Below are 72089 nucleotides of genomic sequence, written 5' to 3' on the forward strand. Positions count from 1 at the left end.
TGACATGACTAATAAACAAATAAATATGCACATACTATTAAAGACTGCAAAAGTGTTTCCAAACATGTTCACCATTTTGTCCAGAATCGTCCCTGGGACCAATGATGAATCTACAGTTTTGTAGCAATCTGTAAGTAACAGTTGGTGGTTGAAGCCATTTTAAGCTAAACTTTGGGTTATATTTCCCTCATTCCAATGAGACTGCCCTGGTGGCTCAGATGGTAAAGCATCTGCTTGCAATGCAGGAGACCCAGGTTCAACCCCTGGGTTGGGAAGATCCCCTGGAGAAGGAAATGGCAACCCACTCGAGTACTCTCGCCTGGAAAATCCCATGGACAGAGGAGCCTGATAGTTACAGTCCATGGGGTCACAAAGAGTCGGACATGACTGAGTGACTTCACTTTCACTTTCCCTCATTTCAAAATAAGGTGGAGACACAAGAGCCATTCTACTTGGGAATCATCTGCACATTGTATACCTAGCTATTAGGGATTATGACCTTATTAAAAGTCTTACCTCCTTCAGTCTTAGACTATGTCTGGTAATAGCTATGTGTGAGGGTAACAGGGTCAAAGAAAAGAGAGAAAGGGAATACAAGAAAGAGAGAGAAGAAATGTATGATGGACTTCTCATTCACTTCTTTTTTTTTTTTAAAGTTCACGTACTTTATTTGCAGGAAAACAATTCAGGCCCTTGCTTTCAACCAATTTACTCTTTTTTTTAAATTTCTACTTTAATGGGCTACTTTATTTATCTAAGTGAATAATTTTAATTTACCTAAGTGAACTCGCAAAGAGTCAGACACAACTGAGCAACTGAACTGATTGACTGACTGAAGTGAACAATGCTGGCACCTAAGAAAATGGGCAGAGGAAATTCCACCTTGGTGACTGAATTTGTTCTGTTGGGATTAACAGATCGCCCAGATCTTCAGCCCATCCTCTTTGTGCTGTTCCTGGGGATCTCTCTGATCACTGTGGGAGGGAACCTTGGGATGTTGTTATTGATCAGGATAGATTCATGCCTCCACACCCCTATGTACTTTTTTCTTGCCAGTTTGTCCTGCTTGGATTTGTGGTATTCCACTAATGTGACTCCCAAGATGTTGGTGAACTTCTTATCAGAGAAAAAAACCATTTCCTACACTGCTTGTTTAATCCAGTGCTATTTTTTCATTGCCATGGTGATTACTGAATATTACATGCTAGCTGTAATGGCTTATGATAGGTATATGGCCATCTGTAATCCTTTGATTTATAGCAGCAAGATGTCCAAGTGGGTCTGCATTCGCCTGATTGCTGGTCCATATATCTACGGGCTCCTTAGTGGCCTGATGGAAACCATGTGGACATACCGCTTGACCTTCTGTGGCTCCAATGTCATTAATCACTTCTATTGCGCTGACCCACCCCTCATTCGACTCTCCTGCTCTGACACTTACATTAAGGAGACATCCATGTTTGTGGTGGCAGGATTTAACCTTTCCAGTTCTCTTCTCATAATCCTCATCTCCTACATCTTCATTCTCACTGCCGTCCTGAGGATGCGCTCTGCTGAAGGCAGGCACAAAGCTTTTTCCACCTGTGTGTCCCATCTGGTGGCAGTGACTGTGTTTTATGAGACCCTGTTCTGTATGTACCTTAGACCTCCCACAGACCAGTCAGTGGAGCAGTCCAAAATCATTGCTGTTTTCTACACTTTTGTAAGCCCTATGTTGAACCCCTTCATTTATAGTTTGAGGAACAAGGATGTGAAACAAGCTTTTTGGAAATTGATTAGAAGAAAGGTACTTTTGAAATAAAATTGCAGTGTCTTTTTCTTTATATATTAAATAAGTTATATTTATGAGAACCAGGCCAAGTTTAACTGCATTACAGAAATGTCAATTTTAAATCCATGACTAAAAGCTATAAGCTAATGACAGAAAAGCTAAAGACTCAGTTTATAGTTTTACAAGTGATATGGGAGTGTATTGTGTGTAAAAGGTTGGGCATTATATATGTAGGTATTTTATTTTTATGTTTATATCTGTATATATACATTAATTTTACATTAAAAAGTTATACATTCTCATAGTAAAACATTTAATCTCTAAAAGAATATAAAGTAAAATATTTCCTTTTCTTTGTCCCACTCTGATCTTCCAATCTCACTTCTCAAATTTACCATTACTAACATTTTTTTATATTTCTAGGATATTTCTCTATATCCACAAATCAATATAAGATATGGCCATATATGTACATATGTATACAAAATTGTTAATAACACATGTTCACTATGGTAAGCTAAGTTATAGTATTTTATAATTTTGTAGCATTTACCATGCAGGGGCTTTGATCTCATGGTTTAGAAGAATATGATCACAACTGCTGATAAGATTTGCTGTCACCTTGGGGAGACAATGTGTGATGGCACCCTCATGTCCATGAATGACACCCATTTATTTTTCTCCACCTGTGACAGTCATTTTCAATAAGACATTTTCTCCTTAGGCCATAACAGAAAACAAAAATTTCTAAACAATTTATTTTTATATATTAATTCCTAAAACAAAGAATGGTTCAAACAAACATTTAGGGTTTGCCTCCGGAGGAATTATATCATCTCTAGAGTTTATCAATGTCATTCCGACCTCTTAGGGTTTTCATGCTTTCTCTCCTCTCTAGTAATCTATTTTTTCAGAATGTGGCAGATATTTTTTGTCAATACCATAGTTCAAATTTTACCCACAATTGTCCTTTGTCACAATTAATTCTTATATATCCAAGTTGATGAATGTTTAGCAGGTATCTACAATGAGCCAAGAACTGCTTTATATACCGAGGAACCTGCAAGGAGCACTAGTGTTGCACAGTTTCATGAAACTGTAAATATACAAGTCAAAAAAATGTGTTAAGTGCTATAATAAAGAAAAGGAAAGGGCTAATGCTATAGAGGAGGGAATCAATTTATTCTGAGTAAATTGAAATGAGTCTTATAATTGCACAAAACAAAAACTTGTTCATCTTTTATGCACCTGCCAAAATATACCAGTAAGTCCCATTCAATATTATGTCAGACCAGGCAGTGTCTGAACAAAATCAGTGTTGGATGTTACTTTCAAAGGAAAAGGATGACACAGATATTATTATCCCCCCAACTGACACCTTTTTTTCTCATTTTATTTCAAAGCATCCTTTTCACCTTAGAACTTATTTTTGCTCAATATTTTTATAGTCATTAATTCTATGCTATCCCATACAATTATTTCTATCTTTCCATTATTAGATATTGTTATTGAAATAACTTTATTTTGAAAGTCAGATTGCTTATAAATTTTGTTAAAACATACATACAAATAGCTATTCTTTTAACTTGTAACATTCAATTTATAGTTTGTTGAATTCTACTTAAATATCTAGAGATCTGTTGTTTTTAAGAATACAAACATATTCAGTTATGTTAAACCAGCCCTTTAATTATTTTTCAAATGTTGTGATCCCAGGGTCCATGTCTCTATCTTTACAATCTAGATGGACTTGACACTAAATAAAGGTTCAGTACTGATTGCAGCATTAAAAAATGCCCATTTTGAAAGTGAACAAAGTGCCTCCCTTTTTACAAATATAAGAAAGTTTCTGGAAGGACCAAGTGACTCTGAGGAAGCATTATTTTTAAGCCAACAGTACTGTTCAGAAATTCAGGTGACCCACGCTGTCACTGATGTTTATAACTGACATTAGCAATATGGTGATAATAGTTATGCGCTAATGCACATACATTTGAGATATAAGAGGATTTCACCCACTGCTTTCATGAATTGACTAATTGGCCTCAAATAACCTTTTTTTTTTTTTTAGTTTCTATTGAACACCGTGTTGGCCATAGAATAAGTATGTGCTCATGAAATGCTTTTTGAAGTAGTGAAATACTTCAGTTCAGTTCATTTCAGTCCAGTCACTCAGTCGTGTCCGACTCTTTGCGACCCCATGAATTGCAGCACGCCAGGCATCCCTGTCCATCACCAACTCCCGGAGTTCACTCAGACTCATGTCCATCCTGGGTTTCCCTGGTAACTCAGATGGTAAAGAATCTGCCTGTAATGCAGGAGACCCGGGTTCAATCCCTGGGTTTGGAATATCCCCTGGAGATGGCAACCCACTCCAGTATTTTTGCCTGGAGAACCCCATGAACAGAGGACCTTGAATTTTTACCTAAAAATAAGGCAATCACTTTATTAATGATAAAGTCTCTCTTGAAAAATGTTTGAATTGTCCCTTAAATCACTGTCCTTCTCCTTTTAAAGTTAAATCTGACAGATCCTAGTTACTGAACAAATTGAGCAATGTGATGATTGATGCTTCCATGAGAAAATAGAGAATATTTAATGAACTTTCCCTGTTGTTGTTTGCTGTTCAGTCACTAAGTTGTATCCAACTCTTTGTGACCCCATGGACTACAGCATACCAGGCTTCCCTCTTCTCCACTGTCTCATGTCCATTGAGTCGGTTGTGCTATCTAATCATCTCATCCTCTGCCACTCTCTTCTCCTTCTGCCTTCAATCTTCCCCAGCATCAGGGTCTTTTCCTATGAGTCTGCTCTTTGCATCAGGTGGCCAAATTTTTGGAGCTTCAGCTTCAGCATCAGTCCTTCCAATGAATATTCAGGACTGATTTCCTTTAGGATTGACTGGTTGGATCTCCTTGCAGTCCAAGGAACTCTCAAGAATCTCCTCCAGTGTCACAGTTCAAAAGCATTAATTCTTCGACGTGCAGCCTTCTCTATGATCCAGCTCTCCCACCCATACATGACAACTGGAAAAGCCATAGCTTTGACTAGACGGACCTTCATCAGCAAAGTGATGTCTTTGCTTTTTAATATGCTATCTAGGTTGGTCACAGCTTTCCTTCCAAGGAGCAAATGTCATTTAATTTCAAGGATGCAGTCACCATCCACAGTGGTTTTGGATCCCAAAAATATGAAGTCTGTCACTTCAATTTCTATTTGCCACAAAGTGATGGGACTGGATACCATGATCTTAGTTCTTTGAATGTTGAGTTTCAAACCAGCTTTTTCATTCTCCTCTTTCACCCTCATCAAGAGGCTCTTTAGTTCCTCTTCACTTTCTGCCATTATAGTGGTATTATTTGCATATCTGATGCACTTTCCTAAGGAGCAATAACTGTTATAACATAGCTTCATTTTCCCTTCCACCTATCTGAAAGATCATCAGCTCTAACTCTAGTTTTGTTTGTGTTTTTTTTTTTTTTAAGTGAAAATCAGTCCTAGTGTATTTATACAAATAGTTGAGTATTTCAGGAAACAATAATGCTATAAGTCTAATATTTTTATTCATACATGTTTTCTTTGGAGTAGTGGATATTTGAAGAATGTTTAGACTTTCACACTCACACATATACATATGGAGGAGAGAAAAAGAAATAATAATTTTCAAAGATCAGGCACTGTTTTAATATTGGGTTGCCCGAAATGTTCATTTGACTTCTTCCATCAAATCTAGCAGAAAACCTGAACGAATCTTTCTGGCCAACTTAATACCTGTTGTTTCACTTAATGTTATCACCAATACTATTATTTCAGTATTATAGTTCCCATTTTAGAGATGAGCATACAGAGACTACAGATTACTAACATAAAATCACATAACTTAGAAAGTGAAAAGTGAAAGTGGCTCAGTTGTGTCAGACTTTGTGACCCCATGGACTGTATCCATGGAATTCTCCAGGCCAGAATACTGGAGTGGGTAGCCTTTCCTTTCTCCAGGGGATCTTCCCAATGCAGGGATAAAACCCAGGTCTCCCACATTGCAGGTGGATTCTTTACCAGCTGAGCCACAAGGGAAGCCCAAGAATACTGGAGTGGGTAGCCTAGCCCTTCTCCAGCGAATCTTCCTGACCCAGGAATTGAACCAGGATATCTTGCATTGCAGGCAGATTCTTTACCAACTGAACTATGAGGGAACCCCATGTTTGTATGAATATTGGAATGGGTATCTTTGAAGACTATTTCAAATATGTTTGACTTCCAAGTTTATTGTTTTTTTTTTTTTTTTTTTACTATACCTTCCTTTTTGTCACTATAGTTTGTTGATGACAAAAACCACACAATGAATAAAGCTATAATTTTCTGTCTTCCAATAATGCTATTGACCAGGTATTTAACTGTTCCTGGACACTGAATGATATAATCCACCATGAGAAGACGTCCTATGTTATTATCTATAATAAATTCAACATGTTTAATAAAGTAAGATTTATAATCAGATCCTGACTCCATCATTTGTCAACTAAATTAAGAGTTAAAAGCATGAATTCTGGAATCAGATTCACTGAGCAGATTACTCAACCTCTCCCTGCCCCAGTTTTCTCATCTGTGAGATTAATATATGGTGCTTTCTCATAGGGAAGCTGTGTAGAGGAAATGGATTATTACCTAAAATATTTAGCACAGTACTTGTTACATATTTTTCACTCAATAAAATTAACTCATTTTATTATTAAATAGAAAATTACTCAGTTGTTTGAGACTCTTACTCCTCATAGTGTTATTTTTCCATTATTACATTTAGTACTGTTTAGATATAATACCCTTATAGATTTGGTTATTTAATTTAAACCAATGTTTCCCATGATACTATAAACACCTTAAAAAAAATTGAAAAGTGAAATCGCTCAGTTGTGTCTGACTCTTTGCAACCCCATGGACTGTAGCCTGCCAGGTTCCTCTGTCCATGGAATTTTTCAGGCAAGAGTACTGGAGTGGGTGGCCATTTCCTTCTCCAGGGGATCTTCCTAACCCAGGGATCAAACCTGGGTCTCCCACATTGCAGGCAGACTCCTTACCATTTAAGCCACCAAGAAATCCTTTTAAATAAACATCTTAAGGCCAGATATAACATTTGAAAGCAGTTATTTCTCTACTACTTAGCCTGGTACATAGTCAGTATTCCCTAAAACATAGGTATGTGATAGATAGAAGATAGATAGATGGATAGATAGACATATAGACAACTTTTACAAAGTGGAAATTGCAAGTCTTATAATGTGAAGAGAATTAGACACGATGTCAACATACTGATGGTATCATAAATGTATATAATTTATTCATGTGTAATAAATCTGTTTTTGTTTCCTTAAACAGGAGAATTCAACTGGAAATGTTCAGAATAAATCAGACAAGAAGAAGGATTTTAGCCTCCTGAAACTGACCAGTTGTTCAGCTTTGCAACTTGTCTTCTTCATCTTATTACTATTTCCCTGTATTCTCTTTCTTGTTGAAAACTTAGACCTAACTTTAAGATTCACACCCTCGTACTGCCACTTTGCCAATCTGCCAATCTCACACATTCTGGTTAATATTTTGTTTAAAAAAGTCATTTTCTTGTCCAACTTATTTGAAGAGTATAATATGATTACATTCCTGATAACTCAAGATTTCATTCCTGCTGCTCTCTATGATCATTACATCCATATGATTACCTACTTTTCATGTAGTTTCATGTACTCTTCATGTCGTTAAGTCCAAAATGTACACTTGTGGCTACCATTGCCTATACATGAGGTTTTGCATAGATTTGTATACTACATCACAGTTGTTTTCTGCAGAGCTGGTGATATGGAGCAACATTATGGTGTCTTGCCACTTTGTAACTACTAAGATCAAATGAAATTGTTATTTATCATAGATCATATTGGAACTCCAAAATATGATTAAGAGTATATGGTAATCTCAAAACTTTACATTTTTACAAATGAATTTTTCATCTTTTTAATCTTTGCAAGCCAGAAAAATATCCCTGCTTTGTAATCCTCTTATGAATACGGTACTTCCTTGGAAGAATGCAAAGCAAAATTGAAGTAGTGTCTCTCCTACATGTTTGTGATTCTTCATTTGAGCTGCCAAATATATAGAAAGTAAGAATATAAGGAATACCACATTTGAATTACTACATATTACTCTTTATCCATAAGGATGAAGAATCACTACCTGAAAAATTTGAACGGGTCATATTTGATTATCTTTTACTATGGGATATTGTAAACATGATTTTTTGTTTTATTTGAATAATAGAATAAATATTATATGTTTTAAGAATATTCAATCTAGAGCCAAGTAATATTTATTTCAGTGACTTACTTAAAATCCTTGGCTCTGAATCCTTGATTCCTTACTTAAAAATCACCATCAAAAAATAAATAAATAAAATAAAACTCATCTCACATTCTACAAGTAGATGTTCAATGGAAAATTAATTGTTGAAAAAATTTTTCTGAGTTTTAAAGAAATAATATGACACTCATTATTGAACTTAGAAAATCAGAATGCATGTAAAATTAGTCATTGATTTGGAAATTACAGTACATTTTATTTATTTTTATTTTTTTGCTATTAATATGATTGTTTATTTTTTATTATTTTTAATTAATTAATTTTTTTTTACTTTACAATATTGTATTGGTTTTGCCATACATCAACATGCCACAGGTGTACACGTGTTCCCCATCCTGCACCCCCCTCCCACCTCCCTCCCCATACCATCCCTCTGGGTCATCCCAGTGCACCAGGCCCAAGCTTCCTGTATCCCTCATCCAACCTGGACTGGTGATTTGTTTCTTATATGATATTCTACATGTTTTAATGCCATTCCCCCAAATCATATGTCCCTCCCTCTCCCACAGAGTCCAAAAGACTGTTCTATACATCTGTGTCTTTTTTGCTGTCTCGCATACAGAGTTGTCATTACCATCTTTCTAAATTCCATATATATGTGTTAGTATATTGTATTGGTGTTTTTCTTTCTGACTTACTTCACTCTGTATAATAGGCTCCAGTTTCATCCACCTCATTGGAACTGATTCAAATGTATTCTTTTTAATGGCTAAGTAATACTCCATTGTGTATATGTACCACAGCTTTCTTATCCATTCATCTGCTGATGGACAGCTAGGTTGCTTACATGTTCTGGCTATTATAAACAGTGCTGCAATGAACATTGGGGTACACGTGTCTTTTTCAATTCTGGTTTCCTTGGTGTGTATGCCCAGCAGTGGGATTGCTGGGTCGTATGGCAGTTCTATTTCCAGTTTTCTAAGGAATCTCCACACTGTTCTCCATAGTGGCTGTACTAGTTTGCATTCCCACCAATAGTGTGAGAGGGTTCCCTTTTCTCCACACCCTCTCCAGCGTTTATTGCTTGTAGACTTTTGGATTGCAGCCATTCTGACTGGCGTGAAATGGTACCACATTGTGGTTTTGATTTGCATTTCTCTGATAATGATTGATGTCGAGCATCTTTTCATGTATTTGTTAGCCACCTGTATGTCTTCTTTGGAGAAATGTCTATTTAGTTCTTTGGCCCATTTTTTGATTGGGTTGTTTATTTTTCTGGAATTGAGCTGCAGGAGTTGCTTGTATATTTTTGAGATTAGTTGTTTTTCAGTTGCTTCATTTGCTATTATTCTCTCCCATTCTGAAGGCTGTCTTTTTACCTTGCTTATAGTTTCTTTTGTTGGCAGAAGCTTTTGATTTTAATTAGATCCCATTTGTTTATTTTTGCTTTTATTTCCAGTATTCTGGGAGGTGGGTCATAGAGGATCCTGCTGTGATGTAGGTCGGAGAGTGTTTTGCCTATGTTCTCCTCTAAGAGTTTTATATTTTCTGGTCTTATGTTTAGATCTTTAATCCATTTTGAGTTTATTTTTGTGTATGGTGTTAGAAAGTGTTCTAGTTTCATTCTTTTACAAGTGGTTGACCAGATTTCCCAGCACCACTTTTTAAAGAGATTGTCTTTTCTCCACTGTATATTCTTGCCTCTACATTCTTGGGTTTATCTCTGGGCTTTCTATTTTGTTCCATTGATCTATATTTCTGTCTTTGTGCCAGTACCATACTGTCTTGATGGCTGTGGCTTTGTAGTAGAGCCTGAAGTCAGGCAAGTTGATTCCTCCAGTTCCAGTCTTCTTTCTCAAGATTGCTTTGGCTATTGGAGGTTTTTTGTATTTCCATACAAATTTTGAAATTATTTGTTCTAGCTCTGTGAAGAATACTGTTGGTAGCTTGATAGGGATTGCATTGAATCTATAGATTGCTTTGGGTAGTATACTCATTTTCACTATACTGATTCTTCCAATCCATGAACATGATATATTTCTCCATCTATTAGTGTCTTCTTTGATTTCTTTAACCAGTGTTTTATAGTTTTCTATATATAGGTCTTTAGTTTCTTTAGGTAGATATATTCCTAAGTACTTTATTCTTTTCGTTGCAATGGTGAATGGAATTGTTTGCTTAATTTCTCTTTCTATTTTCTCATTATTAGTGTATAGGAATGCAAGGGATTTCTGTGTGTTGATTTTATATCCTGCAACTTTACTATATTTGTTGATTAGTTATAGTAATTTTCTGGTGGAATATTTAGGGTTTCTATGTAGAGGATCATGTCATCTGCAAACAGTGAGTTTTATTTCTTCTTTTCCAATTTGGATTCCTTTTATTTCTTTTTCTGTTCTGATTGCTGTGGCCAAAACTTCCAAAACTATATTGAATAGTAGTGGTTAGAGTGGGCACCCTTACCTTGTTCCTGACTTTAGAGGAAATGCTTTCAATTTTTCACCATTGAGGATAATGTTTGCTGTGGGTTTGTCATATATAGCTTTTATTATGTTGCAGTATGTTCCTTCTATTCCTGCTTTCTGGAGAGTTTTTATCATAAATGGATGTTGAATTTTATCAAAGGCTTTCTCTGCATCTATTGAGATAATCATATGGCTTTTATTTTTCAATTTGTTAATGTGGTGTATTACATTGATTGATTTGTGGATATTGAAGAATCCTCGCATCCCTGGGATAAAACCCACTTGGTCATGGTGTATGATCTTTTTAATGTGATGTTGGATTCTGATTGCTAGAATTTTGTTAAGGATTTTTGCATCTATGTTCATCAGTGATATTGGCCTGTAGTTTTCTTTTTTTTGTGGCATGTTTGTCAGGTTTTGGTATTAAGGTGATGGTGGCCTTGTGGAATGAGTTTTGAAGTTTACCTTCCTCTGCAATTTTCTGGAAGAGTTTGAGTATGATAGATGTCAGCTCTTCTCTAAATTTTTGGTAGAATTCAGCTGTGAAGCCATCTGGACCTGGGCTTTTATTTGCTGGAAGATTTCTGATTACAGTTTCAATTTCTGTGCTTGTGATGGGTCTGTTAAGATTTTCTATTTCTTCCTGGTTCAGTTTTGAAAAGTACTTTTCTAAAAATTTGTCCATTTCTTCCATATTGTCCATTTTATTGGCATATAATTGCTGATAGTAGTCTCTTATGATCCTTTGTATTTCTGTGTTGTCTGTCGTGATCTCTCCATTTTCATTTCTAATTTTATTGATTTGATTTTTCTCCCTTTGTTTCTTGATGAGTCTGGCTAATGGTTTGTCAATTTTATTTTTCCTGTCAAAGAACCAGCTTTTGGCTTTGTTGATTTTTGGTATGGTCTCTTTTGTTTCTTTTGCATTTATTTCTGCCTTAATTTTTAAGATATCTTTCCTTACAGTATATTTTATTTTTTATTTTTTTAAAATTTTTTTTAGTATATTTTAAATTATTGTTTATTTTGATGATTTTGGGTTGAGAACTCTATTATAATAAAATGGACTTTTCCTAGAAGACTTTCTCTATTTAACAACCTTAATAGAAGTTTGCTTTAGCTAGGCAAGACTATGTTGAGGGAAAGTTTCCTTTTATTTCACACCTCAACTGATAGAGATTTTTTTTTAAGAAATTATATGATAATATATCTGATAAAAATATATTAATGGTCATGTGTTAACTTAGCTCAACACAAGTAATTAAAGTTTGTCAAAGGTAGAAAACATAGGTTTTAAAAATGATTAAATGGACACCCACTGCCATGTTTATTTATGAATAAAATTCACATTTAGTTACCATACAACTTCCTAGGATAAGGGAAACAGTTGATGAATTTTTTTTTATAAAAATGTTTTATGAAGAGAAATAAAATATTAATTCTGGCTAAGATTTTCAGGATAGGGATAGGCTTTGGAAACTGAGTATAATTTAAAAAGGTAGAAGATGGGTGCAAAGGCATTTTCTAAAGAAAGAGGCAATAAGAGGCAATTGATGGAAGGAGAATAACTTGATCATGCCTGGGGCACCAATCATGGATAGAAAATTGAGAAATAGTACACAGGATCACATGAGGTGGGATGGAAATGCTTTGCTAACATATGTAGGATTAATTTGTTATAGATAGGAACCATAAATACTGTCAAACCTGAGTAGTGACAAGAAGGGTGTAAGACTTTGCCATTATTTGTTATGTTTCTGAGAGACAAGAACTCTGTGAAGAACAATGATTTATTTTACCCAAGGTAGACAGTGACTACAGGAGTGGCCACCATTGTTAGTCTGGCAAATGAGTCTCCTTCCCAGACCTTTTTTATTCCCCACCAAGATGTGTAGTTTTTTGCTTTCATCTAGGGATACACTTTAAAAAAAAAAAACACATATGAATTGGTTATTTGTATGTGTGCATGCTAAGTCTCTTCAATCATGTCCGACTTTCTGGACTGTAGCCAGCCAGACTCTTCTGTCCGTGAATCCTCCAGGCAAGAATGGTGGAGTGGGTTGCCAGTTCCTTCTCCAGGGGATCTTCTGACTTAAGGATTGAACCCGGGTCTCCCACATTGCAGGCAGATTCTTTACCATCTGAATGACCAGGGAAGCCCAATAAAAGTGAAGATGCAGCTGACTTGAGGGACAGTAACTGAGAAAGGAGGTGAGACGTGGATCTGAAGTAGTGTTAATCTTCTCCTTGCTTTAGAACTTGGGTCTTTTATAAGTTTGTTTACTGTGTTAAAAATTCATTAAGCTGTACATGTTTGTGTTGTGCACATTTTGTATGTGTGTGTTAACCTTCACTATAAATAGTAAAAATATATAAAAATGATACTAGTCTTCAAAGAAAAAAAAAAAAAGCTTCAATCCAATATCAACGCATTTTATTTGTCTGTAGAACACAGAGCATGTTGATTTTATAGGACTGCCATAACCAAGTACCACACACTGGTTGGCTTAAACTAGAGAGATGGATTTCCTCCCAGTTTGGAGGCTACGAATTCAAGATCAAAGTGTCAGTAGAGTTGGTTTCATTCTGAAGCCTCTCTCTGCCTTGTAGATGGCTGTAATTTCCCTGTGTCTGTAAGTACTCTATCCTCTGTGAGTTTGTGTACTGATCTCCTTTTTTTTTTTTTTTATAATAAAAACAGCAGTCATCTTTGGTTTAAACCAACTCATACGAACTTATTACACTTTAATTTCCTCTTTAAAGGCACTATCTCCAAATTAATTCATATTCTGAAGTACTGAAAGCAGAGATTTTGATATATGGATTATGAAGTGAAATGAAAGTCGCTCAGTCCATTCAATGGACTATACAGTCCATGGAATTCTACAGGCTAGAATACTGGAGTGGGTAGCCTTTACCTTTTCCAGGGGATCTTGCCAACCCAGGAGTTGAACCCAGGTCTCCCACACTGCAGGCGGATTCTTTACCACCTCAGCCACAAGAGAAGTCTGATATGGATTATGTGTGTGTGTGTGTGTGTGTATTAATCACTCAGTCGTGTCTGACTCTTTGTGGCCACATGGACTCCTCTATCCATAGGATTCTCAAGGCAAGAATACTGGAGTGTATTGCCATTTAAAGGAACACAATTCAACCCATAAGACTAAGTAAGGTGGTAACACATTGTGACACAAAGTTACAATAATGGTGTGGAAGAGATTGCATTAAGCTATTATGGCAAATATAATGTAGTATGAGCATCCATGGTAGACATCAACACTATGGTGTAGACTTCCCCATGTAAGAAAAAAATATTGAGACTGAAGGTTGGGTCGCATGGTAAATCTGCATTGTGCCCAACTGTTATTTCTCCAGAGAACTCATGTATTGAAAAATAATTATCTTAAAAAGTAATTATTTCACCCTCATTTGTTTGTGCAATCTCTTAGGAAAATGGTATCAACCTACAAATGACATAAATTGTGCCTTAATCATTCCTCAGAAGAGTCATTGATATTCTTTCTTAAGACAGCTCTTCCCCCATAGGTAGATTTCTTTATTCTACAAGTATTTATAACTATCAAAACTTTCTTATTTGTGCAATCATGTATGATACCAAAATTAGACCTATGATTTATAAATAACTATATGGAAAAAAATAAATGTCAATGAACATAAAAGTGCAGACATTTAGTGAATATAGATGAAGTCTACATAGAAAAGCAAACACATATTTTAGTTATTATTAGTTTGAGTATTTATTTATTTATTTTTATTTCTTGCCAAAACAGAAGTCAACTATAGCTTTCTCAAGCAAAAATAAACTGTTTTGGAAACACATGTAGTGTTGCAATCAATGTGTAGCCAGAAAGCCAGGCATAAAGAAAAAACCCAAGGAGTCTGGAGACCTGTCAGCTCAGACTTCATAGAGTCAGTCTTCCTTTGCAGGATCAGTCTGGCCTTTAAAGCACACTGCAATCTATTTAATGGAAATGTATACTGCATTACGGTGACCACCTTAAATCAGTGACTCATGTAAGATATCCAGGGATGAGAGTTTGATTTCTGCATATTCCTCTTTGAACAAAGAATCTTGGCCCTCAGATTTCACACTGAAACCAGAAGTGAGACCAGGAACTGAAGATTTTTATCACTGCCAACTCCATACAGTGGGAAATTCTCTATAAAATAACCTAATGGAAGATTAATGGATGGAGAATTTAAAACCTTGTCAACTGCCAGAATATAATTATGTATTTATGTTTGAAAAAGTGAAGGAAAATTTGTTATTCACCTAAAAAATCCTTATTCTATTGAGTCTGAAAAAGTTGCAAAGCATAAAACTTGCCCAATTTAATTATTTTGTATTCTCCAGTAAGGAATTGATTAGGTGAAAATTATCCAAAATGAATTAGGTCATTTGGGAAAATATTGTTCTCTGATATCATACTCTTTTCTCTTTCTAATCTCTTTCTCACATGTTTATATAATTAGATATAAACAAACCTGACTGTAATATTTGAGGATGACTATGCCACAGGACTGGAAAAGATCAGTTTTCATTCCAATCTCAAAGAAAGGCAATACCAAAGAATGCTCAAACTACTGCACAATTGCACTCATCTCAGACGCTAGTAAAGTAATGCTCAAAATTCTGCCAAGCCAGGCTTCAGCAATACGTGAACCATGAACTTCCAGATGTTCAAGCTGGTTTTAGAAAAGGCAGAGGAACCAGAAATCAAATTGCCAACATCTGCTGGATCATCAAAAAAGCAAGAGAGTTCCAGAAAAACATCTATTTCTGCTTTATTGACTATGCCAAAGCCTTTGACTGTGTGGATCACAATAAACTGTGGAAAATTCTTCAAGAGATGGGAATACCAGACCACCTGACCTGCTTCTTGAGAAACCTATATGCAGGTCAGGAAGCAACAGTTAGAACTGGACATGGAACAGCAGACTGGTTCCGAATAGGAAAAGGAGTACATCAAGGCTGTATATTGTCACCCTGCTTATTTAACTTCTATGCAGAGTGCATCATGAGAAACTCTGGGCTGGAAGAAGCACAAGCTGGAATCAGGATTGCTGGGAAAAATATCAATAACCTCAGATATGCAGATGACACCATCTTTATGGCAGAAAGTGAAGAGGAACTAAAAAGCCTCTTGATGAAAATGAAAGAAGAGAGTGAAAAAGTTGGTTTAAAGCTCAAAATTCAGAAAACGAAGATCGTGGCATGGTCCCATCACTTCATGGGAAATAGATGGGGAAACAGTGTCAGATTTTATTTTGGGGGGCTGAAAAATTACTGCAGATGGTGACTGCAGCCATGAAATTAAAAGACGCTTACACCTTGGAAGAAAAGTTATGACCAACTTAGATAGAATATTGAAAAGCAGAGACATTACTTTGCCAACAAAGTTCTGTCTAGTCAAGACTATGGTTTATCCAGTGGTCATGTATGGATGTGAGAGTTGACTGTGAAGAAAGCTGAGCACTGAAGAATTGATGCTTTTCAACTCTGGTGTTGGAGAAGAGTCTTGAGGGTCCCTTAGACTGCAAGGAGATCCAACCAGTCCATTCTGAAGGAGATCAGCCCTGGGATTTCTTTGGAGGGAATTATGCTAAAGCTGAAACTCCAGTACTTCGGCCACCTCATGCGAAGAGTTGACTCATTGGAAAAGATTCTGATGCTGGGAGGGATTGGGGGCAGGAGGAGAAGGGGATGATAGAGGATGAGATGGCTGGATGGCATCACTGAATCGATGGGCATGAGTCTGAGTGAACTCTGGGAGTTGGTGATGGACAGGGAGGCCTGGCGTGCTGCGATTCATGGAGTCGCAAAGATTTGGACACGACTGAGCAACTGAACTGAACTGATGCCCATAAAGCATATTTTTCAAACAAAGAGGTCAAGGCAGAGAAAGAAAAGGAGAGAGTAGATAAAGAAAAAAGTACGAGAAGCACAATTAGAAGGGAAATGAAAAATAAGGAAATAAAAAAAGGGGGGGAGGCATGTCAAAAATGAAAGAGATGCTTTGAATAACATAAGATTTCATTGCCATGTTGAGATTGTGCTTACTGAGAATGAACAAGAGTTGAAAAACAGTAATAAAAAAGAAAGAGAAAGAAAAGAAATTGGTGAAAAAGCCATTAGTGACATAGTAATATCAATTTTTCCACTTTATTGTAATCTAATATAAATGTAAAAGTCAATATCTCATGGAGGAAATTATGAGAAGAACTTCACATTAATGACTGAGTTAATTCTCCTTGGACTATCTGGTACCCAGGAATTGCAGATTATCTTCTTTGTGCTGTTTTTCACCATTTATATGGTCACAGTGGCAGGAAATCTTGGCATAATTGTCCTCATCAGGGTCAATGCCTGCCTCCACACCCCCATGTACTTTTTCCTGAGCCACTTATCCTTCGTGGATCTGTGTTTCTCTTCCAATGTGACTCCAGAGATGTTGGGAATTTTCTTATCAGAGCGGAAAACCATTTCTTATACAGCTTGCATGGTTCAGTGCTGCTTTTTTATTGCCTTGGTCCATGTAGGGATCTACATCCTGGCTGTCATGGCCTTTGATCAGTACATGGACATTTGCAACCCCTTGCTTCATGGCAGCAGAACGTCTAAAAGTGTGTGCACGTCCCTCATCATGGTGTCTTATGTATATGGATCTCTCACTGGCCTTATGGAAACCATGTGGACCTACAACCTAGCCTTTTGTGGTCGCAATGAAATTAATCACTTCTACTGTGCTGACCCACCACTGATTAAGCTGGCTTGTTCCAACACCTATAATAAAGAGTTGTCCATGTTTGTTGTGGCTGGTTTTAACTTCACTTGTTCTTTCTTCATCATCCTCATTTCTTACATCTACATTTTTCCTGCCACATTGAGGATTCATTCGACAGAAGGCAGGTGCAAAGCTTCTCCACCTGTGGCTCCATCTGAGAGCTGTCACTGTCTGCTATACAACTCTTTTCTTCATGTACCTTAGACCCCCTTCAGAAGACTCTGTGCAGCAGGGGAAAATGGTGGCTGTGTTTTATACCACAGTGATCCTCATGTTGAATCCCGTGATCTACAGTCTGAGGAGCAAGGATGTGAAAGAAGCTTTTATTAAAGAATTGTTCATCAGGAAACTGCTTTTTATTAATAAATAAATTCAATGTTACTGCTTTTAAGAATTTTTATTTTCTATAGACAATAACTTCCTCCTATTGCTTAGTTCAGTAATGTGTCCAAATACATATCCTTTCCTTAAGGAGATGGGGGAAATTTACATGGAGAAAATCTTACTAAAGTGTATTTGACATTCCATGTCAATAGACAGAAATTTTGAGTTCTCTGAGAAGACTTTGCCTGCCCAGACCCAAAATTAAGAACTTATACATTGAGGAATCAATGTCAGCCAAAAAGCTAATTTATATCTTGGAGAATAAAAAATATTAATGCTGGAATACTGTTTTTTTTTTGGGGGGGGAAGGAATTGGTCATTGTTTTAGACTATCTCTTAATGGGGTGATTTGTCAAAAAATGTAGCTGATAACTTTCAAAAAATTGTATGGTATGGACCTAACAGAAGCAGAAGATATTAAGAAGAGGTGGAAAGAATACACAGAAGAACTGTACAAAAAAGATCTTCACGACCAAGATAATCACGATGGTGTGATCACTCACCTAGAGCCCCAGGATGACTATCATCCTGGAATGTGAAGTCAAGTGGGCCTTAGGAAGTATCACTATGAACAAAGCTAGTGGAGGTGATGGAATTTCAGTTGAGCTATTCCAAATCCTGAAAGATGATGCTGCGAAAGTGCTGCACTCAATATGCCAGCAAATTTGGAAAACCCAGCAGTGGCCACAGCACTGGAAAAGGTCAGTTTTAATTCCAATCCCAAAGAAAGGCAGTGCCAAAGAATGCTCAAGCTATCACACAATTGCATTCATCTCACACACTAGAAAGTAATGCTCAAAATTCTGCAAGCCTGGCTTCAGCAGTACATGAACTGTGAACTTCCAGATGTTCAAGCTGGGTTTAGAAAAGGCAGAGGAACCAGAGATCAAATTGCCAACATCTGTTGGATCATGCAAAAAGCAAGAGAGTTCCAGAAAAAAAAAAAAAAAACATCTATTTCTGCTTTATTGACTATGCCAAAGCCTTTGACTGTGTGGATCACAATAAACTGTGGAAAATTCTGAAAGAGATAGGAATACCAGAACATCTGACCTGCAGATGGTGGTTGCAGCCATGAAATTAAAGACACTCCTTGGAAGGAAAGTTATGACCAACCTAGATAGCATATTGAAAAGCAGAGACATTACTTTGCCAACAAAGGTCCAACTAGTCAAGGCTATGGTTTTTCCAGTGGTCATGTATGGATGTGAGAGTTGGACTGTGAAGAAAGCTGAGTGCCAAAGAATTGATGCTTTTGAACTGTGGTGTTGGAGAAGACTCTTGAGAGTCCCTTGGACTGCAAGGAGATCCAACCAGTCCATTCTAAAGGAGATCAGTCCTGGGTGTTCATTGGAAGGACTGATGCTAAAGCTGAAACTCCAGTACTTTGGCCACCTCATGAGAAGTGTTGACTCATTGAGAAAGACTCTGATACTAGGTGTGATTGGGAGCAGGAGGATAAGGGGACGATAGAGGATGAGATGGCTGGATGGCATCACCGACTCGATGGACATGAGTTTGAGTGAGCTCTGGGAGTTGGTAATGGACAGGGAGGCCTGGCATGCTGTGATTCATGGGGTCGCAAAGAGTCGGACATGACTGAGTGACTCAACTGAACTGAACTTACTACATAAGCATGCCTTCCTTACCACTGAAAACAAACACTTGAACTTTCAAAGAGGGGAAACATTCCTCCTTACCTTGTTTGAGTTCTTTTGACTGGTCTATAAATAAGTTTACACAGATACATAAAGAGGAGAAAAAAAAAAACAAACAAAAAAACTCATATGTACAGAAGTCTCATAGAAAGAAATACCCAAAGTGACAAAACGAAGTTGTTTATGTGTCAGTTCCAGACAAAGACAATTATTTGTGAAGATTTTACAAAATAAAGGGACTTGTGCTTGGGGTTGTGATCTAATGAAAAAGTCGCAGTTGGTTTACAGTTTTCTTAACTTGACTTCTCTAACTCTGGTGATAAGGATGATTTCTATCTTCCTGGTGTTCAGAGGGTACCCTCACAGGTGAGATTTATTTTCCACCTTTGAGGAAAAGTGGAGGGCTAGAATGTGTTTTTTGAAATAATCAATGAGCCATTGCAGTTTATCTTGCTGTGACCTTTTTTGAGCCTCCACGAAATCATTCAGTCAGCAGTATGTCTCACTCCTTTATACTTACCCGTCAGCTCAGTTCCATACCCTGCTTCCATCAGCACTCTCTTTAGCCTGAAGCACAAGAGACATGGTCCTCAGCAAATCACACTTTTGTCCCAGGATCTACCTCTGGCTTTTTTTTTTTTTTTAACCTTGAGACTTTTGTTGAGGGGGTGGGGGGCAAGATTAATTGGTCAAATTCAGTGCTACCTAAAGGTCTATGTAAAGAAATATACATAGATATACATAGTTCCCTTGGACTTGAAACAGCCAATTCTACTTTCTCCTACAGGAGCCCTGGATAATAAAATGGAAACCCACTCCAGTATTTTGCCTGGAGAATTTCACAGACAGAGGACCCTGGTGAGGTACAGTCTATGGGATCACAAGGAGTTGGACACAACTGAGCAACTAACACAAACACATAAAGAGATAAAAAATGACTTGATAATCAGTTCAGTTCACTCGCTCAGTCATGTCCGACTCTTTGCAACTCCATGGACCTCAGCACGGGCTTCCCTGTCAATCACCAACTCCAGGAGCTTGCACAAACAACTCATGTCCATGGAGTCAGTAATGCCATCCAACCGTCTTATCCTCTGTCATCCCCTTCCCCTCCTGTCTTCAGTCTTCCCAGAATCAAGGTCTTTTCCAGTGAGACAGTTCTTCTCATTAGGTGGCCAAAGTATTGGAGTTTCAGCTTCAACATCAGTCCTTCCAATGAATATTAAGGACTGATTTTCTTAGGATTGATTAGTTTGATCCCTTGTAGTCCAAGGGACTCTCAAGCATCTTCTCCAACACCACAGTTCAAAAGCATAAATTCTTCAGTGCTCAGCTTTCTTGATAATACATGTGTCTAAAACTATTATGTCAATCCATATTGCTTAAAACACAGCTATAATAATATAGAATAATTCCATGTTATACTATATATAATATAATAATAGTAATACTTCACATTTGAATACCAATTTGCAAACCACACAGTCCTTTACCTTATCTCACTTTATTTCACAGAATATTAAGAGTAGAAAATACTTATTTTCAATGGAAACCCCGTGGAACTGAAATTATTTTTCCTGTTTAGAGACAAAGATACTGCAATTCAAATCTCAAAGTGATGAGAGATAGTCCAGTCCAGCACCACCTCTGCCAATCATGTAGACTTGTGTTTTATACATGCTGAGACCAATAGGTCATCTAAAGGTAACTCGGTCTTTAAGTATAATTATTTAATGGAATATGAGAGGCCAGTGATAAGGTTCACAAAAAGCAAGGAGCTAGAATAGACGTCTCTCATGAAATTAAGATTGTTGTAGGCCTATAACTTCAACAGAGGTATAGAGTCAACAATAACAGCAGTAACAACAAAATCAAAGTAATTTACTTAGGTTTTGATGAATGGACAAGTTAAAAATAATTTTTACTGAAAATCCAAAAAATAATACATCAATTTTTTTTGTCATTTTGGGTTTAGATTTACAGTGTTTTAATGAGCTGTCAAATTCATTTAAAGTGAATTTAAGGTGTTCCTACTTTAAAATAAGCTTTGTGGGACTGGAAAACCATAAATACAGAAATGAACTATCAACCACTCACACATGAAGGAACTTCCATAGATAAAGTCCTTGTTCATGCAAATTTCCAGAAAAATAGAAAAAAAAAAAAAAAGGAAGGATACTGTTAACTTCAGATATTGAATTTATATTATGCAAATTATACATTTAATATTTGAAAGAAATAAAGGTTAATACTAAAGCCATGGGACTATAAAGAATAAAGTGGACAACTAGAACTTGTGAAGAAACTTTTCAATTAGGATGGAGTACAAGGAAAACAAGAGCTTCCCTGGTAACTCAGAAGGTAAAGAATCTGCTTATAATGTAGGAGACCCAGGTTCAATCCTTGGGTTGGGAAAATCCCCTGGAGAAAAAATGGCAACCCACTCCAGTATTCTTTCCTGGAGAATTCCATGGACAGAAGAGCCTGGCAAGCTACAGTCCATAGGGTCACAAAGAGTCAGACATGACTGAGGGATTAACACTTAACACAAAGAAAATAAAATCCATCAATGAGAACAAACTTGTGACTAAATATACATAAATACAGATCATATGGAACAACAGTATAAATTTGGGTAGTTCAAAAGACAGAACTAACTTACTGAAAAGAAACAAATTATAAAGAGAGAGGAAGAAATGGTAGCTAAAATGGTTTTTATTCTGCATTTTTAAAGCCAAAGAAAAAAACATTGGATGACTTCAGAATTTATTAAGCTTAGTGTGGATGTTAGAATAACAAGTGATACTAGTGAAAGACCAAACATAGAGTATAGTTTGCAAAAACATTAGAAGGCAGATTAATAGACAATCCATGTATAGTGTTGCTTATATGCCAAACAATAATCAGCACATATTTTACAGATCTTTTCCCCCAGATATTTACAGATATTATGTCAATGGCCATTGAAACAACTGAGACAGGTGATGTTACTGTCTCAGATTTGTACTTGGGAGAACCTGAAACAAAGAACCATTAAACAACTGCCACAGATTACAGGTATTAAGTGACAGAGCTGGAAATATTAATGTGATTTAAGTCTAATTCATTATAGAATGTTAGAATATTACCCAATTAATTCATGGAAATGAATGAAAAAAAGAAAAGCAAATCATGGAAATGTTCTCAACAAAGATATATTCAAAAAACTGAGTAATATGTGACATATCTTCAATTTCAATGGAAATTAGAGAAATGAAAATTAGAACTATAAAATATTTGTACCTACACACAAACCTAGCATACAAAAAAATTTGATAAACACCTTGTAATATTAATATTGGTGAGACCATGAAACAAAACTACTTAAATAGTGCTAATGGGAATGTAATTAATATAACCAGTTTGTGAAACTATTTGCCAGTTTAAGCAGACTATATACCTCATCTGTAAATCAGCAATTCTATCCAAAATTTTATCAAGCAGAAGTGCACGGATATATTCATATAGAGACAGGAGCAAGAATGCATTTTGTAATAGCCACATCAGGAAGCACTCTAGACATTTTTCAAAAATAAGAAGAATACATAAGTTTAGGTACAGTCATGTACCTAAATGGATACTATGCTGTTGCTGTTCAGCCACTCAGTCATGTCTGACTCTTTGTGACCCCCATGGATAGCAGCAGACCAGGCTTCCTTGTCTTTCACTATCTCCTGGAGTTTGCTCAAATTCATGTCTGTTAAGCTGGTGATGAGTTGGTGATGAGTGGCCAGTTGGAGTTTCAGCTTTAGCAACAGTCCTCTCAGTGAATATTCAGGGTTGATTTCCTCTAGGATTGACTGATTTGATCTCATTGCAGTCCAAAAGACTCTCAAGAGTCTTCTCCAGCACCACAATTTGAAAGCATCAGTTCTTGAGTGCTCAGCCTTCTTTACGGTCCAATTCTCACATCCATACATGGCTACTAAAAAAACAAACAAACAACAACAACAGAAAAAAACCACCCTCTGTCAGCCAAGTGATGTCTCTGCTTTTTAATATGCTATCTAGATTTGCCATAACTTTCTTTCCAAGGAGAAAGCCTCTTTTAAGTTCATGGCTTCAGTCACCATCCACAGTGATTTTGGAGCCCAAGAAAATATAATCTGTCACTGCTTCCAATTTTTCCCCTTCTATTGGCCATGAAGTGATAGGACATCCCATGTAGCACTAGTAGTAAAGTACCTGCCTAGAAATGCAGGAGACATAAAGGATACAAAATATTCTGGTTTGATCCCTGGGTAAGGAAGATCTCCTGGAGAAGGGCATGGCAATCTACTCCAGTATTCTTGCCAGGAGAATCCCCATAGACAGAGAAGTCTGGCATGTTACAGTCCATGGGGTCACAAAGCGTAGGACATGACTGAAGTAAGTGAACACGCATGAACAATGTGACTGATCTTAGAGTTTTGAATAATGAGTTTCAAGCCAGCTTTTTCAATCTCTTCTTTCACCCTAATCCTCTTTAGTTCCTCTTCACTTTCTGACATTAGAGAGGTATTATCTGCATATCTGAGGTTGTTGATAGTTCTTCTAGCAATCTTGATTCCAGCTTTTTATTCATTCAGCTCAGCATTTTTTACGATGTATTCTGCATATGTTAAATGAACAGGTTGACAACATATAGCCTTGACATACTCCTTTCCCAATTTTGAACCAGTCTGTTATTCCATGTCCAGTTTTAACTGTTGCTTCTTGACCAACATACAAGTTTCTCAGAAGACAGCTAAGGTGGTCTGGTACTCCCATCTCTTTAAGTTTCTCTACAGTTTGTTGTGATCCACACAGTCAAAGGTTTTAGTGTAATCAGTGAAGCAGAAGTAGATTTTTTTTTTTATTTTTTAGAACATTTTTGCTTTCTCTGTGATTCAGTGAATGCTGGCAATTTGATTTCTACACTTAAAGTAATAAAAGAACAATTGCTATTTAGATGTGAGGGCTTTAGGGAAGTGATTAGGTCATGGAGGCTTTGCTTTGCCCTCATGAACTGAATTAATACCTGCACATGCTTAGTCATGTCTGACTCTGTGACCCCATGGAAATTTATGTTTTGTGCACATTTTGAATGTGTACTATAATGGTTTAAAATATATTAAAAATGATACTCTTCAAAGAAACTAAATTTCCTTTGAATATGAAAGCAGTCTCTTTGTCAACAGAAGGCAGAGCATATTAGTTTGCAAGGGCTGCTATAATTAAGTACCACAGCCTGGGTGGCTTAAACAAAGGAGACTGATTTCTTTCCAGTTTGGAGGATACTAACTCAAGATCAAAGCATTAGTAGGGTTGGTTTCATGCTGAAACTTCTGTCTGCCTTATAGATGGCCATCACCTCGTGTCTGTCACAGTCTTTCCTGTGTGTACTTTTGTGCCCTAATCTCCTTGCTTAAATATGACACCAGTCATCTTGGGTTAGGATGCACTCATCTGAACTCATTACAACTTAATATCCTATTTAAAAACTATATCTACAGATTCAGTCGTATTCAGAAGTATTGGGAGTCAAGATTTTGATATATGGATATTAAAAAAACTATTCAACCCATAACCCAAAGTAAGATGGTAATAGGTTGTGGCACAAAGATATGATAATTGTTTGGAAGAAACTGCATTAAATTGGATTAAGCAAATATTACAGGTAACAGAATATGGTATGAGTATCGATGGCAGATATCAATATTATGATGTGGACTTCCCAACCTATGAAGAAAAATATTGACAATGAACTAAAAAAGAAAATCACTAGAAAAGCAGTTGGGTCCCATGGCAAATCTGCATTGTACCCAGTTGTTATTTATCCAGAGAATTCATTTAGTGCAAAATACTATCTAACAAAGTAGTTACTTAATACTCACCTATATGTGTAATCTCTTAGGGAAATGTATCAATTGACAAATAATATAAATTCTGCCTGCATTATTCAGAAGAGCCATGAAATTGATATTCTTTCCAAAGATGGCTCTTTTTTAATAGATATGTAGACTTCTATATTATACATTTATTTATTTATAACCATAAAAATTCTGCTTTTTTATTTAGACAATCATGTGCATTACCAAAACTAAACTTATGATTCATAAATGACAAGATAGAAAAAGGAAATACCAATGACAAGAAAAGTGTGGATATTTACTATTTTAGGTACTGTTACTTATAAAATTCATTAAATCATTTAGGTGGATGATAAGGAAATTGAAATATATTGAATGCCATTGTCTAGGATTCTTTACTTAATGACTAATAGCTATGATTACTAAGAACTAGCCAGTCTATTGGTGTACAAAGTGTCAGAAATAACTAAGCATACACACATACAGACAGACATGTATGTAGAACAATATTTTCTGTATTGCATATTTCTACTGTATAATCCTCAAAATAACCCTATCCATATAAGGAATCCATTTTGAGTAGACAAAAAAATCATGAAGCCCAGAAATGTTAAGAAATATTGTCCAGAGTGCTTGGATCAAAATTGCTAAAGCCAGAATGAGAATTCCACAAGCTGACTTCATAGCTCATGTTTTCACAAGTAAATTCTCCTCAGTTCAGTTCAGTCACTCAGTCGTGTGTGATTCTTTGCGATCCCATGGACTGCTGCATGCCAGGCCTCCCTGTCCATCACCAATTCCCAGAGTCCACTCAAACTCATGTCCATTGAGTTGGTGATGCCATCCAATCATCTTATCCTCTTTTGTCCTCTTCTCTTCTCTACTTCAATCTTTCCCAGCTTAAGGGTCTTTTCCAATGAGTTAGTTCTTCTCATCAGGTGGCCTAAGTATTGGAGTTTCAGCTTCAGCATAATTCCTTCCAATAAATATTCAGGACCAATTTCCTTTAGGATGTACTGGTTGGATCTCCTTGCAGTCCAAGGGACTCTCAAAGTCTTTCCTGACACTACATCCAAAACCATCAGTTCTTCAGTAGTCAGCTTTCCTAATAGCCCAATTCTCAAATCCATACATGACTACTGGAAAAACCATAACCTTGACTAGATGGACCTTTCTCGGCAAAGTAATGTCTGCTTTTTAATATGCTGTCTAGGTTGGTCATAACTTTCCTTCCAAGGAGTAAGTGTCATTTAATTTCGTGGCTGCAATCACCATCTGCAGTGATTTTGGACACCCCCCAAAATAAAGTCAGCCATTGTTTCCCCATCTATTTGCCATGAAGCAATGGGACCAGATACCATGATCTTAGTTTTCTGAATGTTGAGCTTTAAGCCAACTTTTTCACTCTCCTCTTTCACTTTCATCAAGAGGCTCTTTAGTTCTTTTTCACTTTCTGCCATAAGGGTGGTGTCTACTGCATATCTGAAGTTATTGATATTTCTCCAAATAAACTTGATTCCAGCTTGTGCTTCATCCAGCCCAGCATTTCTCATGATGTACTCTGCATAGAAGTTAAATAAGCAGCGTGACAATATACAGCCTTGATGTACTTCTTTTCGTATTTGGAACCAGTCTGTTATTCCATGTCCAGTTCTAACTATTTCTTTCTGATCTGCATACAGATTTCTCAAGAGGCAGGTCAGGTGGTCTGGTATTCCCATCTCTTTCAGAATTGTCCACAATTTATTGTCATCCACACAGTCAAAGACATTGCTGTAGTCAAGAAAGCAGAAGTAGATGTTTTTTTTTTTTTTTTTATTCTGGAACTCTCTTGCTTTTTTAATGATCCAGTGGATGTCAGCAATTTGATCTCCTAATCCTCTGCCTTTTCTAAATCCAGGTTGAACATATGGAAGTACAAGATTCACATACTGTTGAATCCTGGCTTGGAGGATTTTGAGCATTACTTTGCTAGTGTGTGAGAGGAGTGCAATTGTGTGGTAGTTTGAACATTCTTTGACATTGCCTTTCTTTGGGATTGGAATGAAACTGACTTCCAGTCCTGTGGCCACTGCTGAGTTTTCCAAATTTGCTGGTATATTGAGTGCAGCACTTTCACAGCATTATCTTTGAGGATTTGAAGTAGCTCAACCAGAATTCCGTTGCCTCCACTAGCTTTGTTCATAGTGATGCTTCCTAAGGCCCACTTGACTTCACATTCCAGGAAGTCTGGCTCTAGGTGAGCGATCACTCCATCATGATTATCTGGGTCATGAAAATCTTTTAAGTATAGTTCTTCTCTGTATTCTTGCCATGTCTTCTTAATATCTTCTGCTTCTGTCAGGTTCATATAATTTCTGTCCTTTATTGAGCCCATCTTTTCATGAAATGTTCCCTTGGTATCTCTAATTTTCTTGAAGAGATCTCTAATCTTTCCCATTCTATTGTTTTTCTCTATTTCTTTGCAGTGATCACTGAGGAAACCTTTCTTATCTCTCCTTGCTATTTTCTCTGAAACTCTGCATCAAATGGGCATATCTTTCCTTTTCTCCTTTGCCTTTTTGTTTCTCTTCTTTTCTCAGCTCTTTGTAAGGCCTTGTCAGACAACCATTTTGCCTTTTTGCACTTCTTTTTCTTGGGTATCTTCTTGATCCCTGTCTCCTGTACTGTATCACGAACCTCTGTCCATAGTTCTTCAGGCACCGTGTCTATCATATCTAGTCCTTGACTCTATTTGTCACTTCCCCTGTATGATTGTAAGGGATTTGACTTAGGTCATACCTAAATAGTCTAGTGATTTTCACTACTTCAATTTAAGTCTGAATTTAGCAAGTGAATTTGGCAAATGGATTTGGGTAATCTATGTTACTCTCTTTTTTTTTTTTTTTTTTTCCCAAAAGTGAACCACTTTCTATACTCTTTTCAGAGTTGTTTCAGTGTTGCATGAAGAATGATAATGTCAAGGTCATTGGTTATGTCATGTTCCTGGTTTTAGCTTCCAATATTCAAACTAATTTGTGTGTGACCTTGAACCACTCATTTTGTGTCATTCATCTAGTTAATTTTTAGGATGTAGTATCTGATCTCCAAGATCACTACTGGTTCATAATTTCCCCAAAATCTGGATTCTTTCTGTGAATTTCAAGCAATTTTGCCATTTACAGGAAATTCAGGATGGTTTTGTAACATACTTTTAAAAAATGGATCTCATTCATACATTTATTTATATATCTATCAACTTTGTTATAGTTAAGCATCTGTAGTATAAAATGTATTTAACCTTCACTCTCTTCCTTGCTCTCTCCTGCTTTAACACACACCATATACACACACACACAATGCTTTCTTATTTTAAATTTCATTTTTCTCTAGGGAGTGCAGGTTAAGTTATAATAATGTGGGCCAATGAGTTTGCCTGATGCTATTTCTTCATAAAAGGTGAGAAGGAACTAAGGAGTCTGGGGTCCTTGGGCACTGAAGAATACAGAGGAAAGCTTTGCCTGAGTATTATTCTGTGCATGATTTTCCAGCAAAGTTGAGGTAGTACAAATCAGAGTTTATGAGCAATTTTGTTTTCCATTCAGAGTTTTTAATCTGCTAGCTATCTTTAATGTCTGAGCCACTAGGGGAGCACCAACAATACTGGAGTGGATAGCCATTCCTTTCTCCAGAGGGTCTTCAGGACCCAGGGATCAAACATGAGTCTCCTGCATTGTAGGCAGACTCTTTTCCATCTGAGCCACAAGGGAAGCCCCTACTATCTATACTTTGTGGAAAAATTGAACCTCAGAATTATTTTACATATGCTTTTTTTTACCCTTCAACACAGAGATAATACTGATCACAATCACAAATAGGTGGTGAGACTGTACTTGTGAACTGTTAATAGGTGAAACTACACAGGTCATTTAAATTTTTTGACGGCTTCATCAGAGACAGGCATTGTACTAAGAATTTCCCAATGTTATCTGTGATCCCCACACCTCACTGTGAGACAGCAGTTTCCTTTTTCTACACATAAGCTTTGGAACTGAAAATCCTTACTTTTCCAAAGACAGGTAGTTGACTATGGTGCAGACTTACGATGTTATTTCTGATCTGACTGACATTGAAGTTGATGCTCTACTGACTCCCAAAAGAGCCTCAGTGCACTGATAAATTGTTCTACTACAATCAACTTCTCCACCAATGACCTCTACTTGTACTCATTCTCCCTGGATGTTTCCATGTGATCTGTACTTTTGAGGCACCCGGGATCTCTTCAACAGCCATGAGATGCATAAAATGTGCATTGCTGTGTTTGGCCTGAAAGATAATGATTACTAGAACTAAAGCACAATAGAAAAGAAAGTTACTGAGGAACATTTTATAATGCAAACCAAGAATGCTTTCCTGAGGTGCAAGGTGTTTTCCTGAGGCAGATATTATACCATGTGAAGATGGGAGAGATTATATCATGATATTAAGGATATTGGTCACTAATGTTATCAGAAGACATTCTTCTGATTCATCCTCCTTAACTTCCCTTACTCCTGAGACGTTTCTATAATTTTAATTATAATTTGTTTCATCATTATCTGGATAGTTCCTTGGGGAAATGCTCTCAATGTGTGCAGTGTTCAAGACTCTATTATAAATAGTGAGGAATTATCATTGTTTTTTTGTTGCTGCCGAAAGTAGGTCTGCAAATTTTATACTCTGCAATGCAGATTAATGCAATCACATTTTTAATTTTTTTCCTCTTTTTGAAGAGGAGACTAAGACCTTACTTGTGGACCTATTTGTTATCACAGTGTTTGATTGTCTGGAATTATATACTTGGGGAATATTAATATTTATATTAATAGTTGATATAAAAATTCATAAGAATATCTTGCTACCATAGGGACTGACAAGAATTTTTGCTCTTCAGGTTTTGACTTTTATGTCTTCTCTACAAAAACCAGTGATTTTCACATTGTGTTTTAAAATGTATCTGAGTGGAATTGAAGGTATTGCGTCATTGGGAATTATTGTTATTGTTCAGTCACTAAGTTGTGTCCTACTGTTTGCCATCCCATGGACTGTAGCATGCCACACATCCCTGTCTTTCACTATATTGGACAAAAATTATACTTTTGCTGTATTGTGTGTTTGTATAAAATTCCTAAAAAGTTAATGAAAGTGATTTTTTTAATTTGTAAATTATATATTCTATAGGCTTAATTGCTTTAAAAGATGATGCACAGTTATTTAACAAAGTGGCTCTCTATAAGAAATTACTTCAGTCATCTGGCCCTAGGACTATAGGATCACCAAACCTTGAGAGGCTTAGATAATGGTGGTCCAAGAACTCTGGTTTTAGGGCTCTAGGGCATTGCCAAGCTCTTCTGGTTCATCAAGCATGAATTATCAAAAGGATAAAATTTCCCCTTTTTTGGAGGATAATCAAACTGAATTTTAAATGTAGAGAAATAGAATATTAGAAAAAGTTATCAAAGAGGCAGCAGTGATATAAAGTTATTAAGAGTGTACCCTTAGAGTCCAATTAATTGGTTTGCATTTCCATCTGGCCAATTTGCACATGTCTGATCCAAGGAAAGCCTCTTAGTCTGTCAGTGCTTCAGTTTTCTCATTGTTTAGAAAGATACACTAATTTGAACCTCTCTCATGAGACCTTTGCTTACAAAAGATTTTGTAAGGATTCAACAAAAGTTAGCTATTATCTTACCTTAAAGCTGAGACTGCTGCCACTAGAACAATTTTTAATAGAAATTTTATTAGTTATGAACACAGTAATACATTCTATGAAGCTGATCTGGAGATCAGGATGCTTAAAAATCATGTGTGACTATCCATGAATGTCTACAATATATAACAACTAATGTAGTCAGTTTGAAGTGTTCTAAAATGAATGAGACAAACTCTACTATTACAGAGCTAGTGATTATGACAAGTGGAAGAAAACCCACATATCACACAGGAAGGGAAATTGGAGAAGTAGTATTATTACTTTATGTTTCTTAGGTGCCTTGATGATTTTTTATATTTTCTATATTTAGTTGCTGTTGTTGTTCAGTCACTAAGTTGTATTCAGCTATTTGAGACTCCATGCACTGCAGCATGCCAGGCTCCTCTGTCCTTCACTATGTCCCAGAGTTTGCTAAGGCTCATGTCCATTGTGTTGGTGATGCTATCTAACCATCTCATCCTCTTATAATTAGTAGTACCAATAATCCAAATCGAACTCTGTTAATTAGTTAATTATGGCTTCACCAAGAAGAGTCAAGAGTTTTTATATATGAAAATTCTTGGTCTTAGCTCTATCTCCCAGTCAAAATCATCAACTCATATCTGGCTTAGTATATCCACACTTAGCAGCCAGAAGATCTACAGTCATGAAAATATAGGGTACAGGTGAATCCAGACCAGAACTGAAATATGAGTGCCTATGTTATGTGCCCAAATCATTTTCTCTGTGGTGCATTTAATACCCATATGAATGATTTCAGAGGTAGGAAAATAGTTCACAGATATTAATCAAATTACAAATTGTGAGTTGCTACCCTTTTCCAACAACACAAGAGAAGACTCTACACTTGTACATCACCAGACGGTCAACACTGAAATCAGATTGATTATATTCTTTGCAGGCAAGGATGGAGAAGCTCTATACAGTCAGCAAAAACAAGACCAGGAGCTGACTGTGGCTCAGAACATGAACTCCTTATTGCCAAGTTCAGACTTAAATTGAAGAAAGTGGGGAAAACCACTACACCATTCAGGTATGGCCTAAATCAAATTCCTTATTATACAGTGGAAACGAGAAATAGATTTAAAGGACTAGATCTAATAGACAGAGTGTCTGATGAACTATGGATGGAGGTTTGTGACATTGCAAAGGAGACAGGGATCAAGACCATCCACAAGAAAAGAAATGCAAAAAAGCAAAATGGCTGTCTGAGGAGGCCTTACAAATATCTGTGAAAAGAAGAGAAGCAAAAGGCAAAGGAAAAAATGAAAGATATACCCATTTGAATGCAGAGTTCCAAAGAAGAGCAAGGAGAGATAAGAAAGCCTTCCTCAGTGATCAATGCAAAGAAATAGAGGAAAACAATACAATAGGAAAGACTAGAGATCTCTTCAAGAAAATTAGAGATACCAAGGAATATTTCATGCAAAGATGGGCTCAATAAAGGACAGAAATGGTATGGACCTAACAGAAGCAGAAGATATTAAGAAGAGGTGGCAAGAATACAGAGAAAAACTATGCAAAAAAGATCTTCATGACCCAGATAATCATGATGGTGTGATCACACACCTAGAGCCAGACATCCTGGAATATGAAGTCAAGTGGGCCTTAGGAAGTATCACTATGAACAAAGTGGAAGTGATGGAATTCCAGTTGAGCTATTTCAAATCCTGAAAGATGATGCTGTGAAAGTATTGCATTAAATATGCCAGCAAATTTGGAAAACTCAGCAGTGGCCACAGGACTGGAAACGGTCAGTTTTCATTTCAATGCCAAAGAAAAGCAATGCCAAAGAATGCTCAAACTACCACACAATTGCATTCATCTCACATGCTAGTAAAGTAATGCTCAAAATTCTCCAAGCCAGGCTTTAGCAATATATGAACCGTGAACTTCCAGATGTTCAAACTGGTTTTAGAAAAGGCAGAGGAACCAGAGATCAAATAGCCAACATCCACTGGATTATCAAAAAAGCAAGAGAGTTCCAGAAAAACATCTATTTTTGCTTTATTGACTATACCAGAAATTTTGACTGTGTGGTTCACAATAAACTGTGGACAATTCTGAAAGAAATGGGAATACCAGACCACCTGACCTGCCTCTTGTGAAACCTGTATGCCGTTCAGGAAGCAACATTTAGAACTGGACATGGAACAACAGACTGGTTCCAAATAGTAAAAGGAGTACAGCAAACCTGTATATTGTCACCCTGCTTATTTAACTTCTATGCAGAGTACATATCATGAGAAACACTGAGCTGGAAGAAGCAGAAGCTGGAATAAAAATTGCCAGGAGAAATATCAATAACCTCAGATATGCAAATGACACCACCCGTATGGCAGAAAGTGAAGAACTAAAGAGCCTCTTGATGAAAGTGAAAGAAGAGAGTGAAAACATTGGCTTAAAGCTCAACATTCATAAAACTAACTTCATGGCATCCGGTCCCATCACTTCATGGAAAATAGATGGAGAAACAGTGGAAACAGTGGCTAAATTTATTTTGGGGGGCTTCAAAATCACTGCAGACGGTGATTGCAGCCAAGAAATTAAAAGATACTCCTCCAAAGGAAGGTCATGACCAACCTAGACAGCATATTAAAAAGCAGAGACATTACTTTGCCAACAAAGGTCTGTCTAGTCAAGGCTATGATTTTACCAGTGGTCATGTATGGTTGTGAGAGTTGGACTATAAAGAAAGCTGAGCACCAAAGAATTGATGCTTTTGAACTATGTTGTTGGAGAAGACTCTTGAGAGTCCCTTGGACTGCAAGGAGATCCAACCAGTCCATCCTAAAGGAGATTAGTGTGGGTGTTCATTGGAAGGACTGATGTTGAAGCTGAAACTCTGGTATTTTGGCCACCTGATGCAAAGAGCTGATTTATCTGAAAAGACCCTGATGTTAGGAATGACTGAAGTTAGGAGGAGAAGGGGATGACAGAGGATGTGGTGGTTGGATGGCATCACCGACACAATGGACATGAGTTTGGGTAAACTCCAGGATTGGTGATGGACAGGGAGGCTTGGTGCACTGCGGTTCATGGGATCGCAAAGAGTCTGACACTACTGAGTGAACTAAACTGAACTGAACTTATTGGAGGGAGCCATGATACAATCATAGAGTTTATACACTTTTTAAAATAGTTCCTCTTCTAACTTTTTGTATATTTATTTTCCTCAATATTTTTATATAACTGGCTACTTGCCCATAACTGAAAAGTCAATCCTCAAAGAGATCTTTGACTACTCTGTGTGCATCCTGCTTCTGCTTATTTCTCTGTTTATCAGCATGCTCCATTTTTGTCTCACAGTAGTTCCATTCCCTAAATTGTCTCATTTGTATGCTTTTCATTCACTCATTTTCAAAAAGAATCAATAATGATACAAACCAGAATCTCACATAGCTTGTTCAATTTCATACTATAAAACTTAAGCTACTTCTAGATACTTCTAAAATACCTCTTAGATATAATGTAATACATAATAAATATAACATAGCAAATATATTTGGCATAAAATTGGTTTTAATGTCTGTAAATTAATTATTATAAGCAATTATAACTACAGCCCATTTTATGTCATAATATTCTCTTCAAGCAATATTATTATGAGGATCTTAAATTCCCAAGATGATGTTAATCCTACAGATGCATCCCTAAGTACTCAGAGCAGTTTACTTCTCAGAAGACTTATCTGGGGAAGTATATTAAACAGAGAAAACATTCCTTGTGGACATTTTCCTTGTAATGGCATTGAATTTGAAAATAAATAATTGGACATATAATGGATTGTTGCTTAAAAGCAGTAGAATCTGAAATAGGACAGTAATTTTAAAAACATGGCACCTGAATTTTATATGTAAATAGAATTTATCAATTGATATAATTTTGATATGGTGATTGAACCACTTGCAGTTTACTTTTCTAAGATAGCTGTTAAATTGATACAGTCTGTGTCGTTAAATACCTGTTACCTCATCCTGCAAGGAGCAGTAATCAAGCAAGTGAAATATATAGCTAAATAAAATAAAACATGACTAGGATTTTCATAAGATGAAAGCTTTTTATATCCTATGCTGGCATAGTGTAGAAAGGTATGCCAAGGTATGACTAGATTGTAAGACCAAGATTTAAGACAATCATCCCATAAAATTGTGTAGATAAGAAGATATCTTCTGGACTTCCTTGGTGGCTCAGTGGATAAGAATATGCCTAACAATGTAGGGGACACAAGTTCAATCCCTGGTGGAAGGAAGATTCCACATGCCATGGAGCAACTAAGCCCAAGAGCCACAGCTACTGAGCCTGCACTCTAGAACCTGTGATCCACAGCTATTTAAGCCTGCTCATCTAGAGTCAGTGCTCCACAACAAGAGAAGCCACTGCAGTGAGAAGCCCACACACCCCAACCAAGAGGAGCCCAAGGGCAGCCAAAAATAAATACACAAATACATTTTTTAAAAAGGATATCTTTCAAGTCATAGGGAAATTAGTAAGTTAATATTACATGTATTTGTATTAATATTGACAATGAGAGGCAACCATCATACACAAAAATAGTATTCAATGGAATTTCAATGATTCACTCTTACTACTTCCCTATTCAGCACAAAGTGGTTGTCTGACCTTGGTTGAATATTTATGAGTCTCAAGTCTTTTCCTATAAGACAATATGTTGAAATGGATTTGGTCATTCTCTGATGACTCTCGGTCTACCTTTACTTCTATTAACACTCTATGATGTTAACATCATTGTAATAATTTAGCAAAAACAAGTGTCTGATACTAGTAGTACATGAATGTAATTGTTTTAGAGTTAAGAAATTAATAAATATTGCAATAATTACCTATAAGGCCTATTAAAGGAAATAAATGTTATTATATAGTCTTATATTAGACTGTGCAAAGTCTACATTGACTTTTATATTATTTGAACTAGGATACTGATAAACATGACTCAAAATTTTCAAGAATAAAATAAATCTATTTGTTTCTTTTAATTTGTCCATAGGCAATGCAGACTGGGTCTAAATGAAGGCAATGCCAAATTTCACAGATGTGACAGAATTTATTCTTCTGGGGTTGACCAGTCATCAGGAGCTTCAAGTTCTCTTTTTTGTGGTGTTTCTAGTAGTTTACATGATCACTCTGATAGGGAACATTGGTATGATTATTTTGGTCAGCATCAGCCCCCAGCTTCAGAGCCCCATGTACTTTTTCTTGAGTCATTTGTCTTTTGTGGATGTGTGGTTCTTTTCCAATGTCACTCCAAAGATGCTGGAAAACATACTATCAGAGACAAAAACCATTTCCTATGTGGGGTGTTTGGTGCAGTGTTACTTCTTCATAGCCCTTGTCCATGTGGAAGTATATATCTTGGCTGTGATGGCCTTTGATCGCTACATGGCCATCTGCAACCCTCTCCCTTATGGCAGTAAAATGTCCAGGACTGTCTGTGCTCGTCTCATCTCTGTGCCATACATCTATGGATTCTCTGTTAGCCTTATCTGCACACTGTGGACATATGGCCTGTACTTCTGTGGAAACTTTAAAATCAACCATTTCTATTGTGCTGACCCTCCTCTTATCAAGATTGCCTGTGGAGGGGTCCACATTAAAGAATACACCATGATTGTTATTGCTGGGATTAATTTCACTTATTCCCTCTCTGTGGTTCTCGTTTCCTATACCCTCATCATAGCAGCCGTGCTGTGCATGCGCTCTGCTGATGGCAGGAGGAAGGCATTCTCCACCTGTGGGTCCCACCTGACAGCTGTTACCATGTTTTATGGGACTCTCATCTTCATGTATCTCAGGAGGCCCACTCAAGAGTCTGTGGAGCAGGGGAAGATGGTGGCTGTATTTTACACCACAGTGATTCCCATGCTGAATCCCATGATCTACAGTTTGAGGAACAAAGATGTGAAAGAGGCGGTTAACAAAGCAATCATCAAGGCAAACTTGAGGCAGTGAACCTGCAGTACATAATTCTATGTATGCAGCTTCCTGTTATAAATGTCCAGGCATATAAATTCCCTGTTTAAAATAGACTGTATATGGGCAACACTTAAATATACTAAGAGGTCCAGTCTAACACAGTGATGGTTTACTCCATGAATGGACTCTCAGGACTAAGCCTCCTTTATCTACATATGCAAACATACTAACCCTGACCTATTACTGTTAGTCCCAGTGTATGCAAAATTGTGCTAAGTGTAGTCATCGGATAACTCATAAATACATTTGGATAAGCACATGTTAATTTGGAGGTATCTTTGTAAGAGTTGAATATGATTTCTTAGGATATTTTGCATATATAATTACTCTTCACTTGTTTTATAAATAATATATAATTTCATGAGAAAAAATTAAGACTTCATCACTTTTCCATGAATATAAAAGTTGGTGGATCCTCATTTACCAAAAGAGCTTTCCATAACATTCATACATACATGGGCTTTGAAAACAAAAATGTATTCACAATCTTCAACTAGTGTCATGAATCAATCATAAGGTTAATTCTCAGTATGTATTGCTCTATAATTAACACTATTTGTGTTTCAAGCAATCTGTTGACTCACCATAATTCTACTCTTTGGTTTGGATTTTGGCTAGTTTTTCTCTTTATTAATTTAAATAGGTGAAAAATTTAGACTAAAGCCTATCATGTCCTTCTCATAGTTTAAAAAGATGAAGCAATATGGATTTTTTTTTTCATTTAAAATCTAACTTTTGATCAGAAGAATGTCCTATTAAACATTTGATTGCTATGATGAAGCTATTGTTTGATTCCAAATTCTTGTCACTAACATTACATTCTTAGGTCTGTGTTTAGCTGCTTAAGTCAAGGTTTTAATAACTAGAATGGATCAACCAGATAAGAATCTCTGTAAAACTGAATGCCATTGCACTCAACATGTGTTAAAATGTGATCAGCACAGCTCAGACTGGTATCCATTGGGATCTGATTACAAGTTCACTATTCAACTTATGTTGATTGGTGTCAACTTAATCTACCTTCATTCTTAATATAAGTGGAATAAAATTTTTGTCCTTGTTGACTCTTGCTAATATTACCAGCATAAAAGCAAGTCAGAAGCAGAAGTAATTTCTCATGAATGAGTTTATTCTTGTTTAAGGGCTAATGCAATTAAAAGGGGTGCACAACTGAACATGTGTAGAAAGACTCTGAGAAGTAACATTTACTTGTGATAATATCACTGGAAAGATGGATTCATTTAAGCACAGAAAGTATTGTTACTCAGGCTAATTTACTAATTTCTCACAAGACACATTCCCTCAGATTGGTTCTGAGAAAAGGCAGCCAGTGGCAGGAGAGTTCTTTTTCATAACTTTAGGTTCTGAACAGGAAGAAAGAGTACCATTTGATTAGCATTGGAAACTACATTAACAAAGTTTTTTTTTTTTTTTTAATGTTTTCAAATCACCCAAGTTTGCTTCTAACAAGTTGGTTTCAAGTATGAAACAATAGGCTGCTCAAGAAATAATCATATTGACAGAGATCATTGTAAGAGATCATTGTAACTTGTCTGTCCTTATGGCAGACATATTCCTCAGTGTCCAGTATTTTATATTTTATTTTATAAGTAAAACATTTGTCATCCAGCTGTTAACCACCGTTCCCATTGCCCCTTGTCAGTGGGATACATAATGTTGTCAAGTCTTGGCAATGAGCCATCAGTAGAAAGTGGTGCCTGAAACCTAAAGATCACCTTCTCTATGTTAAAGCCATTAGATATGGACTTTTTTCTCTTCCTTCCCACTTGAAAATGTTGTCACTGAAATGATCACTTTTTAGACAAAGATGGCAACCCCATATTGAGGGTCTAATTCCCCTTCCCAAACCTCTTAACTCATACTGCTGCCTGAGAAAAAAATAAATTACTTTATTAAGTCACTGCATCTTGGGAGTTCACTTAGCTATAGTGTTATATTTGCTCTTATAATACTTTCCATAAACATATCTTTGGCACTTCACCTCTGCATCTTATCACTCACTAGGATGATTTTTACCAGAGAATGATCAAGTCTTTACAGAAACTATTCTGGTATTGAGAGAAGGGCATCTTGTCTTCTGTCTTAACCAGAAGGAGAAAAACTCAAGCTTCTGATCTATATTAGATATTAGGTTATATATCCCTTTGTCCTAACTACTTGATGAGTTCTTGGGCTTGTTATGATCTTTAAGACTCCAGTTGTCACATTAACTGGTTTTGGATCCCTTTTGACCAGTCATCTAGGCCATTTCGCTAGCCTTTTTAGGTACTTGCAGGTCTCTTTCTTAAGCTAGGAAATCTCAGCTATTTTTTTTTTTTTTTCTGCACTATGCCTGCAGGTGCAGATAAGGTGTGTTTTCACCAGACATTTGAGCCAGCACATCTTTAACTGTCCTTACTTATTAGTGGGGCTTCTGCAATGGCTCAGCAGCAAAGAATCATCTGCAAGGCAAGAGACATGATTTCAATCCCTGGGGGAACATCCCCTGGTGAAGGAAATGGCAACCCACTCCAGTATTCTTGCCTGGAAAATCCCATGGACAGAGGAGCCTGGTGGGTTACAGTCCATAGGGTCACACAGAGTCGAACACAACTGAGTATGCACACACTTACAAGCACTTATTATGAGTGAAATTGTCCCCCCATAAGATGTGTTAAGTTCCTAACCTGAAGAACTGCAGAGTTTGGTTATACGGTCATTGGGTTACAAAGTCATTATTTGAATATAGGGTCACTGAAGATGAAATTGTTAATATGAAGTCATACTGAAGTAAGGTGGACCGTTAATTCAGTGTGAGTGATGTCCTTACAAGAATAAAGAAAATTGGACCCAGATGTAGGGGGAAGAAGACCATGTGAAGACAGCAGAGACTGGAGTGATGTTTACAAGCCAAGGAATGCCTGGGACCATGAGCAGCTGGAAAAAACAAGGAAGGAACCTCCCCTAGAGCTTCATAGAGAGCCTGGTTCCACCAATACCTTGACTTCAGACTTGTAGGCTCCAGAACCATGAAGAAATAAATTTTTGTTGTTTTAAGTCAATGAGTGTGTTTACTTTGTTAACACAGACTGATGAAACTAATATATTTCTTTAGAGTTTTGTTTCAATGTTAGAACTTTGTTTTTTCTTTAGTTTTTTTTAGTCTTCCAGGCTATCACCCTTTCTTCTCTGGGAGCTCTTCAAATGTATCTGAACTATCTTTGGTAAATGGGTGGTTTTGCAGCAACCTCCCCTGAATCCCCCAGAAGGGGCGCCAGATTCCTTTTGAAAGATTCACTAACCTTTAAACCCTTCTCACATTGCCAATCTCAGGTTCACCCTTTACTCTACAGTTTACTATATAGGCTTGCTGCTGTGCTTTTAACTATTTAAATTATACTTTTGGAATTATTTTTTTAAGCTACAACAAAGATGTTCTATTTTCTTGAGTTTTATCTTTGGCAATTGACAGTCATGATTTCCAAGATTAATTTCTCTGCAACTGTGCTCCCTGACCCTGAAAGAAGTTGATATAAGAACTTGAAAATCAGGATTGTAAGTCATTGTTTCTCTTCAGAATTTGTACAATTTACATCCACTTAGAACACCTCATTGCTGCTTTAATAATGGTGTTGAGGTTAGGTGAGGCATATATTAAAATAAAGTTTAATATAAATAATTTAATAGGGCAATATTGATGTCTCCACATAAATCTGAAAGCTAACTTGACAATGAAATGTGTCCTAAGATAACTTGGATAAAATAAGCTAAAATGTTTCTGAATAACTTATACAATCATTTCTTTTGCCAATATTTCCCAAAATAGCAGACTGTTCAGCATATTCAGGAATGTTTTTGATTTTGCTCTACAAGAATAGTTCACAATATCACCCACATGGTAGACACCAAACATTTGAATCTGAATAAAAGAAAACAAATACATTCCAGTTTAATTGGGTTTTAGATTACATCACTTTACAACCACCCCAACATAGAACTATATTCCTGACATCTGACAACAACCACATTTATAATTTGGTTTTAAACTACCCCTTTCTGTCCCCTCAACCCATTACAATTTCTTCAAATCCCTAAAATATAAAAGGATCTGAAGCTTTGCAGGGGGAATATAGGAGTATGTCTGCATTTTTGTTTTGATACAGAAAAAGAGAGTATGACTTTCCAAAAGCTGACCCTGATTCCCAGATCTGCATGGTGAAAAATGACATAATTTTGAACAACATGCTGCTGCTGCTGCATCGCTTCAGTCGTGTCTGACTCCGTGCGACCCCATAGATGGAAGCCCACCAGGCTTCCCGTCCCCGGGATTCTCCAGGCAAGAACATTGGAGTGGGTTGCCATTTCCTTCTCCAGTGCATGCAAGTGAAAAGTAAAAGTGAAGTTGCTCAGTCGTGTCCAACTCTAGCGACCCCATGGACTGCAGCCTACCAGGCTCCTCCGTCCCTGGGATGAACAACATGAGAACCATGGAATTACAGAGAGAAACCAACAGTAAATCTAGTGGGGATCACAAGCAGAGAGGAATGCTTTTTAGTAGACAGGGTACAGTTGAGGAAAGGCTACTGCATGAAATGACGTGGGGATGGACAGGAAACTTACTTTATCACTTCCCTTTTTCTGTCTCCACAATGTATAAAATAGAAACATTTTTGAAAGCAGTGGCTAAATCTTATTATCAGTTAAATAGAAACTATCCAGGTTAAAACTGTCAGGTGTCACATATGCAAATAGTAGCGATTTGTTAAAAATGTGCATTATAATTTTTATTTATTTTTTTATAATCTTTATGTTTTAGTTTATTATCCCCCTCTTGTGAAGCATAAGCACTTTAAAATATATTTTCTTTCAAGTTGGACAAAAGCAATTAACATAACCTCACCCACTTCTTACCGCGTGAACTTAATTACAATCTCAGTTTCAAGAAGATATTTTTCCTTCTTGCTTTTCACTCAATCTGAGGTGCCCCTGCTCAAATATGACGTATACTCTTAGCATATTTAATACACTCTACTGTGACTGCTAAAAACCTTTTTTATCCTTCTTTTTTTTGAAATATAAAAAGATTCATCTTATTTATAAATTTTATAAAAAATAGAACACATGTGCAAAGTCATTTTGCTTACATAAAAATGGTGAAAATAAAATTAATCTATCAAAGATAATAAAAACAACATATCTGCATGAAGCATAGTTCCAAGACAGTCAGTGTTACAAGCTACATTTTAATGTTTATTAGAGACAGGAAATAACATTTTTCAAAGGCTTTCCTCAAGGCATTTTTTACCTCTTGGTTCCTCAGGCTGTAGATCATGGGATTCAACATAGGAATGACTATTGTGTAGTAGACAAGAGGCCATTTTGTCTGTGTCAAGGGAATGGTTTGATTTGGGCTGCAAATACATGAAGATCAGAGTCCCATAGAATATAGTGACAGCAGTCAGACGAGAACCACAGGATGAGAATGCTTTGTGCCTCCGTTCTGCAGATTGGATTCTCAGGATGGCAGCTACAATGTATAGGTAAGAAATAAGGACTGTGGTCAAAGAGCTGATCATGTTGAATCCAGCTAAGATAAAAATCAAGATCTCTTTGAGGCTGGTGTCTGTGCAGGCAAAAGCCAGCAAAGGGACATCATCACAATAGAAGTAATTAATAACACTGGGGCCTCAGTAGATCAATCAAAAAGTAACAACTGTGTGGAGGAAAGCAACAGAAAAGCTGTATAAGTAAGGGCCTGCTACCAGTTGCATGCACACCTTTTGGGACATGATCACCATGTAGAGAAGAGGGCTGCAGATGGCCACATAGAGGTCATAAGCCATTACTGCAAGAAGGAATGTCTCCAAAATCAAGAACTTCAGGGAAAAGCCCAGCTGTGTACACATGCATAGAGAGAGATGGACCTGTGCTTGGTCAGGAGGGTCTCCAGGGACTTTGGAGCTATTGATGAGGAGTAACAAAAGTCTACAAAGGCCAGATTACTGAGAAAAAAGTACATCGGTGTGTGAAAGTGAGGATCCAACTGGATTAAAGAAATCATGCCAATGTTTCCTACCAAAGTTAGGGAAGATACCACTAAAATGAGAAGAAAGAGAAAATTTCAATCTGTCTCTGGACTGATAAACCCAAAAGAATGAATTCCATCACCCTGGTAATATTCTCTTCAATCATTTGTTCTAGTCTCTGAACTGCTGAAAAGGGACAAGGTAAAGACAGCTAAGTTATCAGGAGTAAGGAATTGTCATCAGATGCCAAAACGTGTGTGTTTTAACTTGAGAAATTATTGCTCATTGAAGCAGAATATCAGAAGAAATAAATATACCCCCCCTCAAACTCTCCTGTTTGACTATTTATAATTTTCTGAAGCAAAAAATTGAGGTTTAATAAAAATAATGTTTATAAAAATATGTAACATTTTAGGTTTAGATTATTTTAGTTATATTTAATAATAGAGAGAATTAAGATATTTTTAAATATCCTGCTCCCATATTTACTTCTCAGTGGAATAAAACTTAAATATGTAACATTTTATCTGTTTTAATAGACATTTATTTTAACAAATATACATTATGCTAAATATAATAAAAGCTAAACAGGATATTTAATAGATAGAAAAGTGGAGGCAACAAAATATTTCTATTTGTGAATTAGGCAAATTTTGGCTTCATATGTAATTTGTTCATTTTCAAATACTACTTTATAAAAGTGAAAAAGTACACTTGTAGTTAGAGTTAGAATACACATATATTAAAAAGTACAGCTCTTTACAATCATTTACTCAATGAACATGAGTTTGAGCAATCTCCAGGTGGGTAGTGAAGGACAGGGAAGGCTGGAATGTTGCAGCCCATGGGGTCACAAAGAGCCAGACACTACTGAGTGAGTGAACAGCAACAAATAGTTTTACATAAATTATTTTCAACACTTATAATTAGGAATTCTTTCTAAATTATCTGGTAAATATTTAGTGTAACAGTAGCCTTCACTCCTGCTTTTAAATGGTAGCCATCTGTTGACAAGAGAAATAGCAATTATACGGAAGTGGTACTCCTATCACGATGTTCAACTTGCATGATGTGGTTTTTGAGAGTTCTATGCTTCTTTCCACTTTTAAGGCTAAGGAAGATAACTAGCTAATTTTAATTTCAGGAGTAAAGTTGAAAAGAAAAAGAAAAAAATCTCACCATAGCAAATTAAAATTAAGTGTGTGAAATAGAAAGAATAACCCCTTACTTTTCCCCTAAACATTTTACCCAAAGGGAAGCTTCATTTTTTGCTGCTGTTTTTTAAAAAGGTACTGTGAGTAGTCAGAAAATGTGTCCTTTTAGTTTTTCCTCCTCTTTCTATTGACTCAGCTCAATGTGATGACTTGTACCTAATGTGTTTTCCAGAAAAAAAAAATTACACATGCAACTATGTATATATATGTATGTGTGTGTTAAGTCACTTCAATTATGTCTCACTCTCTGTAACACTATGGATTGTAGTCTGCAAGGGTCCTCTGTCCACAGGATTCTCCAGGCAAGAATACTTCAGTGGGTTTCTGCCCTCCTCCAGGGAATCTTCCCAACCCAGGAACTGAACCTGCATCTCCTTTGGCTCCTGCACTGTAGACAGATTCTTTTACCACTGAGCCACTGGAAAAGTATATATATATATATGAACACCCAGAACTTATCCCAATATGCATATATACAAACACATGCATACTTATACATAAGTACATACATAAAATGTGACGTGAAAACTGTTTTCCCCCATTCATTTATTTTCCTCTTGCTAGAGGCAAAACCCAGCTTGTGAAAGGTGTGTTTCAACTAACTTATCTTCCTGAACAGACATCTTAGAAGAGCTATTGGCACTACAGCTCACCATTCTGGCAAAAGAATGGGAAAAAAAAAAGATAAAATATTGATCTGAACATCATTTGCCCATTTCCATGATGGTAATACAATAACTCTAGATGCTTTCAAACTGTGGTGTTGGAGAAGACTCTTGAGAGTTCCTTGGACTGCAAGGAGATCCAACCAGTCCATCCTAAAGGAGATCAGTCCTGGGTGTTCGTTGGAAGGACTGATGTTGAAGCTGAAACTCCAATACTTTGGCCACCTGATGTGAAGAGCTGATTCATTTGAAAAGACCCTGATGCTGGGAAAGATTGAGGGCAGGAGGAAAAGGGGACGACAGAGGATGAGATGGTTGGATGGCATCACCGACTCGATAGACATGGTTTTGGGTAGACTCTGGGTTGGACATAGAGGCCTGGCGTGCTGCGGTTCATGGGGTCACAAAGAGTCGGACAAAACTGAGCAACTGAACTGAACTGAGTCTCACTTTGGTCTTCTATGATAAATATCAATTTGGATATTTTAGAGGTAATTAGCAGAAATTTTGATACTGAGTTACTTTTCTTTGATCATACATTGAAATCAGGCTTATTTTCTTATATTTGTTCTTTGTAATAAAAGGAAAAAGAAGCCAAATCCACACAGCCTCATCAATTTTGGGAAAAAAAAAAAAAAACTCCCTACTTTGTGAATTACTTTCAGCCACAAATGTCTCTTTTGATATTTTTTTTATTTTAATTTTATTTATTTTTTAATTTATTTTTGCTTTGCCATACATCAACATGCATCCACCATGGGTGTACACATGTTCCCCATCCTGAACCCCTCTCCCACCTCCCTCCCCATACCATCCCTCTGGGTCATCCCAGTGCACCAGCCCATCAGCAGATGAATAGATAAGAAAGCTGTGGTACATATACACAATGGAGTATTACTCAGCCATTAAAAATAATACATTTGAATCAGTTCTAATGAAGTGGATGAAACTGGAGCCTATTATACAGAGTGAAGTAAACAAGAAAGAAAAACACCAATACAGTATACTAGTGCATACATATGGAATTTAGAAAGATGGTAATCACATTTTTTTTTTAAAGATCAAAAGTTTCCCTTGAGAGAAAGACAACATTCATACATACAAATGCTCTTCTTCCTTAGGAATTGGCTTCCACAGTTTCATCAACAATGTGTTTTCCTCTAAAGGAAACCCAAGTCTTGGGCAGAAGTCAAAGAGGATATTTTATTTTGTGTGGGCTAAGAAAGTATTTCATTACTGTGTATACATGTCAGCTTCATCCAGTTGGAGCAGAGTTAGACAGGGTCCTCTGCTGCTGCTGCTGCTGCTGCTGCTGCTGCTAAGTCGCTTCAGTCATGTCCGACTCTGCGACCCCAAAGACAGCAGCCCACCAGGCTCCCCTGTCCCTGGGATTCTCCAGGCAAGAACACTGGAGTGGGTTGCCATTTCCTTCTCCAATTCATCAGGGTCTTCTACTTTCCTTTAAATTGTGAAAAGTGTAGAGGCTTGGAAAAAGAGGGTTATGGAAATGATCAACAGTATCTCTTAACCTACTTCGTTGTAGAAGAAATCTTCCCCTGAAAGTTGGAAGACCCAGACTACCTGAATGTGTGAAGTAGGCCTTTGTAAAGTGCAGTATCTGTTCCTTGGGGAGTTAATTTCTAATATTCCCCAGACATGACTGCACTAGGTTCACTGACTCTCCATGGTGCAACTGTGATTAGAAAGCTTCAATTAGGGAAAAAAAAAAATAGCCTATAAAGACAAAGGTAACAATAGGTCTTATTTTAAACTAGAATGTTGTGAAGTAATTAGCCTTCAATTAAAATAAATAAATTAATTTTAAAAAATAAGCAAAAATAAACTATAATGATGTCATCATGAAATCACTAATGCTTGATTCAGTTCAGCTCAGTCACTCAGTCGTGTCCAGCTCTTTGCAGCCCCATGGACTGCAGGATTCCAGGCTTCTCCTATCTATCACCAACTCCTGGAGCTTACTCAAACTCATGTCCATCAAGTGGGTAATACCATCCAACCATCTGATACTCTGTCGGTCCCTTCTCCCCCTGCCTTCAATTTTTCCCACCACATCAGTGTCTTTTCTAGTGAGTCAGGTCTTAGCATCAAGTGGCCAAAGTATTGGAGTTTCAGCTTCACCATCGGTCCTTCCAATGAATATTCAGGACTGATTTAATTTAGGATAGACTGATTGGATCTCCTTGCTGTCCAAGGGATTCTCAAGAGTCTTCTCCAACACCACAGTTCAAAAGCATCAATTCTTCAGCTCTCAGCCTTCTTTATACTTCAACTCTCACATCCATACATGACCACTGGAAAAACCATAGCTTTGACTAGAAGGACTTTTGTTGGCAAAGTAATGTCTCTGCTTTTGAATATGCTGTCTAGATTGATAATAGCTTTTCTTCCAAGGAGCAAGGATCTTTTAATTTAATGGCTACAGTCACCATCTGCAGTGATTTTGGAGCCCCCTCAAAAGTGATTTTGGAGGCCTTTGTAAGGCCTTCTCAGACAGCCATTTTGCTTTTTTGCATTGGGTTTTCTCATGGATGGTCTTGTTCACTGCCCCTGTACAATGTTATGGATATCCACCCACAGTTCTTCAGGCACTCTGTCTATCAGATCTAACCCTTTAAATCTATTTGTCACTTCTGCTCTATAATTGTAAGGGATTTGACTTAGGTCATACCTGAATGGTCTGGTGGTTTTCCCTACTTTCTTCAACTTAAGTCTGAATTTACCAGTAAGAAGTTCACGATCTGAGCCACAGTCAGCTCCCAGTTTTTTTTTTTGTTTTTTTGTTTTTTTTTTTGCTAACTGTATAGAGCTTCTCCATCTTCCACTACAAAGAATATAATCAGTCTGATTTCAGTATTGACCATCTGGTTATGTCCATGTGTAGAGTCTTCTCTTGTGTAGTTGGAAGAAGATGTTTGCTATGACCAGTGTGTTCTCTTGGCAAAACTCTATTAGCCTTTGCCCGGCTTCATTCTGTACTGCAAGGCCAAATTTGCCTGTTACTCCAGGTATCTCTTGACTTCCTACTTTTGCATCCCAGACTCCTATAATGAAAAGGACATCTTTTTTGGGTGCTAGTTCTAGAAGTTCTTGTAGGTCTTCATCAGTTCAGTTCAGTCACTCAGTTGTGTCCGACTCTTTATGACCCCATGAATTGCAGTACGCCAGGCCTGCCTGTCGAACAACAACTCCCAGAGTCCATCCAAACTCATGTCCATTGAGTTGGTGACACCATCCAACCATCTCATCCTCTGTCGTCATGTTCTCCTCCTGCCCCCAGTCTTTCCCAGCATCAGGGTCTTTTCAAATGAGGCAGTTCTTCACATCAGATGGCCGAAGCATTTGGAGTTTCAGTTTCAGCATCAATCCTTCCAATGAACACCCAGGACTGATCTCCTTTAGGATGGACTTGTTGGATCTCCCTTCAGTCCAAGGGACTCAAGAGTCTTCTCAAACACCACAGTTCAAAAGCATCGATTCTTTGGTGCTCAGCTTTCTTCACAGTCCAACTCTCACATCCATACATGACCACTCAAAAAACCATAGCCTTGACTAGACGGACCTTTGTTGACAAAGTAATGTCTCTGCTTTTAAAAATGCTGTCTAGGTTGGTCATAGCTTTCCTTCCAGGGAATAAGCATCTTTTAATTTCATAGCTGTAGTCACCATCTTCAGTGATTTTGGAGCCCAGAAAAATAAAGTCATCCACTGTTTCCCCATCTATTTGCCATGAAGTGATGGGACCAGATGCCATGATCTTAGTTTTCTGAATGTTGAGCTTTAAGCCTCCATAGAGCCATTCAACTTCAGCTTCTTCAGCGTGACTGTTCGGGGCATAGACTTGGTGTTTTGTTTTGTTTTGTGATATTGAATCGTTTGCCTTGGAAACAAACAGAGATCATTCTGTCATTTTTTTGAGATTGCATCAAATACTGCATTTTGGACTCTTGTGGAATATGATGGCTACTCCATTTCTTCTAAGGGATTCTTGCCCACAGTAGTAGATATAATGGTCATCTGAGTTAAATTCACCCATTCCAGTCCATTTTAGTTCACTGGTTCCTAAAATGTTGATGTTCACTCTTGCCATCTCCTGTTTGACCACTTTCAATTTGCCTTGATTCATGGACCTAACATTCCAGGTTCCAATGCAATATTGCTCTCTACAGAATTGGACTTGACTTCCATCACCAGTTACATCCACAACTGGGTGTTGTTTTTGCTTTGGCTCCATATCTTCATTCTTTCTGGAGTTATTTCTCTATCAATCTCCAGTAGCACACTGAGCACCTTCCAACCTCAGGAGTTCATCTTTTAGTGTCCTATCTGTTTGCCTTTTCATACTATTTATGCGATTCTAAAGGCAAAAATACTGAAGTGGTTATCCTTGATTGTGCATGTCCAATTCAGTTGCTTGAAACAAAACAAGCAAAAGCAAAAAAAAAAAAAAAGTGGTAAACTTTAAATATCCCAACTGCTTCTGATGCATTGTCATCATTTGTTTACATCTGTCTCTTCCATTCCCTGTGACCTTCCTAGTTGATGGGATTCTGATTCAAATTATTTGCTTTATAACTACTACCTGTGTTTTTCACCTAGATGTTATAAACCGTCAGTTGTTTTCTCTATTCTTTGTGACATGTAGACCTAAGAACAATAAATACCTGCTGTCTACATCATATATCATTAAAGTTCAACTTTTAAATTACATAGCATTAATTTGTTGTGTGACCTGCAGCAAGAATGTAAGCTATTGTTTTTCCACACAGCGAACTAATTTCCTTAATATTATTAATTAAATAATCCATTCCTTTATATTAATTTATAATTTGCTAAGTTGTTAAATCATTTCAGTTGTGTCCGACTCTGTGTGACCCCATAGATGGCAGCCCACCAGGCTCCCCTGTCCCTTGGATCCTCCAGGCAAGACATTGGAGTGGGTTGCCATTTCCTTCTCCAATGCATGAAAGCAAAAGGTGAAAGTGAAGTCCCTCAGTCATGTCCGATTTAGTGACCCCATGGACTGCAGCCTACCAAGCTCCCCCATCCATGGGATTTTCCAGGCAAGAGTACTGGAGTGGGATGCCATTACCTTCTTCAATTTATAATTAAAAAGACTTTTAAAAATATCACCTCATTTACTAAAATAACTCAAGAAAATCCATGAGTTTAGAGTTTTAGAAAACTTGATAGGTATAGGGCATTTTTATATATGATTTACTGTATGAAAATATAATTCTTTAGAACATAAATAAAGTATAGTTGACACCTGAACACTAGTAAAGTAATGCTCAAAATTCTCCAAGCCAGGCTTCAGTAATACATGAACCATGAACTTCCAGAAGTTCAAGCTGGTTTTAGAAAAGTCAGCGGAACCAGAAATCAAATTGCCAACATTTGCTGGATCATCAAAAAAGCAAGAGAGTTCCAGAAAAACATCTATTTCTGCTTTATTGACTATGCCAAAGCCTTTGACTATGTGGATCACAATAAACTGTGGAAAATTCTGAAAGCGATGGGAATACCAGACAACCTGACCTGCCTCTTGAGAAACCTATATGCAGGTTAGGAAGCAACAGTTAGAACTGGACATGGAACAACAGATTGGTTCCAAATAGAAAAAGGAGTACATCAAGGCTGTATATTGTCATCCTGCTTATTTAACTTCTATGCAGAGTACATCATGAGAAACGCTGGGCTGGAAGAAGCACAATCTGGAATCAAGGTTGCCGGGAGAAATATCAATAACCTCAGATATGCAGATGACACCACCTTTATGGCAGAAAGTGAAGAGGAACTAAAAAGCCTCTTTATGAAGGTGAAAGTGGACAGTGAAAAAGTTGGCTTAAAGCTCAACATTCAGAAAACTAAGATCATGGCATCTGGTCCTTTCACTTCATGGGAAATAGATGGGGAAACAGTGGAAACAGTGGCAGACTTTATTTTGGGGGGTTCCAAAATCACTGCAGATGGTGATTGCAGCCATGAAATTAAAAGACACTTGCTCCTTGGAAGGAAAGTTATGACCAACCTAGATAGCATATTGAAAAGCAGAGACATTACTTTGCCAACAAAGGTCCGTCTAGTCAAGGCTATGGTTTTTCCAGTTGTCATGTATGGATGTGAAAGTTGGACTGTGAAGAAAGCTGAGCACTGAAGAATTGATGCTTTTGAACTGTGGTGTTGGAGAAGACTCTTGAGAGTGCTTTGGACTGCAAGGAGATCCAACCAGTCCAGTCTAAAGTAGATCAGTCTTGGGTGTTCTTTGGAAGGAATGATGCTAAAGTTGAAACTCCAATACTTTGGCCACCTCATGCAAAGAGTTGACTTTTTGGAAAAGACTCTGATGCTGGGAGGGATTGGGGGCAGGAGAAGAAGAGGATGACAGAGGATGAGATGGCTGGATGGCATCAGCAACTTGATAGACATGAGTTTGGGTGAACTCCGGGAGTTGGTGATGGACAGGTAAGCCTGGCATGCTGCGATTTATGGGGTCACAAAGAGTCGGACACGACTGAGTGAATGAACTGAACTGAACTGACACCTGAACAACATGGTTTTGAACTGCATGGATCCACTCATATGCCATTTTCTTTTCAATAAATACTACTACAGTCCTACTCTCTCCAAAGTTGGTTGACTCTTCAGATGAAGAACTGCATATTTAATGCAAAGTTAAGGCAAATTCTACAGTCAGTGGGGTTTATGTTCCCAATCCTACATAGCTCAAGGGTCAAATGTAAATGTTCAGTTCAGTTCAGTCGCTCAGTCGTGTCCGACTCTTCGCAACCCCATGAATCACAGCAGGCCAGGCCTCCCTGTCCGTCACCAACTCTCAGAGTTCACTCAGACTCACGTCCATTGAGTCAGTGATGACATCCAACCATCTCATCCTCTGTCATCCCCTTCTCCTCCTGCCCCCAATCCCTCCCAGAATCAGAGTCTTTTCCAATGAGTCAACTCTTCGCATGAGGTGGCCAAAGTACTGGAGTTTTAGTTTCAGCATCATTCCCTCCAAAGAAATCCCAGGGCTGATCTCCTTCAGAATGGACTGGTTGGATCTCCTTGCACTCCAAGGGACTCTCAAGAGTCTTCTCCAACATGACAGTTCAAAAGCATCTATTCTTCGGTGCTCAGCCTTCTTCACAGTCCAACTTTCACATCCATACATGACAACTGGAAAAACCATAGCCTTGACTAGACGGACCTTTGTTGGCAAAGTAATGTCTCTCTTTTTAATATGCTATCTAGGTTGGTCATAATTTTCCTTCCAAGGAGTAAGCGTCTTTTACTTTTATGGCTGCAGTCACCATCTGCAGTGATTTTGGAGCCCCAAAAAACAAAGTCTGCCATTGTTTCCCCATCTATTTGACAGGAAGTGATGGGACCGGTTGCCATGATCTTCATTTTCTGAATGTTGAGCTTTAAGCCAACTTTTTCACTCTCCACTTTCACTTTCATCAAGAGGCTTTTTAGTTCCTCTTCACTTTCTGCCATAAGGGTGGTGTCATCTGCATATCTGAGGTTATTGATATTTCTCCTGGCAATCTTGATTTCAGCTTGTGTTTCTTCTAGTCCAGCGTTTCTCATGATGTACTCTGCAAATAAGTTAAATAAGCAGGGTGATAAGATACAGCCTTGATGTACTTGTTTTCCTATGTATATGAATGCATCATAATAAAATGTGATATACAGAAAAATATGAAAAATATATAGTATAAGTCAGTCACTACAGGTAAGTACTCTTTAAACTTGAAGACAATTCATTGTCCTTCATATTTTATGTACTTTATTAAAATATGCTCTTAGAGTATATGATGATTTACTTCTTATACTGGGACTTCCCTGGTGGCCTCTTTTCCCCAGCAAGTCAGTAGTTCATCAATATCTTGGGGGTGGGGGATGGTTCTAGGACACCTCTCCTTCCTCCCCACCAAACGCAGGGGTGATAAATTCCCTTATACAAAACAGCATAGCATAGCACAATTGCCCCTCCAATTCAGAGGTTCTGCATCAGTGGATTCACAAACCATGGCTCCTGGGTGAATTGCCAAATTCAGGCTCCACAAATATAAAAGTCTGATGATATATCAGGATTCTGGGCCTCCCTGGTGGCTCAGATGGTAAAGAATCTGCCTGTAATGCAGAAGACTTGGTTCAATCCCTGGGTCGGGAAGATCCCATGGAGAATGGAATAGCAACCCATTCTAGTATTCTTGCTTGGTGAACCCCATGGGCAGAGTAACGTGGCAGACTATAATTCACAGAGTTGCAAAGAGTTGGACACCAGTGATTATCAGGATTTAATACACTATGTAAGATTATTTCCAAAATATGTTTATAATACTCTATAATACATCCAATTTTAATATTTTGTCACTTTTTCTAATTAGTAAAATTCTTCTCTGGTAGCTCAGTAGTAAAGATTCCACCAGCTAATACAGGAGACACGAGTTCTATCCCTGGGATAGATCCCAAGGAGAAGGAAATGGCAGGAAAATCCACTGGAGAAGGTAATGGCAACCCACTCCGGTATTCTTGCCTGGAAAATTCCATGGACAGAAGTTGCTAGCTGACTACAGTCCATGGACATGACTTTTGAGCAGAAGAGTTGGACATGACATAGTGACTAAACAACAACACATTAGAAAATACTAATCCTATAATAAATTATCTTACTCAAGATTGGTTTAGAATGATCCAATATTTTTAAGATTAAATACTGAAAAATAGAAATGTTGAGTAAGACAATAAGTCTACTTTAACATTTTTGCTGTTGTTGTTCAGTAACTAAGTTGTGTCTGACTCTTTTCAACCCCATGGACAGCAGTATGCCAGTCTTCCTTGTCCTTCACTATCTCTGAGATTTTACTCAAGCTCATGTACATTCAGTCAGTGATGCCATCCAACCATCTCATCCTCTGTCACCTCCTTCTCCTCCTGTCCTCAAACTTTCTCAGCATCAAGGTCTTTTCCAGTGAGTTGGCTCTTCACATCAGGTGGCCAAAGTATTGGAGCTTCAGATTCAGCATCCGTTCTTCCAAGGAATATTCAGGGTTAATATCCTTTAGGATTAACTGGTTTGATCTCCTTGCAGCCCAAGGACTCTCAAGAATCTTCTCCAGCATTGCAATTTGAAAGAACAAATTCTTTGACCCTCAGTCTTCTTTATAGTCCAACCTTCTCATCTGTACATGACTACTGGAAAAACAAACAAACAAACATAGCCTTGTACTTACTTTACTGCAAAATTATCTTTTTTGCAGCACTGTTCTTTGCAAAGTTGTTTGTGTTTGTATGCTGCCTCCAGTGTATGTCCTCCCACTCCTCATGAAATCATTCCAGTCATCCTTTTATTCCCATTATTCAATATAAAGTCCACTTAACAAGATCATCCTATTTAATCTATTACCATATTTGGCATAGTTTTTCCTTTCTTGATGAATTTTCTCACATTTCAATTTTCATGCCCCCCTGAATTTCTTCCTGAATGTTCATCCTCAGTTTCATTGCTGGTTTCTCTTCATTGCCTTGACCTCTAAATGTTGGACAGACACAAGTTCAAGTCCTTGTCAATTTCATCTGATTATATCTACACATTTTCCTTTACTTGTTAATTTCATTCAGTCTTATTCCATTTAACAGTGTACATATGCAAATTGTTCCCAATGTAATTCTTCACCTTAGTACATTCTGAATTTTAAACTCTCATATTCAATTTCAGATTGATGTCTTTACTTGATAGTGCACTAAGCATCTTAGATTTAGTGTCCAAAACTGAGTTTCTAATACCATTCCCTTTCTTCTCTCAAGTCCATTCCTCTCAAATGCCTCTGAATCCTATGGTTGCTCCACGCAAATACCTTGAATCACTCTTGACTTGGAGGAATTCAGATTGGTGCTTTCTTCCAATTTATCTGGCATCCAACTTATTTTGCCAGCTAGAATGCTATTCCATGTTTTTATCCATCATCCTTTCAGCTAGGTTCTCTGTTTCCTTCCTTTCTATCTTCAGTTGATTGTAAAGCAGAGTAATTTGTTTAAAGAGTAAATTAGGTTATCTTACTCCCTGGCACAGAATCTTCCAGTAGTTGCCCATTTCACCCAGTATAGAAATCAGATTCTTTTTTATGGTTTTTTCAAATTTATTTTGAATTGGAATATAATTGCTTTACAATGTTGTGTTGATTTCTGCTGTACAAAATGTGAATCAGCTTTAAGTAGACATGTATCTCTTTCTCTTGAGTTTCCCTCCCAGTTCCCCCCTCCATCCCATCCCTTTAGGTCATCAGAGAATACCAAATGAGCTCATTGTCCTCTACAGCAATTTCCCACTAGCTATCTATTATACACAGGTGGTATATACATGTCAATGCTACACTCTCAATGTGCCCCACTCTCTCAGATATGCAGATGACACTTCTAATGGAGGAAAGCAAAGAGAAGCTAAAGAACCTTCTGAAGATGAAAGAGGAGAGTGAAAAAGCTGGCTTAATACTCAACATTCAAAAAACTAAGGTCATGGCATCCAATCTCATCACTTCATGGCAAATAGATAGGAAAAAAGTAGAAACAGTGCTAGATTTTATTTTCTTGGGCACCAAAATTTCTGCAGAATGTGACTGTAGCCACAAAATTAAAAGATATTTGCTCCTTGGAAGAAAAGATAATAAATCTAGACAACTTCTTAAAAAGCAGAGATGTTACTCTGCTGACAAAGATCCGTATAATCAAAGCTATGTTTTTTTTTCAGTAGTCATGTAAGGATGTGACAGTTGAACCATAAAGAAGGCTGAGTGCTGAAGAATAGATGCCTTCAAATTTTGGGGCTGTAGAAGACTCTTGAGAGTCCGTTTGACTGCAAGAATGTCAAACTGGTCAATCCTAAAGGAAATCAACACTGAGTATTCATTGGAAGGACTAAGAAAGAAGCTCTAATGATTTGGCCCCCTGATATGAAGAACTGACTCATTGGAAAAGACCATGATGCTGGGAAAGATTTAGGGCAGGAAGAGAAAGGGGTGACAGAGAATGAGATGACTGGTGGCATTACTGACTCAATGGACATGAGTTTGAGAAAACTCCAAGAGATAGTGAAAGACAGGGAAGCCTGGCATGCTGCAGTCCATGGGTTTGAAAAGAGCCGGACATGCTTAGGAGCTGATCAAAAACTCCTTCTCCTCCTGTGTCCACAAGTCCCTTCTCCATGTCTGTGTCTCTATTCCTGTCCTGCAGATAGGTTAATCAGCACCATTTTTCTAGGTTCTATATATATGCAGTAATATATGATATTTATTTTTCTTTTTCTGTCTTACTTTTTGTATAACAGGCTCTAGGTTAATCAACATCACTTCAAAAAGTTTACAGGGGTCCACAGAACTGGGAATGATTAGGCTATTTATGGTTTTCTGACTACATTTATCTTAATTCTTCCCCCTCCCCCATTCCCTTCTTTCTATCCATATATATATATATATATATATATATATATATATATATATATAAAATATTTAAGGCATGCCAGCTTGTGTGTGTATGTTCTAGGCTCCTCTGTCCATTGGATAATCCAGGCAAGAATACTGGAGTGAGTTGTCATGCCCTCCCTCAGGGGATCTTCCCAACCCAGGAATCAAACCCATGTCTCTTATATCTCCTGCATTGGCAAACTTGTTCTTTACCACTAGAGCCACCTGGGAGACCCCAGGTTTGCATTCATTCCCTCTGCCTAGGATACCTTTCTTTGATATCTCACTCTTTCACCTCCTGGACACTTTCACAGTGTGAAATGTGAGAACACTAGAGTTAGATTATCTAGGCCCAAATTCTGGCTTTGTTGGTATGAGCCATGACAATACTTATTCACATAACACCCTGTATTTTATTTTCAACATCTTTGAAACAAAAATGGACATAGTAACTGCTTCTGGTGTGACTTTGAGGATTAAATGTGTGTGTAAACTATGCAAATATAAAGGATGTAAATTGTGTAAAAGGTCTAGAATCATGTCTGTACTATCATAGAGGCCACATCAGCATTAATTACTAGTACACTGCTTCTCTTCCCTAACTTACTTTTTTTCCCCCAAGATCATTCATTATTATACCAAACTTTTAGTTGATTTGTTCCTTTCTCTTTGTTATTTATCATATGGGAAGACGTTTTGGTCTCTTATTTGCCTCTTTATATGTCTTTGTTGACACAAACAGGAGACTCAATAAAGATTCTCAACAGAGTTGCAATAGTTTACATTTTTTTCTTCACTAATATTAATAATTATATATAGTTTTCACTTGCCAAACTCATCCTTTAAAAATGATATTTTCTCTTTTATGCCTATTAAACTGTTGTTGTTTAGTTGTTATGTCATTTCCAACTCTTTTGCAACCCCAAGGACTGTAACCCACTAGGGTCCCGTGTTCACGGGATTTTCCAGATAAGAATATGGAGTGTGTTGCCATTTCCTTCTGCAGAAGGTCTTCCTGACCCAGGGATTGAACTTGTGTCTTCTTCATTGGCAGGAGGATTCTTTATCACTGAGCCACCAGGGAAGCATTAAATCTTTAGTAAATTGTATGTTAATCATTAGTAAAGTTATGGATGCAAGAGTTGGACTGTGAAGAAGCTGAGCACCAAAGAATTGAGGCTTTTGAACTGTGGTGTTGGAGAAGACTCTTGAGAGTCCCTTGAACTGCAAGGAGATCTAACTAGTCCACCCTAAAGAAAATCAGTCCTCGTTGTTCATTGGAAGGACTGATGCTGAGGCTGAAACTCCAATACTTTGGCCACCTCATGCAGAGTTGACTCATTGGAAAAGACCCTGATGCTCTGAGGGATTAAGGGCAGGAGGAGAAGGGGACAACAGAGGATGAGATGGCTAGATGGCATCATGGACTTGATGGACACGAGTTTGGGTGGACTCCGGGAGTTGGTGATGGACAGGGAGGCCTGGCGTACTGCGATTCATGGAGTAGCAAAGAGTCGGACATGACTGAGCGACTGAACTGAACTGAACTGACTGAATAATTAACTGAATTAGCATAAAAGAGGAAACATCCTTTGAAAATAATGAGATTGGTATTGTTGGGAGTCATACTACCAAAACTTTTTGAGAAATTAATGTATTTCTCAACAATAATTTATTAATTCCCCAGTTGTGTCAGGAACTACAGATAAAGTAGCTAAAAAATGACTCCATTTAATTATGTTTTCTTTTACGTTGTTGTTGTTTTTAATTCCTAAATCAAGTTACATAAGGCTTTTTATTTTCTTTACACAGTTTTTGGTACTTAATTTCTAATATACCTAGTTTCAATCTTTCTTATTTAACTACGAAGGAGGATACGGCTATTCATGACTAATAATCTACATATACTTCATTTGTATTCTTTTAACTTTTATTTGGGCTTCCCTTGTTTCTCAGATGGTAAAGCATCTGCCTGCAGTGTAAGAGGCCCTGGTATTAAACACTCCCACACACACAATTATTTCTCTGATACTTTTAAGCTGAAAATTTGACTTATTTCTTGAAGCAAGTTTTTATTTGTTTTCACAGAGTAAGTTGATTTGAGGGCTTCCCAGGTAATGATAAAGAATCTGCCAGTGCAGGAGATGCAACAGACACAGGTTCAATCCCTGAGCTGGGAAGATTCCCTGGATTAGGAAATGGTAACCTACTGCAGTATTCTTGCTTGGAAAAGTCTGTAGACAAAGGAGCTTGGCAGGTTACAATCCATGCAGTAACAAAGAGTTGGACACAACTGGACACTGAGCACTGGCACTGACTGGACTTCATTTGATACCTTCATTATCTTGTTTTCATTGTGATGAGATTTTTGTGCCCTGTCTAATTTCTATAAAATGATGAAATGATAAATATGAGCATTTTAATCATATTTTGGTTCATAATTTCTATTCTAGAGTTATGAAGAAACCAAAACTTTGTCTAATTATTGCAGCTCACACACTATCACCTAATCCAAACTATACACACATGGTATATGGCCTCTCACATTGTTAGTACATATATTTTACATTAGCTATTTCAATCCTATCTTCATATGAGTTAGCTTTTACCTAGCTGACTCTTTAGGATTGTTTTTTTATTCAGGAAAGTATTAAACCCATTGGTATCCTTTAATGCATTCTGGCAATACCTTCCCTCATATGTTAAAAATCTGAATTATGGAAAAAAAAAATAGTAGCAGCATTGAATTTGAAAAAAAATAATCAGTGATTCTATTACCAAATTATTTTGTGTTAGTGAATATAAAGTATCTCTCCAGAAAATTTAAAAGTTCCCAAGTGCCTATTGCTTGCTCATAATATATAATATGAAATAAATTAGGTTAATATTTCCATTTCTAGTCAGGTTGCAAAAATTCAGAATATTTGGGAAAACTAATAAAAATATATTTTTTGTAGCTACCATTCTTTACTTGTCTATTTTAATTGAATAATTGATGATCATTAAGTAAAGAGAGACTGACTTTGACTAAGTGTGCTGAAGTGTCAGTGATGAAACTGTGTCTCTGGGTCCTATTACAAAACTCTTCCCTGCAAACAGAATTCCCTACTGTAATTGCTAAAGGTAGATTTACCTTTTAATCAGTTTCAAGGAGACTTATTAAAATGATGTTTCTCAGCTTTTTCTTGGGGATGTATTAATAAAAACCAATTTCAACAAACAGTTTAAACTCAGGATTAATGAATATGGGGTGCAGTTTGAGTGTGTTGAAGTAATCATCTGATTCCTCAGGATGACTCTTGTCCTCAGCCTTGAAGCATCTTCCTTTGGGAGACCAAACTGCAGACTGCAGTGGGAAGATTAGAGGTTTTGGAGCAGGATGTAGGTTTGACTCAAGCTCATCAATTATCTCCTCACACACAGTTGGGAAAGTCATAAACTCTGAGTCCCAATATACTACTTATAACACCAGACACTTTTGATGACTAAACCTTTAATGGACAGTAAGTGAATATGCAAACTGCAAATTGATGCTGCTATAATAATTGAAAGTAGAATGATAGTAATGATAACTGTGACTAACATTTAGTGGGTCCTAAGAAAATTAAGATCATGGCATCTGGTCTTATCACTTCATGGGAAATAGATGGGGAAACAGTGGAAACAGTGGCAGACTTTATTTTGGGGGGCTCCAAAATCACTGCAGATGGTGATTGCAGCCATGAAATTAAAAGACGCTTACGCCTTGGAAGGAAAGTTATGACCAACCTAGATAGCATATTGAAAAGCAGAGATATTACTTTGCCAACAAAAGTCCATCTAGTCAAGGCTATGGTTTTTCCAGTGGTCATGTATGGATGTGAGAGTTGGACTGTGAAGAAAGCTGAGCACCAAAGAATTGATGCTTTTGAACTGTGGTGTTGGAGAAGACTCTTGAGAGTCCCTTGGACTGCCAGGAGATCCAACCAGTCCATTCTGAAGGAGATCAGCCCTGGGATTTCTTGGGAAGGAATGATGCTAAAGCTGAAACTCCAGTTTCAGCCACCTCATGTGAAGAGTTGACTCATTTGAAAAGACTCTGATGCTGGGAGGGATTGGGGGCAGGAGGAGAAGGGGACAATAGAGGATGAGATGGCTGGATGGCATCACTGACTCAATGGACGTGAGTCTGAGCATACTTTGGGATTTGGTGATGGACAGGGAGGCCTGGCGTGCTGCGATTCATGGGGTCGCAAAGAGTTGGACACGACTGAGCAATTGAATTGAACTGAACTGAACTGAACTGAACAGCTGATTAAATCATTAGCTGGTACCAAGAATCAAGATCTAACTGCAGAAGGGCTATATATTTCAAAATTAATGCAGTCTAAAATTCTCAAGAATGTACAATTTTTGTGTCCCTTTCAGAATGTCTAACAAAATTCTTGGATACTTTTGTCATTTGTAGCAGTAGTATAATAGATAGATGATAGATAGACAAATACATGCATACATATATATATATATATGTATATCATTAAATCTTTTTAAATATCTCAAACAAAGAAATTATTTTTCTTTCCTCAAATAAGAATCCCACTATAGAACCCCTTTTCATACCAACATAAACCAAAGAGCAATAAACTATGAAAGTACATCTCTAAATTATCTTGTTTTCCAAGTACACACACATCATCTATAACATATATATTTTTGCATTTTGAATTCCATTTTTTCTATCACGTTCAGAGGTAGCAACTGTAAAGTACAGTTTGAGGGTATATATGTATTTTTTTTCCTCATGTAAAGATTTGCTGACCTGTATGATAATAGTTTTAATAAAGACATTAATATTTCAAATGAAAAGCTGAAACAACTACATACAGACTTTCAACTATTTTTTATCTTTTTACTAAAAAAACTAATTATCATGTAATCAGGTTTTTTCCTATGGAAATTTTCAAACCTAAAGATTTGATACAATAATTTCCTCCATAAAACCTGCCAGCTTTAACATGTCTGTTCATTGTCAGATATGTTCCATCCATACCTCTTGTTCAGTGGCTCTGTTCATCTTTAGGTCCATTCATGTTGCTGCAAATGACATTATTTCATTTTTTCTTTATGGCTCAGTAGTAGAATTCTATTGTATATATTTTAATTGTAAGGACATATAGGATGGATAAATAACAAGGTTCCACTGTATAGCACAGGGAACTATATTCAACATTCTATGATAAACCATAATAGAAATGTACATGAAGAATATATATGTATATAAATATAATGCATGCTCAGTCACTCAGTCATGTCCACCTCATTGCACCCAATGGACTGAGCCTTGTAGGCATAGTGTATATATATATATATATATATATATATATATATATATATATATATAATGTAAAATATAATATATATATAAAATATAATAAATATAATAATTTATATAATAAATAATATAATTAATTATTATATGCTATATAATAGCATATTATAATATTTGTATATTTATGTTATATATTATACCTAATTAATCTATAATTATAATATACATTATATTATACATATATATTATATAATATACACATAATATAATTATATATACATATAATATAATATGTATATATTATACACATATATTCGGAGAAGGCAATGGCACCCCTACTCCAGTACTCTTGACTGGAAAATCCCATGGACGGAGGAGCCTGGTAGGCTGCAGTCCATGGGGTCACACAGAGTCAGACACGACTGAAGCAACTTAGCAGCAGCAGCAGCATACACATATATTATCTATTATATATTATACATAATATACTATATATTATCTTATATATTAATATTATATATCATTATTTATTATAATATTAATTATTATATTAATAGCAAATTTTTATATTTTGGTATTCTCATAATTATTTATTATTATAATTTATTATCATTATTACTAAAATTATCGTTATAATTATTAAATATTAGACTATTATTATATTATATTAATATATTATATTATTATATATTATATATATTATATTATATAGTATATATTTATATATTATATGTATAATTATATATATTATATAAAATATATATTATATAATATATATATAATATATTATAAATCATATATTTATAATTTATATATATTACATAAAAATAAAAATATTATTATATATAATATAAGTATGTATAATATATAATACAATATATTGTTATAATTATTTTATATAATATATAATGATATATAATGATAAATAATATTATTAATAATATATTATAACAGTAAGATATATGTATACACAGAGATATGAATCACTTTGCAGAAATGTCAACTACCCTTTAATAAAAAAAATTAAAAAAAGAAAATATGGCATGTATATCAGCCTTAAAAAGAAAGAAATTCTGCCATATATGACAACATAAATGAGCCTGGAGGATATTATAAGTAAAATAAGCCAGTTAGAGTAGGATAAAATGCTCATTTTCCACTTATATAATGTATCTAAAATAGTCTTTAAAATAAGTAAATTTTCTTGAAAGTATGATTTATTAATTTAACAAAATAAATTGTAGAAGTACTAGATTTTCAAGAATATGCTTAGAATGTAAATGTTCTAATGAGTTTAATTTTTTGTTGCGTACATGTAAGTACCTCATATTCCCTCAATTATATCTCTTATTTACATACTAGTTCAGAGAAGTCCATATTTTAATATAGTTTGATTGCTTCATAGTAACATTACAGTGTTATCTATGAAGAAAAACCATTAGTCATTATATATTTATTGACAGATTTTTTTCCCTCAGACCTTCTTCTTGTTACTTAATTTGGTTTTTAGATAATTAATAAGCATAAATGTTGATATTTTATTATATAAGTAATAACCCAGGCTGAGGACCATTAGAGTTCATTTCCCCTGAGTAGCTTTTCCTGAATAGCTTTTCCCCAGGTGTGGTGACTTTTCCCTTCATTTTCTTTTCCAGAGTATGTGATCCCCAGGAAAGATTCATTCATTGTGCCAGATTCAGGCTCATCTGTCTTTCAAATTATTTTTTTAATTAAACAAGTAATTTAAATTTAGTCTTTAAATGAATTTGGATCAATGTTCAAAACCAGTTCAGTCACTCAGTCATGTCCAACTCTTTGTGACCCCATGGACTGCAGCATGCCAGGCTTCCCTGTCCTTCACTATCTCCTGGATTTTGCTCAAGCTCATGTACATTCAGCCAGTGATGCCATCCAACCATCTCATCCTCTGTCACCTCCTTCTCCTCCTGCCCTCAAACTTTCCTGGCATCAGGGTCTTTTCCAATGAGTTGTCTTTTTGCATCAGGTGGACAAAGTATTGGAGCTTCATCTTCCACATCAGTCCTTCCAATGAATATTCAGGACTGATATGTCCTTTTGGATTGACTGGTTTGATTGCCCTGCAGTCCAAGGGACTCTTGAGAGTATTCTCTGATGCCATAGTTAAAAATGTTTAAAATAGTCACTAAAAATCTGTTTTAACAAAATTAAACTTATTTTTTTCTCTAGTTACTAGCTACATGCTTATTAAAGATCTACATAAACTGTTCTGGATTTTTTTTTTTTTTTTTAAGTACCTGTCTCAGTAGAGTGTTATAAAAATTAGCTGATACCATCCATTTAAAGAGTTTCATCCAGCACCAGACACACAGAATAAGATTCAGCTGATTTTATCTCCAGTTTTACTTTGAAAAGTTTGGAACAAAATAATTAATATTTTATTAACGCAATCCTTACTAAATGCAACAAAAATAGCTTAAATTTTGTTTCAAGAAAATATATGCTTATTTTAATAGCAGGAATGGAAGAACCAAAAAAAATTCAGTTTCAAATATAATCACAAACACAGGAAAAAATAAATTTAAAATGGCCAATTAGGTTAAGTGGGTGAGTGAGTGACAGTCGCTCAGTCATGTCCAACTCTTTGAGACCCCATGGACTGTATCCTGCCAGACTCCTCGGTCCATGGAATTCTCCAGGCAAGCATACTTGAGTGGGTTGTCATTGCTAACCAACTGTAGTTTTGATTTACATTTCACTACCAACCAGTCCATTCTGAAGGAGATCAGCCCTGGGATTTCTTGGGAAGGAATGATGCTAAAGCTGAAACTCCAGTCACCAGTCACCTCATGCGAAGAGTTGACTCATTGGAAACGACTCTGATGCTGGGAGGGATTGGGGGCAGGAGGAGAAGGGGACGACAGAGGATGAGATGGCTGGATGGCATCACTGACTCGATGGACGTGAGTCTGAGTGAACTCCGGGAGTTGGTGATGGACAGGGAGGCCTGGCGTGCTTCGATTCATGGGGTCGGGAAGAGTCGGACACGACTGAGCAACTGAACTGAACTGAACTGAAGAATTAGTGATACGGAGAATATTTTCATGTTTTTTTTTTTTTAAATATCTGTATGTCTTCTTCGGGGAAATGTCTATCCATCTTCAAAATATCTACAGACAATGCATGCTAGAGAGGGTTTGGAGAAAAAAGAGCCCTCCTATACTGTTGGTGGAGATGTAAAATGGTATAACCACTATGGAGAACATTATGGAAGTTCCTTAAAATAAATAAAACTACAGCTGCCATGTGTGTGCTTAGTTGCTTATTCATGTCTGATTCTTTGCAATCCTATGGTGTGTCACCCACAGGCTCCTGTGTCCATAGGGATTCTCCAGGCAAGCATACTGGGGTGGTTTGTCGTGCCTTCCTTTGAGTGATCTTCCCCACCCAGGGATCAAAACCAGATCTGCTGGGCAACTTTACCAGCTGAGTTACTGGGGAAGCCCACCTGGACATATATCTGAAGAAAACCATAATTTCTAAGAATACATGCACCCCAATGTGCATTGCAGCACAATTTGCAATAGCCTGGACATGGGAGCAACTTAAATGTCCATCAACAGAGGAAGGGGTAAAGAAGATGTGGTACATATGTACAATGGGATATTACTCAGCCATAAAAAAGAATGAAGCAATGCTATTAACAGCAACAGGGATGGACCTAGAAACTGTCAAAGTGAATGAAATAAGTCAGAAAGAGAAAGACAAATATATCATATCCCTTATCTGGAATCTACAAAAATGGTACAGATGAACTTGTTTGCAAAACTGAAATAGAATTACAGATATAGCAAAGAAACTTAGGATTGCCAAGGGAGGAAAGATAGATGAATGAATTGGGAGATTGGGATTGACATATATACACTGTTAGGTATAAAATAGATAACTGATGAGAACCTGCTGTATAGCACAGGGATCTCTACTCAGTGCTCTGTGGTGACCTAAAAGGGAAGCGAATCTAAAAAAGAGTGGATATATGTATATGAATAACTAATTCACATTACACTCATCTCACACACTAGTAAAGTAATGCTCAAAATTCTCCAAGCCAGGCTTCAGCTGTATGTGAACCATGAACTTCCAGATGTTCAAGCTGGTTTTAGAAAAGGCAGAGGAACCAGAGATCAAATTGCCAATATCCGCTGGATCATTGAAAAAGCAAGAGAGCTCCAGAAAAACATCTATTTCTGCTTTATTGACTATGCCAAAACCTTTGACTGTGTGGATCACAATAAACTGGAAAATTCTGAAAGAGATGGGAATACCAGACCACCTGACCTGTCTCTTGAGAAACCTGTATGCAGGTCGGAAGCAACAGTTAGAACTGGAGATGGAACAACAGATTGGTTTCAAATAGGAAAAGGAGTATGTCAAGGCTGTATATCGTCACCCTGTTTATTTAACTTATATGCAGAGTACATCATGAGAAACGCTGGGCTGGAGGGAGCACAATCTGGAATTAAGATTGCTGGGAGAAATATCAATAACCTCAGATATGCAGATGACACCACACTTATGGCAGAAAGTGAAGAGGAACTAAAAAGCCTCTTGATGAAAGTGAAAGAAGAAAGTGAAAAAGTTGACTTAAAGCTCAACATTCAGAAAACAAAGATCATGACATCTGATCCCATCACTTCCTTGCAAATAGATGGGGAAACAATATAAACAGTGTCAGACTTTATTTTTTTGGGCTCCAAAATCAATACAGATGGTGACTGCAGCCATGAAATTAAAATAAGCTTACTTTTTGGAAGGAAAGTTATGACCAACCTAGATAGCATATTCAAAAGCAGAGATATTATTTTGCCAACAAAGGTCCGTCTAGTCAAGGCTATGGTTTTTCCAGTGGTCATGTACGGATGTGAGAGTTGGACTGTGAAGAAAGCTGAGCACTGAAGAACTGATGCTTTTGAACTGTGGTGTTGGAGAAGACTCTTGAGAGTCCCTTGGACTGCAAGGAGATCCAACCAGTCCATTCTGAAGGAGATCAGCCCTGAGATTTCTTTGGAAGGACTGATGCTAAAGCTGAAACTCCAATACTTTTGCCACATCATGTGAAGAGTTGACTCATTGGAAAAGACCCTGATGCTGGGAGGGATTGGGGGAAGGAGGAGAAGTGGACCACAGAGGATGAGATGGCTGGATGGCATCACCAACTCAATGGACATGATTTTTAGTGAACTCCTGGAGTTGGTGATGGACAGGAAGGCCTGGCATGCTGTGATTCATGGGGTTGCAAAGAGTCGGACATGACTGAGTGACTGAACTGAACTGAACTGATGGCAGGAAACTAATGCAATATTGTAAAGTAACTATACCCCCCCAAAATTAATAAAAGCAATTGTGATGAAATTTAGGGGCAGTGGGAGGTAGGATGGGCTTCCCACTTTGTGCTGGTTGTAAACAACCTGCCTGCCAATGCAGGAGAAGCCAGGGCCACTTTTCCATCCCTAGATCTGGAAGACCCCATGGAGGAGGGCATGGCACCCCACTCCAGTATTCTTGCCTGGAGAATCCTATGGACAGAGGAGTCTGGTGGGCTACAGTCCATGGTGTCACAAAGACATGACTGAAGTGACAGCATTCACACATGCATAGGAGGTAGAATGGCCTTAGAATAGCTCAGTGGTGTGGGCAATGAACTTTTAGAGAATAATTATGCCAAACGTTGAACATGAAGCTGTTTGCACTTCTGAGATATAAAATTTCTCTGTTCATATTGATGATTCCATTTATGTAAAACTATAGGAAATAAGCAGTCAGACACGACTGAAGTAACTTAGCATGCAGCATGCACGTAAGAATTGCAAAGCAATCCATAGTGACAGGAACCAGATTGGTGGTTGCCCAGGGTCAGTGGAGGAGGAACCTCGGGGAAAGGGACAAACTCATTCAGCATTTTCACTGTGGTAATGTTTCAAAACTTATCAAATTGAGTACTTTAAATATGTACACTTTAAAAAAAGTCGTTTATATCAATTTGAAACAAAAATGAAAAGGAATGAAATTGCTTTAATTATGATAATACAATAATTTGTTAGCTTTTATGTTTTCATTTTGTTGATTTTAAAATAAAGCATATCATGTTGCCAACTCTTTCTAAAAAGGCTATGCATGCTATAACAATGCTGAAAATAATTTTACTAATTATGTGTAATAGTCAATGCTCATGAAGCACTTGGCATGTACTACGAACTATATAAGCCTTTTATGGTCATCATCTTATTTAATCTTCACAGTCAGTCCAGGACAAAGGAACTATTACCATTGTAGATGAAGAAACCAAGGAAAAGAGATGTGAAATATAATAATTTACCCAAGATAACAACTATTACTTGGGAAAACTAAAATTGTTCGCCAAACTGTGTGAAGGAAGAGTCTATGTTTCTAATCACAACTGATATAGAACAAGCAAGGAATGATAATGGCAGGAAAGAGCTCCAGGGAACTAAACTGATACAGTGTCCGTATGGGTTGTCACCAAGGGTTCAATGTCAAGGTTGTTCTGCTGGTGCTATTCTTTGAGCTGAATGCAAGAAGAGGAGTGTTAGGAAGATTATTCAGAGTGTTAAAAAAAGAAAATCTTGCCATTAAACTTTGCCTTATTTTCCAGATTATCTATGCAGTAAACCCAAAATATAAGATACCAAATGTTGATCTATTTTAGTATGACCCATATGATACAGAATTCAGATAAAGTCATTATGCCCGATGTTCCTTCTCTTTAATTTTAAAGATGTCTGTTCAAACAAGTTAAGATATCTCTATCTCTGTTTCTCTTTGTCTTTCCTTGTTTGTCTGTCTCCTTCTCCTTTTAAAATTGAACACCTCCAAATTTTTAAAAATGCCTTTCACTTGTAAATCACCAAGAATGAAACAGTGGGTAAGATATATTGAGTAAATGTGAACACTGGAAGTGAGGAATTTGACACTATCATTTATCAGCATTTTGACTGCTGCTGCTAAGTCACTTCAGTAGTGTCCGACTCTGTGCGACCCCATAGACGGCAGCCCATCAGGCTCCCCCATCCCTGGGATTCTCAAGGCAAGAACACTGGCGTGAGTTGCCATTTCCTTCTCCAGTGCATGAAAGTGAAAGTGAAGTTGCTCAATCATGTCCGACTCTTAGCGACCCCATGGACTCTAGATAAGCCATAATTACAAGTCCTCTGATTCCTCCCCATCCTTGATTTTTTCAGTTATTTGATAGCCAAATGGAACTTTTCTATAATTCTCTTCAGTGCATTCTTTACTTCCTGATTCCTCAAGCTATAGATCAATGGGTTTAACATGGGAATCACTACCACATAGAATACTGAAGCAAATTTACGTATGTTCAGAGAATGGCTTGATTTGGGCAGGAGGTACATAAAAATGACTGTTGCATAAAATATGGTGATGGAGGTGAGATGGGAAACACGGGTAGAAAAGGCTTTTTGCCTTCCTTCAGCAGAGCAGATCCTCAGAATGGCAAAGAGGATGAAGACATAAAAATGATCATAATCAGTAGAGAGCAAAGGGTGTTGAACCCAGCAATGGTTAACAGCATCAGCTCTTTGATGTGAGTGTCAGAGCAAGCCAACACGACCAAAGGAACGTCATCACAGTAGAAGTGGTTGACCCTATTGGAGCCACAGAAAGACAAAAGGAATGTTGCGACTGTCTGTGCAAAATCCACAACGAATCCATAAATATATGTGCTAGCAATGATCTGATTGCAGAGTTTTTTAGGCATGATGATGGCATACAGTAAAGGGTTGCAAATGGCAACATACCTGTCATAGGCCATGATTGAGAGCAAATACTGCTCACAAACTGCAAATGTGATGAAGCAGCACACCTGAATGGCATGTGCATAAAATGTTATACTTTTAACTTCACACAGAAAATTCACCAAGGTGTTTGGGGTGACAGACGAAGTAAAAGAAAAATCAATAAAAGCCAGATGGCTGAGAAAAAAAAAATGAATATATGAAGCTGCAGGTTGACAAGTATTAGCAGAATCAATCTAAGATTACCCAGGACACTTGCTAAATAGATTACTAGGAATACACCAAAGAGAGTGGATTGAAGTTATGGATTATCTGTGAGTCACAAGAGGATAAACTCAGACAGTGCAGAATAATTGTCTTTTGCCATAGTAGAGATTTAATTTTTCTTTTAAACAATAAAATTCCCTAGAGCACACAGTCTGAGTATTCTTGTCTCCCTTAGAGATAATCAAGCAGATGTTGGGAACTGATTCTGATCCACCCTGATCTTATGTTGGACATATTCAGAGGAGACTCTCCATGGAAATTCTGGTTTCAGAATGAAGTGATTTGTTCTCTGCAGAATTTCCAAAGTATGAAATTCTGTGGGGTTTGGAGAGATAGAACAATGCCATTTTATTTAAAATCTAACATAATTGAATAATTTCTTATTCTTACCTGCACCTGCTCTGCTTTCTCCTTGGCACCTGCACCTCCCCTCCCACCCACTCCTGCTCTAACCTCCATCTCCCGCATGAAGTCTGCGGATTACAATCACCCGTCTGCCTGGAATACTGTCTGCATCGTTCTCAGCGCTTCTAACATTGCCTCAGAAAACCCGCAGCAGAAAGCCCTAGGACCCACAGCTCGGAGCTGAGCTCCATTGGTGTCACCCACCAAATGCAGAGATGAGCGTGTCACCAGACTCTGGGCTGAATTCTGGAGCTTAGCACAGATGCTTAGGCCCTGAGCACTAAGGCCTGGGCCTGCCGACACCCAGGAGCTCACTCAGAGGGGCCTGCTGAGAGGCAGGGCGCCCCACATTGACTGTGAGCCACCTGCACTGCAGGACGGCCGGGGCTTTGCTCAGTATTGTCTCTGGGAAGAGGGCAATGGGTTTAGGGACTCACGTGCAGGAGTCCCTAAACCCAGGAGGCAGAGCCCTCCTTCTAGGACAGGACATCCCTTATGTCTGCAGAGCGGCCAGGGCCAACCACCAGCTCAGCCTGCTCAGGTTCACATGCTGCTCTGCTCAACAGTTTTGCGAGGAAAACTATGCTGCACAGGAGATGGAGGTCTGGAATCTCCCTGAGCCACGCCTGTATCCCCCCCGTCTCCCCTCCCTCCTGACGGAACCGATCCTTTCTCTGCTCCACTTCAACCCCAGGGCCTGGGGCCAGAGCACACTTGGGAATTGGGTGGGGGATACGACACAGTCCCGCCATGGACTGCAGACCCTCGCAGGTCTTCTGAGGGCCACAGAGGCCTCCGGGTTGGTTGGCCCCCAACCATCACCTCCCAGTCCCCTCACAGAGTGCAGCCTCCATCTCTCTCCCCCTCCATGTATCTCTCCCTCATCACCCGAGGCTCTTTCCTCTGGAAGAAGGTCTCAGAGACAAGGTGACCAATTCCTCTGGGAGGTCCTGCTAAATACGCCGAGCCTGCCCTGCCTGTGAGGCAGGTTTTCAGTCCCCACTCTCTCCCTCCTGAGCTGGCATAGTGCCCCCCACCCAACCCACACTTCCTGCAATCCCTGCTCCGAGGCCCCATCTGTGCTGCTCTCGAGAGCTGCCTCCTGGAGACATCCCTCACTCCCACCAGCCACTGCAGCCCACTGTCTTTTAGAGCACAGCAGCCCTTCCTGCCCTGCAGCTGCTTCCTCTTCTCATCTCTCACTCTCACTGACACACAGGGGACTGGTGGCCAGGCCCCAGCCTTCTCTGTCTGAACCCCCCAACCGTGCCAGGCCTTCGGGTCCAGGCACCAGTGCCCCGCTCCTTACCCAAGCCCCTCAGGAGCAGGAGGCCATATCCACCTCCTCTTCCTCCACTGTCTACACAGTCCTCCTCACCCTTACCTTGTTCACCCTGGGAGCAGGGGGTCTCCACCACTGCAACACCAGCCCCTCACCCTGGAGGAGATTTGCCAGCAAATCCGGCCATGTTCCCTATTCATTCTGCAGGGCACATGCTCTCCTTGAACTCCACCGGCCGTGGTTTCGGACACAGGGCCAGTTTCTGGCTCTGCCTTTGTCTCAAGTGATATCCCCTTACTCTAGAAGAAGGCTGAGCAGGGGCCCTGGACCATGAGGATCCCCTAAGCACACAAATGCAGAAATATGCATATGGGCTCCAAACTGTCTCCTAAGTCAGGATTCAAGCAGCAGTCGATTTCCTACAGATGTATGAATGTCACCAGTTAAGCACTTTAAAAACTTACCAAAGTTTATCTCTCACCTGTGACCATTTTCCATGAAGAACCCAGAGAAACATTTAAATACTTAATACGAATTACTGCCACTACAACAACGAGTAAGAAAAAATCAGGATACTCAGTAATCTGCTTGCCTCATTCACAAGCCA

General features: G+C 37.5%; 3 protein-coding genes and 2 pseudogenes across 3 annotated transcripts; 3 read left to right on the plus strand and 2 right to left on the minus strand.

Annotated features, from left to right (window-relative positions):
- Window positions 1-844: 844 nt before the first annotated feature.
- LOC102269487 (olfactory receptor 5M5) lies at window positions 845-1801 on the plus strand. The gene has a single exon (XM_005886918.1). It carries the CDS (start codon window positions 845-847, stop codon window positions 1799-1801), a length of 957 nt encoding a protein of 318 aa, XP_005886980.1.
- Window positions 1802-10440: 8639 nt separating this feature from the next.
- Window positions 10441-17754, plus strand: LOC102269770 (olfactory receptor 5M8-like). Its single transcript, XM_070383124.1, is given in 3 exon segments — window positions 10441-10456; window positions 16807-17533; window positions 17535-17754. Coding segments are annotated over 3 exon segments (963 nt in total).
- Window positions 17755-36064: 18310 nt separating this feature from the next.
- On the plus strand, window positions 36065-36997 carry LOC102268920 (olfactory receptor 5M9). Its single transcript, XM_005886917.1, has one exon. It carries the CDS (start codon window positions 36065-36067, stop codon window positions 36995-36997), a length of 933 nt encoding a protein of 310 aa, XP_005886979.1.
- Window positions 36998-42257: 5260 nt separating this feature from the next.
- LOC106700566 (olfactory receptor 8U3-like) lies at window positions 42258-43213 on the minus strand (annotated as a pseudogene).
- Window positions 43214-68955: 25742 nt separating this feature from the next.
- LOC138990970 (olfactory receptor 5AL1-like) lies at window positions 68956-69940 on the minus strand (annotated as a pseudogene).
- Between the last annotated feature and the right edge of the window lie 2149 nt (window positions 69941-72089).

The sequence above is a fragment of the Bos mutus genome, chromosome 15 (assembly GCF_027580195.1).
Source record: "Bos mutus isolate GX-2022 chromosome 15, NWIPB_WYAK_1.1, whole genome shotgun sequence".
Classification (NCBI taxonomy): Eukaryota; Metazoa; Chordata; class Mammalia; order Artiodactyla; family Bovidae; genus Bos; species Bos mutus.

Coding starts and splice junctions, on each gene's coding strand:
- LOC102269487 (XM_005886918.1), top strand. CDS start 845: ATGCTGGCACCTAAGAAAATGGGCAGAGGAAATTCCACCTTGGTGACT.
- LOC102268920 (XM_005886917.1), top strand. CDS start 36,065: ATGCCAAATTTCACAGATGTGACAGAATTTATTCTTCTGGGGTTGACC.